Here is a 72,089-nt window from a genome sequence, read left to right on the forward strand (position 1 = left end):
ATCAGATAAATTATTATCAACAAAGTAGAGATAGATCTTACTCCACAACTGAAAAAAGTAATAAAGAGACCTATCATAAAAATGGATATCAGGATCACCATAAAAATAGGCATCAGGAACGTAGAAGGGAAACAACGCCCCCTAGACTGGACTCTGACCGCCAAACACCAGAACGTTCCCTTTTTCTAGAGGCACTAAAAAACAGGTATTTGGGGCCAAAAGAGAACGGGGAGAGGGGGAAAGAAAAACGAACTTTAGAGTCACCCAGGAACTTGAAAAGACATCGCTCACCCGAAGAGGGACGAGTGGGGGGGGGGGGAGAGGGTGGAGATCCCAAGCTATCAAAAAGAAGAGAACAGGAGAGGGTATAATAACAGAATCTACTGGAGGGATTTTTAATTTGTCTTCAGTTATCCTGACCAAAGATCAGGAACAAGTTCTAAATAAGGGTCTTTCATTTTCAAAAACATGTGGTCCTAATGGGTTTCAGTTGTTTACTGACCTACACAAGTTCACACGAAATTTAACACTCAAAAGACACTTTTTAAAAAAGGAGATGGGACTAGATCCCCTGTGTGATGAACAAAATGCAGATTCACCCACTGAAGAGGAAGATCAGATGACATGTCAACATACGAGTTTTAAACCACCCTCTAGATTCTACCCTGCACAAAGTAAAGGGAGTTTTATTGACTCATTCTTCAACGTGGTAAATAATGAATTTTCATCATTAGTTAAGAACTATAAAAAAACTGATGTGAAACACAATTTGAAACATGAGGAGTATTTAGCTTTAAAGAAATTTCTGGATAACAAGGAATTGATTATACGCCAAGCAGACAAGGGAGGAGGAATTGTCCTCCAAGACAGAAAAGATTATGAGTATGAAGCAATACGTATATTAAGTGACTCTTTATCATCTGGCAAATTGGGTCAAGATCCCACAAGTCAGTTCTTAAGAGAACTTAAAATATTGCTTGATGATGCTATGGTGTCGACAGTCTTGAATAAATTGGAATTCCAATTTCTATATATGGAATGTCCTCATATACCTATATATTATCACCCCCCAAAAATCCACAAAAGTCTAGAAAACCCGCCGGAAAGACCCATAATTTCTGGCATCGGTTCACTAACATCAAACCTATCCCAATATGTAGACTTTGTTCTACAGAGATATGTCCAAAAATTGCCTTCTTATATAAAGGACACTACTATGGTTTTGAACTTACTAAAGACTGTTAAATGGCAAGAAAATTATATATTGGCTACATTTGATGTACAATCACTCTATACATGTATTCCCCATAAAAATGGCATAGAGGCGGTGTTTAATACATTGAAAGGAGAAACAGAGCTACATCCATCCAATGGCTTATTCATTGTTAATGCAATAGAATTTATATTATCACATAATTATTTTTTATTCATGGACCAGTTTTTTATCCAGTTATGCGGCACAGCTATGGGTACACGCTTTGCCCCCAGTTATGCCAACATATACATGGGGGTATGGGAACATCAATATATCTGGAATAATAATCCTTTCGCCAGTCAAGTTATCATTTGGCGCAGATATATCGATGATGTGCTTTGCATCTGGGATGGTGACGAGGACACTTTGAAGCAATTTGAGTTATATCTGAACCAAAATAGTTTCAATCTCAAATTCACCTCAAATCATAATAGTAATAAAATAGACTTTTTAGGTTTGAGTTTGGAAGCAAGAGTTGACCTTCCAATAATTACCAAAACTTTTTTCAAAAAAGTAGACACCAATAGCTTACTTTTATCGTCAAGCAATCATAAAAAATCTTGGATCAATAACATACCTACAGGTCAATTTATGCGACTAAAACGTAACTGTAGTTTCCAAGAAGACTTTAATACTCAGTCAAAAAGCATGTTTGAAAAATGTATTAAACGTGGGTATGATAGATCCTTGTTGGTTGAATCTTTGAATAGGGTTGATGGTATGGAAAGGGACTCCTTATTGATACAATCTAAGAAGGAAAAATTCATTGATGTTAATAATGACAACAAAATTAAGGTTCCTTTTATTACGGAGTTCAATTCGGCCACCAGCAGTATTCAAAAAGTCATCAAGAAAAATTGGAACATTCTTTGTAATGATCCCATTCTGGTCCTTCCTTACAGCCACAACCAAGTTTTATATATCGTAAGGCCAAAAATTTAAAACACTTTCTGGCTCCCAGTGATATTGGATTACCGGTACCTAAGACAACTGAGATATCATGGTTACCATCGAAAAAACCATCTGGGAATTTCTGCTGTGGGAAGTGTAAGGCGTGCAGCATGCTTAACCCAGAACGTAAGACTTTTATCTCCTTTACTACAAAAGAGAAATTTGTGGTGAAGGACTGTATATCCTGCAAAACCACTCATGTGATCTATCTCCTCCAATGTCCCTGTGGATACCAGTACATTGGACGTACAAAAAGATATCTTAAAACCAGAATTCTGGAACACGCTAGGAATATTAGACATGGGTTAGACAAACATAGCAGGGACTCCTTCCTTAATGTTACTTTTACAGTATGTCTGAAGCACTTATCCCATGATCTGTTATTTATATTATTTGTTATTTATATGATATGTATTACTACTGTGAAGCGCTATGTACATTTATGGCGCTATATAAATAAAGACATACAATACAATACAATACAATAGTGTACCCAGACATTTTAAGAGGAGACACAATTGTGACTCTACATTGCTCCAATATATTGGTATCCGAACTATACCGGTTGGAAGACAAGGAGGGGATAGGGAAAAAACATTATCTAAACAAGAGAGCCTATGGATCTATAAAATGCAAACCATGGCACCTCTGGGATTAAATGAGGAGATAGATATTTGGTCTCTATAATATAATCCCCAATATGTTTCATCAATATACACGTTGAAATGAGCTTAATGCCACTTTAAAGCTTTTATTTTATCTCCAGTTCTTCTTAATTCCTATTTAATTTTAATCTTTAATTTTTAATACACAACTAAACCATATACTTAATATAGTATTGGTACTATCTACACAGTTGGATAATTTTCGTTCCACACAATATTATTGGTACATATGTATCCTATATGTCTGCCATCTCTATATTTATACCATTTATGTTTATTTTATTTTTATCAATATTTTTAATGTTATTAACACATGTTTTCTTCTATTTTATAGATATGTTTTATTTTCTCACTTTTTAATTATGTGTATAAAATTGTTATGCTTAGTTAATTAAAATTATTGTATTTTAACCTCCCTATTCATAGAATACCCTTCCCCCTTTTTTTCTGTAGGCAGAGTTGAGGTATATCCTTAATGAATTAAAAGTATGGGCTGTCTCTAAATTTCCAACGGCCAATCAGGAGAGGTTTTTAGCTAAAAGTAACCACCAATGATAGCCTCAGATATTATCCCTGACGAAGTCACTCTATGACGAAACGCATTGGAAGGCGCGTTCCAGTGTTACTTTGATTGTAAACTATATGGACATTGAAGTCTATGCGAGAGGCTAGATTCCTCACGGACTTTTTCTATCCAGTCCCTCCCGGTTATACATGCGACGGAACTCTGGTGACGTCATCAGTAGTCTGCTGCATACCAGATACATACATCCAACGAGGAAGAGAACGCTTCGTGATTGAAGCCAACACCTTACCTGCAACCCGCGACCTACACACTGGCTGAGACGATATCGTGTGTGAGAGAAGGATCCACTCCCTCGATCGATCGGATTGTTGTGTGCTGTTGCGGTAGCAGACTGGTAACATGTCCATAACATGCCATGGTTTCTAAAATCTGAATTGATGTACGTGAGATATTCACCTGCTGTCAAACACTATATATAATATTTTTATACTACACTATGAGGTCTTGCGCTGTTTTTTCTTTTGTTTCTATCTAGCACGTGTGGTTTATGGAGCCAGTCCACGGATTACAGCAGCATACCTCCATCCTATACCTAGTAACAGGTTTTAAATATTTTTGGTTAAACACAGCACTTTAATTTATTGTTTTGATTTATATCACAGTATGGTATTCACCTTAGCGTTATATGTATAACCTATCACTTTGTCACGGTCCTGAGCACACTCCTTTTTTTGTCTTTATTCTCACCTCTAAGGGGCTGAACTTCAAACTATAATTTAGGCACTTCCTTCCTGCGGCTCAAAGATGGAGGGCCCAGTATATGCACCATCACTCAGGAAGTCAGCATGAGGAGGGGAAAACCCAATTAGACAGCCTGTCACTGTCGGTGTCTTACCAGAACCTACATGACAGTGTAGGCAGAGAGCTAGCTGGACCAGCCACCGCTATATAAATATATAAAATCTAAAGCTATCCAGCAAAGCTATCCAGCAATTAAGATGTTAATTAAAAGCAATAAATCTTTTTGTTTACAAAAAGGCATAATGCACTGGATTTAGTGGGTGCTCTCTTTAATAGAGTGATCTGGATCTTTAAAATATAGTGGCTGGTGATTATAATAATCTGCAGCAATTATATGTATTGCAAATAATATTAGGTCCTGCTGTTATATTCTTGTGAGTTTGGGCAATAATTTGCAAATTACTGTCATTTTTCTCTTGGATTGATTAATTACTTAAAAAGTATTGTTTCTTCTATAAACACGTGCTTTTTTTTTAAGAAGCAGCACTGATTTTGTGACTGTTACACTTGTAGTCTGTCCAGATTTTGTTTTGCTAACATACAGAAAGGTTATTAATGAGTTGAGAATGCAGACAAAAACATAATTATCTTTTATTTTTTGTTGCATTAATTATTCTCTTGGTTTCTGCAATGGGGCACGTAAGCAAAGATGAAGATAGCAAAAATGTATGCAGCCATGTATTACAGTAGATATTGTATAGTGATTCCCATGTAAATTGACCACAGTATATTGTATAGTTGGTCTGAATGTAAACATTTAGATATACTTTTTTAAATGAAACTACAATAGTGGGGATTGAGGCATTATTGCACAGAAGTGTTTATATCTCTGGCGCCAAGACATATAAATATATGCAAAAGTAGTCACCACCTGCGCATGCCCAGGACTGTAATCAGGTGCACTGCATCTTTTAATTCATGTAGTATATATATGGACACACCGAGACATTATCCTTATACCCCTGAGGAAGAAAGCTGCGTCTTTCTAAACGCGTTGGGTGGTCCCGCTGACTCCACTGCTGACCTAATACCTCATCCCTTCTACTGGCTGTTGCGTAGCGAATCTGCTGTAACCATCTGCAAGCTCCATTTGGCTGTTTCACGGCGAATCTACCACTGCCATCTATTACGCCCAAGCTGATCTCGCACTTGCCGTCTGGCCTCACGAGAAGAGGGGGCGCTCTGCCCGAAAGCATCTGCTGGGGATCAGGACACCACCTGTGCCGAGGAGAGAGAGCCTGGAGCTGTTATGCCACAGATGAGAGGGGATACTCTCTAATATATCCACTGCCTGCTACCACTTTCCATTTGGTAAGTGGGCTTTTCAGCCTCAGCAGAGTTGTTAGTGGGACTTGTCTTATAGGATATATTTTGTCCTAATAGTGTTACTCATTTTTGTGTTGTTTTGTTAAATGTTTATTTTATCAGTTCACCTGTTGTTCACCACAGCATCATTACTCAATTGAGTTTTGTCTATCATCATGTCCATGTTTGTTTTGTTTTGTTTTAACCCCACAGTATTACGCTATGTATTCTGTTTGTTTTTATTTCATGTAACGATTTCCTCACCGATTGGAGCACATCTTTGGATTCGTACTACCTGCCAGTCCTGGTTGTATATATCCTTTATTTTTGCATACAGTATATTTATATGTGTTGGGCGCCAGAGATATAAACACTTCCTTCACACACTTGTAACTCTGACCTGGGTGTCAGAGTTATATCACAGGCAGCCGCCTATATTATTGTATACCAAAGAATATTAGGCTATTTACACATCACTCACTTTAGTGATTAGCACTCATATAATTGTTTAGATCTAGTGCTACCTTACTTCGTTTTATTATTGCACAGAAACTTCAATTGAAGTCACTGTGGCAGTTTAATGTGTCAGAAATGTTTTAGGAAGCACAGAGTAGTAAATCATCGTTCATATTTATTATCCTCTAAAGTTATCTTGATCATCCTATGTGGGTTAGAATTAGGACAATGTACTGTATGTACTGATATTAATTCTATGTATTTATTGTACTATGTATGCATGTATATAATTACATATTATAGGCTAAATCGGTGGTAATCCCTCAGATGAAAGCTGATTGACTGATTTCTAGCCAATACTCCATTATTATAGGCTAGAGTTGCTAACATACAGAAAGGTTATTAATGAGTTGAGAATGCAGACAAAAACATAATTATCTTTTATTTTTTGTTGCATTAATTATTCTCTTGGTTTCTGCAATGGGGCACGTAAGCAAAGATGAAGATAGCAAAAATGTATGCAGCCATGTATTACAGTACACATCACTCACTTTAGTGATTAGCACTCATATAATTGTTTAGATCTAGTGCTACCTTACTTCGTTTTATTATTGCACAGAAACTTCAATTGAAGTCACTGTGGCAGTTTAATGTGTCAGAAATGTTTTAGGAAGCACAGAGTAGTAAATCATCGTTCATATTTATTATCCTCTAAAGTTATCTTGATCATCCTATGTGGGTTAGAATTAGGACAATGTACTGTATGTACTGATATTAATTCTATGTATTTATTGTACTATGTATGCATGTATATAATTACATATTATAGGCTAAATCGGTGGTAATCCCTCAGATGAAAGCTGATTGACTGATTTCTAGCCAATACTCCATTATTATAGGCTAAAGCTGGTAAATTCTGGGCATTATTAATATCCCTGCTCTCTGATTATAGGCTAAAGCTGGTAAATTCTGGGCATTATTGCAATCCTGCTCTCTGATTGGTTAAATTTCCGGGCGTTATCCAATCAGTAATGGCCCGGAATTTTTAGCACCCTGCCAAGTTTTTCAGCCAATCAGCTTTCAGTCTCATTCACAAAGAGTGAGATTAGCTCTTAGGCTGCGTCCCCGCTATCGCTGAGCAGGTGGTGCTTGCGGCGGTTACTTACATATATAGATATATGTAAGTCCCCGCTCACGCTGTACGCGCTGGTGCGTGGGCACACACTCACCTGCGCTCGGCGCTTAGATAAACAAAACAATTATACTTTCCTGCACACTCAACTACCCGCAAAGCCCCCCCCCCCCCCGCGCACGCGCACGTAAATGCAGGACACCCGGCGGTCATGCTTGGAGCGCTCTCCAAGCATGAGCACGCTCAGTGCAAGCGGGGACTCAGCCTTAGACAGGGGAGGTGATTGGACAGGAGGCAGCAGCAAGGCTCTGACTCCTCCCCCACCCTGCCTGCAGAGAGCTAAAAAAGTGTGTCACCAAATTTGGTTAAGAGTCAATTTGATCACCAACGCTCTAGAGGCTTCTTTCCAGAAGTGCTTGGTTGCTTTCCATGTGGAAAATGTAAAGTTTGTAAATACATACAAAAAACTAAAACTTTTTCTTCCAAACAGAACAACCCCAGATTAAACCGTATTTTATCCTTTGTCACATGCCGGACTGACCATGTAATTTATATGGTCACTTGCGGCTGTGATAAGAGGTATATAGGGCTAACTACTCGAGCATTCAAGATTCGGATGCTCGAACATATGAGAAACATTTCTAACATGGATGTCACACATCCAGTTTCTCATCATTTCCAACTCTACCAGAAAGGCAGTTTAAACAATTTCAAATGTATGATCATTGAATATGTTAAACCCCATATTCGGGGAGGCGATAGAGCTAAAACTCTTTACCAACGAGAAGCATATTGGATTTTTGTATTGGATTCTTTGATTCCTAAAGGTCTCAACACAGAATGGGACTTAAATTGTTTTCTATAAAATTTCTTTCTATGAACTTCTTTCTATGAAGGTTTCCTCTATATCGTCTCCTTTTTTTATGTAATGTTTCTTTTACATATGGTTGATACTCTGTGTATCTATATTCTTTCTTTGCAAGATTTTGATCTATACTGACCTCTAGGGGGGTTTATCTCCCCATGATGGGTTAATCTATATGAGCTCTTAAGGCTAATTATAGTGTACCATATTTTGATATGCAGGCTTTAATTAGAGCTCTTTGAGATTAAATATTTATGTAATTATACAACATTTTTTTATATTATCTCTGCTCTAGATATAATGTTTAGTTTCTTTTTCCTGGTTGTATCTTTATTTTTTATATGCTGCATTTCTTAGATTACATCATGCATGTTCATTATCATTCATATATGTCTACAGTATATGGCCATAATTTTGACTATATATATCCATCACATGGTCCTATAGGGATTCTTTATATTCCCCTGGGACGCTCTGTTAGAGCATTTTATTAATAGAGACAATTTATGTCTCATATACCAAGTGCCATACATACAGCAACATTGTTAATATGGGCTGTTTTATTGTGCCATCATTAGTGTTCTGACCAGGTTTCACATTATATGAATGATATTGTTATTTTGTATCTTTTTTCTGCAACTATTTAACATTGTTTGGCAGTAACATTAGTCTTTCCATGTTCCAGTTAATCTGCTTGTTATTATTATTACCTTCAGGTTTTTCACACCGGTTAGACTGTGGGAGGAGAGGTTTAAATAGTAACCCCCCCCCCCCCCTCTCCTCACCATACTCCTTGAGAAAGAACATTAGCTGTTCGATACGCGTGAGAGGAGGTGCGTTTTGTCGGATCCATGGATTGTATCCATTTTATGTAGCCTGAATAAAAGTTTTTTTATCTTTACCCATTGGTGAGTCACTGTACCTTTAAGGAGAGGCAGACTTTCAGATCCTCTACCTTGCTACTGTGACTTCCGGATCAGAGAGACGCCATGGAGGGAGGGTGTCACCAAGCTGGTGTACCTGAAGCCAGGAGGACGCAGGGATTCAGTGCTTATCGTGAGTACATTGTGCTCCACACTGGACATTTGCTAGGTTGTGTAGTTATCGCTTTATATTGTGGACACACTCCTGCTAACCTGTTGTATATCCTCCATTATTGGGCTATGCATTAACTCCACATGCTCTACTTTATTTCCTTCATTATACTGCATTGGTTCTATGTTCAGAGTCCTTCCTGGAGCTACACAGTAGAATTTTCTGTTACTAATGAATGGGAGTTATTTTAAGGTATTATTGAGGGCTTCTAATTTTCACCCTTCCTTTAAACTGGTGTACCAGAGCTTTTATATGTCCAAGCATCTGTATCATTAGTCACAAACAGCACACACTTAACTGGGCTGTATCACTTAATTATCTATTTATGCTCCACTATTGACCTTTGAACATAAGTATATTTAGCAAGTAATGAAGCACAGGACATTTGAGTTGACATTAATGGGTTAAATTCCCATTTAATGTGGGAGTAACTTGTGCATCACCCTATGGCAGACCTGTGTGCTATATAGCACAACACCTGCACTTGTTGTACCTTAGAATAACTCCCATCCATGTTGATACCGTACACTACCGACACACTTTATCACACTGCGGCCAGATCCGCAAGCCGGGAGATTTCCCGGCTTGCTAGTGGCCGCCCCTCGGCGTGCCGCGCGTCATAGACGCGCGGTCACGCGTCTTCAGGAGCGTTCGCCCCCTGCACGCGCGTCCAGGGGCTCCCCGAGGGAGCCCTGGTGTCCCGCGATGTGGGGGACAGCGGCAGGGGGTTCCGGGGGACCCGGCGGACCCGGCAGCGGTAGGGAGAGCGCCCCGATCGGAGGGCGCTCTTCCGCTGCTTCGGCGCGCGCCCGTCACTCTCGGGCGCGCGCCAGGCTACTGCTGCGGCCAAGAACGGGCAAATGCTCGAATAAACTTGGCCGCAGCAGTATCACTCCCCAGCCTCAATACAGTATCATGAGTTAAAATTTGATTCCCATCTCCTCCCTCCACCCCCCCCCCCAATCCTTGGGTATAAAAATGTATCTTTACAGAGGGGTGGTATCTCCCTTGACAAAGTGCCATTAGTCGTACGTCAAGAACGTGGTACGTCTGTGTACGTTCTAACCACTCTGAAGTACTTGCTAGTGGAGCATCAGGTTCAGCCGCCGGCGCTCCTGAGTGCTTCACAAGCACCTTCAGGTGCCGAGTAGTTTCCGGTGATGGCCTTAGCCCCAAGAGAAGCAAAACCGCCCGTTATGAAGGAGGGACACTGACATATATTTTTTCTCCACACCTCAACACTTAGCCTAAGTAAGGTTCCGGCAAAGACTGTCATCTAGGTTAGGGGTTAGTCACCAATTCTCTTGAGTGCTTCACAAAGCACCCTCACGTGTGTCAGGAAGTGTCAGGTGGCTACCCTAATCCCAGGTAAATTTACCATCTGATAATAAGACTGTATACCTATGTTATCTTTGAATTGCTTAATCCCTAACACATTATATACCTGACTAACAAAGTGTCTACTTATTAAGTAAAGCACCCCACATGAGCTGTGTCTAGTAGTAAATGGGTCAGAATTATTTATATACCCTCTTTCTAAGCAGCTTCCAAGTTCACATCCGCTTACAGTACAGGTTTATTTACAGTCGGGCGAGGCATAGACTACCCTTATCCATATTCTATAATCTTATGTGTCCACCCTATGACCTATGTTTGCTCGAATCAGTCCTTTATTCTATGGTGGATCCTATCACTAGTAGTATGGTGAGTTTAACATCGCTCCCATCATTTTAATTTGTTTGTATTATTAAAGTTTAGATTATACCTCAAATGAGATTACTATCAGTTAATCTTTAGGGGATACTTTCAATACCCAAAATCAGTATCACACGTATCGTCATCTCTCATACTAGCCACTGTCAATACCCTTACTATTTGAATAGTTGGCTCACTATCTAGGTTATTCAGAGAGTGGATATTCCTGTATCTATCGTCTATGGAGAGAAGCATTTCTTTCTTCGCTGCTATTAATTAACTTATAACCCTAGTGATTACCACCCTGGTTGAGCGGGTGAAATTTAAATCCCTCTAGATATTTCTATTGTCATGCACAGTGGTCGACAAATCACCCAAAAATCTACTCGTGGAACCACAAAATCTACTCGCCACCTAGCCCTGCCCCTAACCCCGCCCTCAGCCCCGCTTTTAATTTTTTTTTAATAAATTCCTTTTAAGAACTAAGAACAACTTTCGTTTTTGACATAAGTTTATTTATTGTATTACAATGAGTGAGACGGGGTGACAGGGTGAGGGGGACAGTGTGAGAGGGTGGGTGACTACAATATATTTTAAAAAGACATAGAAGAATGGAAGAATTGAAAAAATCTCCCAAAGTAGAGCTCCAGGGAAAATGATACAAGCTGCAATCACTATTAAATCATATGCTTATAAATTCCACGATAATCCATCCAGTGAATGATCCTATGTAAGCTCATATAAGGGTGTAAGCCAAAGATGAATGGGTTAATCAGGGAGGACCATATGATAGACCAACCTAACTCCCAATAAAATGGATAAACAACACCCTAGAGCTGGATCCCATGCAAAATGAAACTTGATTGAAGAAGTCTAGATGGACAGCTCAGTAATCAATGCAGGTAATGAGAGATCCCAGCTGGGGGAAAAAGCACCATGCACTGCTGCCGTGGAATCACCAAAAAAACAAGCTGATGCTGCTGGGTCACTTAAAACTGATTTATTAGTTCTTCAATACATACAAAAATAGGAAAGTTCCTCACGAAGGAACACTCTGACGTGTTTCGTGCCCCCACGGCACTTTGTCAAAGAGTAGTCTCCTCCGTGAAAGTGCCGGCATTTGTAATCGCAGCCGTCTAATGGCCCATCCCCGTGAGTCAGCTGGTTGAAGTCTCACGATACTAGATAGCGAGATACTCCCAGCATGACGACGTGGAGGGTAACCAAGATGACCAGCAGACTCAGAAATGCTGGAACACATGCAATAACAACATTAAAAATGGCACATACAATATAAAGAAAAAACAAAGTGAAAAGCTTAACTCTAAATAACAATACACAACATTTCAACTTAATAAATTACCTAAATAAAGAAATACAATAATAAAATGAAGAAAAAACAAGAAAAAAAGAATAATAAAATAAAATATAAACATGTGTATAGAATTATATAGAGTTAAACTAAACAAAATCTACCATATACAAATAAAGTAATACTGTTAAAAACAAATCTAGAGGTACTTAATTGTCATAAGTTATACTGTAACTCTCAATCCTTATTTGAAAATTATATTAAGTAAATTTATTATATACCAAATTAATACCTAATCCATATATATATATATATATATATATATATATATATATATATATATATATATATATATATGATAGTAAAGCAGAGTTATGGGTTACAATGGCAGTGATCTCATATTGTCTTAATTACAAAAATGAATAGATATATAGGAATCATATAATGTAATTATATACTGTAGTACAATGATTAACCCTAATTCATGCAATTTGAATCAATAGAGTAATAAGACAATGGAATTATAAATTCAAAAATATAAGGGAATATATATTCATATGGGGGGAAGCTGTATTAAGGATGTAATTATCTAGATGCATTCCCAGACACATATAAATTAGGTGGTTCGAAAATATGACTAGACATGATATCTATTGGTAAGATAGTCACATATATGAAAAATGGGCATAGGCATCAATCAAAAAATGTTTTAATTCACACTCCGTATTCATTCCAAATGGGACCAAGGTGTTGAGGGTGAATATCCAGAGCATCTCACGTTTGTTTAAGATGTTATGTCTATTTCCCTTTCTGATAGATGATGGAATGTGTTCTAGACCACTAAACTTAAAGTGGTCAATTTTTCCTTGTGGACAATTGGAAAAGTGTCTTGATACTGTACATGTAAATTTTGATCTCTCTTTTTTATAGCTATAAGATGCTCCATAATTCTTATTTTAAGCGGTCGAATTGTGCGTCCCACATAATTTTTACCACATCCACAATAAAGAATATAAATAACATAATCAGTATTACACGTAATGAATTTGTTAATGGTTAATTTATCCTTGGTCACTCTAGATGAAATGTGTTTGATAGATTTAGTATATTTACAAATACTACAAAAACCACACTTATAAAATCCTTTTGGTGAACAGAAACCTTTAGTTTGTTTCTTTGGAGTTTCATAAATAGGTGGAGAGGGTGTTTGCTCTCCTAAAGTTAAATTTTGGTGGTTTCTTAACAAAAGGTCTAAGGGTTTGATCTAATCCCAAAATATGCCAATGTTTTAGAATTATTGATTTAATATCATTCGAATGGCGACTATATTGGGTAATGAATAATGGAGTATCACTAAATTTGTCCTTTCTTTTGATTCTGTCCCAGGTTTAGTATGAATATTCTTTAATATATCTGATCGTGGTGTAATAAATGCATGATTAAAAGCTTTCTGGATGTCATCACATTTATACCCTCTCTGCTTGAACCTGTGGGACAAATCTCTGGATTGTTCAATAAACATATCATCTGTGGAACAAATCCTCTTAATTCTCAAGAACTGGGCTTTTGTAATATCTTTAATCGTAGAAACTGGATGACTACTTGTGGCCCTTAAAAGAGTGTTTCTTGAATTTGGTTAACGAAAGATGTCGTCAATATATCTTCTATAAAACTTAATATTGTGCCTGTAGGGATTGGTGTCACCGAAAATATGTGTCCGCTCCCAAAAGCCCATAAGGTTTGCGTGGGAGGGAGCGAAAGATATGCCCATTGCGGTGCCTCGTTGTTGTAAGTAATATTGCTTATCAAATAAAAAATAATTTTTAATGTTGTTATTGGTTGTTATCCCACCAATGAGGAGGAGGTTTTTTTTTTTTTTAAGCTTGAGCTGGAGAATTGAAACAGCCCCACGTGTGCTGCTTGGGCCAATCGCCAGTGGGTCACCCCCAGCGACCGGATTTGTCGACCACTGGTCATGCATGTTGTGTATGATACTATCTAAGAAATGTGCCAGTTGTCTCTGTAAATTATGACATATTTATTAAAGTACACTATGTTTTTGTGCTTTACATCAGTGAATATTTTCTAACAATATTTATTACTGTATACAAGTGCATAAATAATAAAGATTTCCCAAAAATTCCAATCTTGCATCAACTTGCCCTTGCTGTGTCTTGTGAAGTTCCACCTGTAAGATAATGAACAAATGAACATATGCGTTACGTAAAGACTGTGTTGTTCTGGAGTTACACGGCTGTTCATGCACGTTCTATGGATGTTCAATGTAACACACATTCGTTCCATTGAATTTTTGCACATGCACACAAGATCTATAATGCAAAGAAATACAGAAAAGGCAGTTGTTACCTTAATGATACAATACCGATGTTCTGTATCACTGGATGTGTTTTCTAGACGGAGAAGGTGTTGAAGTGAAGAACCTGCAAAACAAGCATGAAAACAATGGCACACAACATTGCATGAAACCAACAACATGGACTATTCTAGTTCTGGGACTGAATCTGACTCCTCTGTGCCCACCTACAGGTCTACGAGGAGTACTGTAAAATGGAATCATGACATATAAAACTGTATTTTGTATAATCTGAACAAAAGATTTTTGGGAAAGTCCCTCATGAAGTAGAGGAACTTTATGAAATGCGTTATCAATATACCTACTTTTACACGCCAGGTCCCAGCAACGGTCAGAGGAGATGTCGGTGCCACAACATCAGATGGTCATGATCAAGGCTGTTGGGGATCAAAGACCTTTCCGCTTACCTATTCAAAGGAACAACATCCGTGGCTGTATGCTAATGTAGTAACATGTACACATAACATGACATGCTGTTATAAGATTTTATTGATGTACGTGTGATACTCACCTGCTGTATTCACAATTTAAATTATCATTAGTACTGGTTGTGCGCTGTCTTTTTTTATTTCTTTGAAGTGTTTACGTGCACTGTTGATGAAAAAGTCAACCCGCGCTCATGCTTCCTAAAAAGGATCTTGAAGTAGATCTGCTCTCCCCTCTTGCTGCAGCTGTGGTATGAAGGCACCCCTCCTTCACCGATAACCGCGTGGGAAGACTCCAACGCCGGACAACAATGCAAAAATAAACACAGAAGCGCACCAAGGGTCAAGGTAATGTATTTTACAAATGAAGTAATAACAATAAAAACTTACATATAAAATATAGTAAATCCAGTAGAGGCCAGTACATGGGTTTCCAGTCCAGTTAGATGTTAGGCGCAGGGGATGTGGATGCTGAGGCTCACAAATCAGTCCCGCGCGCTGGGACCTACTGGCTCGGCAAACCACAGATGTCACTTCCGGGTTGCGGCTTCTCGCAGGACCCGTATTCAGTAGTCCACCACAATCGCCTGTACTCTGTATTGTCAGCACACATCTCACTTCGAACGAGCCGGATGGAATTGGCTCAAGTCTCTTTGGGGAGGCTAGCACTATACAGCTGACAGTCTGGATCCCTATGAGTGCACTGAAAGAACTCCGCGACGTGTTTCACACAATGAAGTGCTTCATCAGGCAGCAGTTTAGGACACCTATAGGGGGGCCTTTTATACAGTCACTCCGAATTGACTACAATAATCAAGTGATATGTGTAATAAGCACTGAAGGAGCAATTAACTGTTAAACAGTGAGAGTGCGTAAACACTCATCTGTAAACATATATGTATAATATTAAATACAAATAAATAGAATAACATATAATAAATAATTAATTAATTATAACACTGTTAAAGACCACCTATAAGTGCTATAAACTTTACATAGTCATGTATATTTAATTCACAAGACCACAATCAATCACAATATTAATACATAGAAACAATAAGTTAATATAGAAAATAATAAAAGAGTAGAAAAAATAAAGAAAAAAGAGAGAAAAAGGAATATTATATAAAAGAATAATTACTAAGAAGAAATAGTAAAAAAGAAGAAAAAAGGAAGAAAAATAAGGAGGACATGAAAAAAGAAAAGAGACAGAAAGAAAGAAAAAATTAAGATAATGAAAACAGAATACAGAAAAGAAGAAAGAAAGAAAGAAAGGGGAAGGAAGGGGGGATGATGAAATCACAGTACAGAGCATTGTGTCAAGGGATGGATCATATCAAGCTTTTTGTTTTGCTCAATTCAGTATGTGGATATACAGGCATACCCCGCTTTAACATACGCAATGGGACCGGAGCATGTATGTAAAGTGAAAATGTACTTAAAGTGAAGCACTACCTTTTTTCCACTTTACAATGCATGTACTGTACTGCAAACATCATATATGTGCATAACTGATGTAAATAATGCATTTGTAACCAAAATAAATACAGTAGGCTTTATTCAAATAAAATCTTTAATGTCAGCTGATTTTTCTTATAAGTGCTGACAGATACAACATGGATGAATGGAAAATTATTTTAAAAATATGTAGGAATGATGAAGGACAGGGCATATCTTCTATTGTACAGTATTTTTACTGAAAGGGCATGAAGGTGAGGTGCATTTATTTGACTGACTGATATATTTTTGGGACTTATTTTTTGTGACTTTGGTGAAAACAGTACAGTACAGTACTGTACAGTGTTTTACAATGCTGTGCTTGCTTAGACCGTGCGTATAGTGCCCGCGACCGGCGACATCACCCATCCCCGCTAGCGAAAGTTATATTTCGCTTTGCGGCGGCATCGCAGACTCCCGGACATTTGATTTGTTCAGGGGCTGTCACATGAGGTGTGACAGCCCTTGAAAATCAAATATTCCCGGCTTCCAAAGTCCGCTCCGTCACATTGCCGCTCTCGCGCTTACTATAAGCGCACGCGGCGGCGGCGGCGGCAATGTGTTTGTTTTTGGGCGGCATCGCCGGCACTATACGCACGCCCTTACTCAGGTTCTTGATCAGCTTGGCTTACACGCACGCACTCCCTCAGTCACACAATCTCTCACGCACTCCCTGTCACACAATCTCTCACGCACTCCCTCAGTCACACAATCTCTCACGCACTCCCTCAGTCACACAATCTCTCACGCACTCCCTCAGTCACACAATCTCTCACGCACTCCCTCAGTCACACAATCTCTCACGCACTCCCTGTCACACAATCTCTCACGCACTCCCTGTCACACAATCTCTCACGCACTCCCTGTCACACAATCTCTCACGCACTCCCTCAGTCACACAATCTCTCACGCACTCCCTCAGTCACACAATCTCTCACGCACTCCCTCAGTCACACAATCTCTCACGCACTCCCTCAGTCACACAATCTCTCACGCACTCCCTCAGTCACACAATCACGCACACGCACTTAGTCACGCACACGCACTCAGTCATGCACACGCACTCAGTCACGCACACGCAGACACACGCAGACACACACGCAGACACACACGCAGACACACACTCAGACAGACACACACGCACACACACTCAGACAGACACACTCAGACAAACACACACACACACTCAGACAGACACACACACACACACACTCAGACAGACACACACACACACACTCAGACAGACACACACACTCAGACAGACACACACACTCAGACAGATACACACACTCAGACAGACACACACACACACACACTCAGACACACACACACAAACACACACACACACACACACACACACTCAGACACACACACACACAGACACACACACACTCAGACAGACACACACACACACTCAGACACACACACACACACACACACACACACACACACACACACACACACACACACACACACACACACACACACTCAGATACACACACACACACTCAGACAGACACACACACACACACACACTCAGACACATACACACACACACACACTCAGACACACACACACACACACACACACACACACACACACACACACTCAGACACAAGCACAGAATGCAGTAGAAGAGGACCTCCTCCTCCCCCGTAGCCTGTAACTCACATGCAAAGTTCCGTTCCGTTCAGCAGCAGCAGCAGCAGGTCAGATCGAGCTGGGAGGAGGGAGGAGGGAGGAGGGAGGAGGAGAACGGAGGGAGAAAAGCCAGGAGCTGCAGTGCGGGCGGAATCACTGCTATAGCAGCTGATTGATGGCGCGCCCGATCTCCCCCTTCCCCCTGCCATCCGGCCCCGTTCCCCGTTCCCCTTTACCTGCACTCCCACTCAGTTAGGGACCACAATGAAGGAGGTTGCTGTATTGGAGGTGCGCACGCACGCACGCCGCCCCCTGGTGTCCGTACTCGCGAAGCACGTGTACGTACACAGGGGTATGGTGTAACTAAAAAAAAATGTACGTACTTGCGAGTGTACGTAAAGCGGGTGTATGTAAAACGGGGTATGCCTGTATATAGTACTGTACTTTGTATAATCTGAATAAGAAAATATTGGGACATACTATTGTTTCAAGTGTTTAGTTGCACTGAATTATCATCCTAAAGACAGTCTTAACTTTTCTGTTACATTTGTAAAATCAAGCAGGACATATGGAAAACTAACAATTTTGTAAACATTAACAATATAACAACATTAACAACACAACATAATGTAGAGTAAGAGGAAGGATGTTGATTCTGCTCGGGCCAGCTCTTCTCTCCCTTCTTATAAGAAAAAAAACAGTCAAGTGTAGTAGGGCCAACCCTGACTACTCTTCTACCCAATGGGATGGCAGTAAACACTGGTACGTAGAGGTTGCCAGTAGTTGGTATGGAGTTTTCCCCTTCACCTTTGGTACTGCACTTGAGTGACAGCAGGGGGTGGTGCATCCTGTTGTAGCTAGGATAATGGGGTGCCCACCTACTGGCTGTACTTAAGGACAGGACCGTCCTAAAGTTAGGAGTTGTTCCTTCCCACTTGAGGAAGGAAGGTCACACGACTGGGAGCCTGAGATTGGGGCCTACCCATGTGCTCTTCCCTACAGGGAGGAGTGAGTGTGGACCACTGCCTCTGTTAGGGAGGTGGGGAAGAGCTAGGATGGCTGCGGGTGCCCTTGGCCTGTAGTGGTGGTCCAGGGACCATTTTCAGTGATAGCTGAGCTGACTGACTGTATCCGGCAGAAGACTGCTGAATACCTGTTACTGCAGACCATTGTAATAAACCATTCCTGTTTGCAATATACCTCTGGCTTGGTGTGTGATCTAACTGGCGGGAGAAGAAATCAGTTCTATCTTGGGACATCTTCTCCATTTCCCTGGAGCCTACGGCAGATGGAGGAGCTGCACTGCTAAGTATTATGTGGGGTATGAACCCCAGAAGCCTGTTCTTGTGTCCCCAAGTCATCACGGATGACTCAGCCCTCCTGTTGCCAGTAGGTATATGCACCACACACCCTGTAATGGCCCCTATCTGCGATTGGGTGGGGGAAACACCGTTACACATGCAAACCCCGAGATTTATACATTGTTGCTGAAAGAATGCAAAAATGTTTTCCCTGCAAGCAAACACCTGCGGTTTCTTATCCTGTCTCAAGGGAAGGATCATAGCAACCTTTATATTGCTCACTTCAGTTGTTACTGTGGCTGTGTTTGCACAATTAGAAGTAGACTGCTCCTATTTAAATTGTGGCTGATCTAAATGGCTTGTGTTAAAGGATATAATGTACTTTGTATAATCTGAAGAAAAACCTAATGCAAGGAAAGACATGCGGTTGGGAAGGGCTCAAATCAAAACCTGTGAAAATAAACATTCAAGTAAAAAAATGACATAGTAACACACCATTTGAGGATTGAGCAAACAGAAGACTGACCTGAGTAAGGGCAACACTGCTCCACTCACAGTACCTGAATCCCCCCGCAGATCCCCCAGTCATGGCAACACAATACTGTACCCACATAAAACCTTTTTTTAAATCTTCAATTAATGTAGTGATATTGTCATCATCATTTGTTGATGAAAGTGCTTTTTTTGGTGGCGGTTTTGAGTGCCTGAAAAAAAGGCTTTAGGGATGAGGTAAACCTTGATAAAGTGCTTGCGCACGAAACACGTACTGTAGGTGCGTGTTTTTATCTGTTATCCATTTGAGCTAAATAAATCTTTTTATATGGGAGTTGCCCTTTGATCCTAATTTTTTCTTCAGACTCAGTTGTGCTCTGGCTTTACACATTACTTTTACACACTGCTTCCTCACATTCAGATACAGTTCAAGTACTACAGTTAACATGAGTAACATAATGAAATGAAACCGGAACATGCTTACCTTTAAATATAACTGAGACCTTGTCCAAGTCTAGAGAGTTTCCCCCACACATGAACCTTGATAACTTCAGCTGAGCTTTCAAAGATAAAAAAATTTCCCCCTGAAAGACATAGTGGAAAATCTATCCAGGGAGATTGATGTCTCATAAGAAAATAGAACATCCTCAAACTTTTCTCTACTATCAAGCCATGCATGTCAACTCTTTTAATCTTGTTAGCGTCCCTTATCATTGGATACACTCTGCAATAATAAGAAAAAAATGGATTACGAGTTGAAAATAATATAATGTCCATGCATATCACTGGGCATGTGCATAAACAAAATGTACAATACCGACTTTACTTCACATGTCCAGAGGTCCAGCCCAAATTGCTTCTTATTAGTTTGAGGTTGGAATATCATGCTTCTGCTTCAGATTATCCCAAACTTCTACTGCAGATTGCTCATCATTTTCTATGCTGCTCTTGCCCACTAAAAATATTGCTTCACTGTAAAAGACAAAATTATGAAAATGAAAAAAGAGTACAGATGCATAGATATACAGTACATGCTGTATGAAAAACATTAGAGGACAAAGTGAATACATTGTTCTGATGGGCCATTAGTCTTTCTGCAGAAATGTCACTGAAATGTTGCAGCATGTACAGTAACTCTTGGGTTTTTTGCAATTTCTCTGAGCATTGCACGGTCCGACCTTGGGGTGAATTTGCAGGGACGTCCACTCCTGGGAAGATTGGCAATTGTCTTGAATGTTTTCCACTTTTGAATAATCTTTTTCACTGTAGAATGATGGACTTTATATTGTTTGGAAATGGCTATAACCCTTCCCATATTGATGGGCAGCAACATTTGCTTCTCTAAGATCATTGCTGATGTCTTTCCTTCTTGGCATTGTGTTAACACACACCTGAATGCTCCAGACCAGCAAACTGCTAAAACTTCGGCTTTTATAGAGGTGGTCATACTTGCTGATGATCAATTAATCACGAGCATCTGATTAGCAGCACCTGTCTGCTACTTAGCATCTGTTACGGTTGTGCTCGCCACAAACCGGGACCGGACTGTGGGTCTGAGGTGGGGTTATATAATCACCGACCTTGGGCCTCGGAGCCTTATAAAGTCCAAATTACTTAATTGTTTCATTGATTTTCACCCACATATTGTAGGCCGCACCAACATGACACTAAGTAGATGATGAATGAAGATTGACAATCAATAGATCCCTTAACTTCATAAATAGAATCGTTTGTGGTGTGATTTACAAGAACCAGTGGTGACCAGATGTTTGCAAGTAAGGCATCGCTTTCTCCCACATTTAAAGTTCCCTTTATCAGTGATAATCCTAGATTCCCCATGTTTAAGTATCCTTAACTTACTTGGTGCCAATACATTTTTGATGTTCTTGGCACTTTTTTTTTTTTTAAACTTTTTCCTTTATTGGAGATGTATACAGAGGTTACAAACAGAGGTTACAATCGTTGTGGCACATTTAACATTGAGGTCATCGGTACATGACTGTAAGGTGTATCAGGAGTCTCCATAAGTCATTTTCTTGTTTTTTTAGTACGAAGAGAGGGGGGGACGTAGGGTGGGGCGATAGATGGGAGCGACAGAAGAGGGGGAAGATGGGGAGGAGGGGGGGGGGAGGTAGTAGGATTTCTCTCCGATCCTTTTCGACTCTTCAGTTGGTTAGTTATGCATTAGGACCTAATGGGGGAGTAGAGTTCCTGGGCTAATCCAGGGTTCCCCTGTGTTATAGAATTGGGGCATTTTTTGTTTTAGCATGGCCGTTAGTTTTTCCATAGTCATTACAGTATTTATCCTATTCACTACCGTCCTCCTCGAGGGTGCTTTTAGTTGCTTCCAGGCCGCCGCCACCGAGCATTTCGCCGCTGTGAGGATAGCGGAGGTCAACCTGGCCGCGGGGGCTGGGAGATCCTCTATTGGCTTGCCCAGCACGTATGTCAGGGGGTCCAGGGGAACCTCCAGGCCTAGGGTATCATCCAGGAGTCTTTGGATTCTGGTCCAGAACTTCTGGATCTCAGGACATGTCCACCAAATGTGGGCCATGTCACCCTTTTGTCCACATCCTCTCCAGCACAGGTCAATTGCGCCGGGGAAGTTCTGGCTCAGTCTACTCGGGGTCAGGTACCACTGAAATAATATTTTGTATATGTTTTCTTTTGTGACGGTGCAAATTGATGTTTTGGAGGCTGCTTCCCAAACGTCCTCCCAGTCCTCAAGGTCTAGTGTTATGTTGAGATCTGCACACCATTTTTCCATATATTCATGAGTGGGTGTGGGGAGGGAGTTCTCGATCATTCTGTAGATTCCTGAAATTAGCCCTTTCTGGTACACTCTTACTTGACAGAGGGACTAAAATTTGGTCATTGGGGGGAATTTCGAGGTCGGGGATAGAGCTCTAAGGAAATGCCTTATCTGTAGAAATTTGAATATGGGGAGGTGGGGGGCTGTAAATTTATTTTTGAGCTCCTGGAAGGACAGAGCTTCGTCATTCTCTAACAGATCCGCAACCATGCTAATATCTAGGTCCTGGAATAGACCGAACTGGGCTCGGGAGCACCCAGGAGGGAATTCTGGGTTCCCAAGTATGGGGGTGAGTTGGGAGGGGGATGAAGTTAGGCCATATTTCCCTCTATTTTTGGACCATATAGACCACATGCATCTCATCGCCCCGAGCTCTAGTTTCAGAGGAGATTTTTCCTTGTATTCTGGGGACCATAATAGTACTGGGAGGGGGACGGGGGATGCGTGGCGAGACTCTACTTCCAGCCAGCAGGCCGAACTCGGAGAATTGTTCCAAACCACCGCCTGCCTAAGCTGGGCTGCGTGGTAATATTTGATCACATCAGGCTCCCCCAGTCCACCTCTTGTCTTTGCGGCCAGGAGCACTGACCTCGGGACTCTAGGTTTGCGTTGTTTGCATATGAAACGTAGGATTTGTGATTGTATATTTCATAATTCGACTAGGGGGATTGGGACTGGGAGTGTTTGGAAGTAATACAATAGGCGGGGAAGGATATTCATTTTGGCGGAGACAATTCTGCCAAACCAGGAAATCTGGTATATGTTCCAAGCGTCTAGGTCTCTCGTGATTTGGCTAAATAGAGGGGGGTAGTTAGTTTTGTACAACAAGTTGTACGATCTAGTAATTTTTATCCCGAAGTATTTTATATGGGTGGAGTTCCATTTATATTTGAAGTTTAATTGTAGAAGCTTCCAAATGGAATCAGGGAGGGATATGTTCAGAGCTTCGGATTTGTCCATGTTTATCTTATAGTCTGAGACCTGACTGAATTGGTCTAACAGTTTCTGTAGATTAGGGAGGGAGATGTGTGGGTCAGCTAAGGTCAGAATGACGTCATCCGCAAAAAGGGATATCTTATAGTTTTTATCGGCGATTGTTATACCTTTGATGTTTGGGTCGGCTCTAATTTGGGATGCTAGTGTTTCAATTGAAATTGCGAAAAGCAGAGGGGAGAGGGGGCAACCCTGCCTGGTTCCGTTTCTTATGTGGATAGGGCTGGATTGTCCTCCTGGTAGTTTTAAGTATGCGGTGGGGCTCTGGTATAATGCTCGGACACCCTCGAGGAAAGGGCCTGAGAAGCCGAATTTAATCATTGTTTGGTCAAGGAAGGACCATTTGATCCGATCAAAGGCCTTCTCGGCATCTAGGCTAAGGATCATGGCCTGGAGTTTATTGAGGTGCACGTGGTCGATGATATCAATGATTTTACGGGTGTTGTCAGAGGCCTGTCTTCCTGATACGAAACCCACCTGGTCTATATGAATTAGTCTGGGGAGAATAGGATTTAGCCTGTTTGCGAGGATCTTGCTAAAGAGTTCCAGGTCTGTGTTAAGCAGGGAGATTGGTCTGTAGTTACCCCATTGTAGCGGGTCCCTTCCTTCCTTATGAATAATGGCTAAGTTGGCAGCTGAAATTGTGCCCGGGATCGGTTCTCCTTCTAGGAAGGAGTTGAACATTTCAATTAGGTAGGGGGAGAGGGACGATATGAATTTTTTATAGTAAGCGTTTGAAAAACCGTCAGGGCCAGGAGTTTTGGATATCTTAAGGGTGCTTATGGCTTGCGTCAGTTCCTCCTGTGTGATTTTGCGGTTCAGGGCTGTGAGCTCCTCGTCAGTAAGAGAGGGCAGGTTGCATTGCGCCAGAAATTGCGAGGCAGAGTCTACAGCTTCTGGATCTTGGTTGGGGGGGTGGAGATTATAAAGTTCTGTGTAGTAGTTTGCAAATTCTTGAGCAATTCCTTTTTCCACGTAGGTAGTGTGACCACCTTTGGTGCGGATCCTTGTGATTTAGGCTCTTCCTTTTATACCTCTTAGTTTTGACGCTAGGAGCTTGTCAGCCTTGTTGCCCCTATCGTAAAACCTCTGGTTAATCCATTTAAGCGCTCTCTCTACCTCTTCTAATTGGGAATGTTTTAGCTCAGCTCTTGTTTTGTCAAGCGTTCTGAGTAGCCTTTTGAAGGGGGCCTTTTTGTGTTGTTGTTCAAGGGTTAGTATCTTGTCAGTTAGCGCCTTTTGTGCTTTTAGTTTAGTTTTTTTCTTATAGGATGCTAGGGAGATTAGGTCGCCTCTGATTATTGCTTTGTGGGCTTCCCACAGCATTGATGCTGTAGAGACTGACCCTTTATTTATTTCAAAGAATGAGGCCAGTTTGTGCTGGATTGATTCTACAATTTGTGGGTCATTAAGGAGAGAGTCATAAAGTTTCCAGTTATACGAAAAGTTCTTAACAAAAGGTAGAGAGAGGGTCAAATCGACTGGGGCATGGTCAGACCATGTGATCGGGCCTATGTTGGAGTGGGAGGCCGCCTGGAGAACATTTGTGGAGCCTAGAAAATAGTCGATCCGCGAGTAGGATTGGTGTGGGGCTGAGAAGAACGTGTAGTCTCTCTGGCCTACGTGCTGGGCCCTCCAAATATCTAGAACAGACGACAGAGAAGCCCAATGCTACATCCAACATGACAGAAACACACAGTAAAATACTTATATATTCTCTTGAAATAGGGTCATTTAGTTTAACCCTTTGGCCAAAGCGTTGTAAGCTTGCGAGCCACGTCAAGGCAGACACCTGTTCGCAAGTCATAACACTACCAGATAAAATACTAATATACCTCTATTAGGATTAAAATTCTCATTTACCTCTATTAGGAGGGAGAAAGACCACAGTGGGTCTATATCCAGCAGAATGAGGAACCTGCAAACTAGGGAAGTGGGGAGGGGCGGGCTTAAAACCTGGGAAGGAGGAGCCACTAACCTCCACCAGCTGGAACAGCTGAGAATGGGTTAACAAAACACAGAACCCCAGCAAGCTCTTTTTGGAAACCCCTGAGCCCCCACAAAATATATATATGTATATGTGTCAAAATGGAGTGCTATTGAGCGTGGCATATGTACACTACCAGAGAAAAAAATTATAGTGTTAAAAGGCGCCAGCAGGTAAAGGATATATTCACCAACAGGAAGAAAACCGAAGTGGATTCCAGACGGTAGAGATGTGCTTAAAGAAAATGCAAAAAACACAAAACATAGTGTAATACTGTATGTACAAGAAACAAACAACATATACTATACTAATATTAATTAAAAAATATATATCAGCTGAGATCAAGGGTGGTAAGAATTTTACAACATTTAATAAAATAGTTTAAAAACACTGGACATAAAAAACATAGCAAATAATATAACACATTAATCTAAGACAATATTAAGGACAATTAATATGGGACCCGTGTTCAGCTACACCAGGTGGAGTGCCCACTCACCGGACGCAAATGGTTTGCAAGCGGTGGATATATTGGAGAGTATCCCCTCTCTTTTCAGCTCACGCAGCCACTGCACAGGAATCTGGGCCAAGATGATAGTAGCACACGCCAGACCGCGTGTGTTTCTCCCCTGGCTCTCGTTTCTCGTCGCAGCTGGTGATAGATGAAAACGCAGCAATTGCGTGCTGCTCACTCAGCTGTTGCACCGGGTTCGGGGCCAAGATTTCAGCTGCACACGCTGAACTGCGCGGGCTTACTTCTCCCTGGCACTCCCACCTCCTCGTGGCTGGTGGCAGGTACACCGCAGCAGATTCGCGATAATTCTGAGTACAAGCTGATAAACAGCTGATTCGTCACGGCACGGGAAGCACCTCCAGGCGTAGTGATTTGAGTCCCACAAATTAACCCCATGCGTTTCGAGAGCGAGCTGCTCTCTTCCTGAGGAAGTGCCCACTCACCGGACGCAAATGGTTTGCAAGCGGTGGATATATTGGAGAGTATCCCCTCTCTTTTCAGCTCACACAGCCACTGCACAGGAATCTGGGCCAAGATGATAGTAGCACACGCCAGACCGCGTGTGTTTCTCCCCTGGCTCTCGTTTCTCGTCGCAGCTGGTGATAGATGAAAATGCAGCAATTGCGTGCTGCTCACTCAGCTGTTGCACCGGGTTCGGGGCCAAGATTTCAGCTGCACACGCTGAACTGCGCGGGCTTACTTCTCCCTGGCACTCCCACCCCTCGTGGCTCCCTGGCACTCCCACCCCTCGTCACGGCACGGGAAGCACCTCCAGGCGTAGTGATTTGAGTCCCACAAATTAACCCTACGCGTTTCGAGAGCGAGCTGCTCTCTTCCTGAGGAGTGCCCACTCACCGGACGGATATATTGGAGAGTATCCCCTCTCTTTTCAGCTCACACAGCCACTGCACAGGAATCTGGGCCAAGATGATACTCCCACCCCTCGTGGCTCCCTGGCACTCCCACCCCTCGTCACGGCACGGGAAGCACCTCCAGGCGTAGTGAGGAAGAGAGCAAGCTGAGGAAGAGAGCAGCTCGCTCTCGAAACGCGTAGGGTTAATTTGTGGGACTCAAATCACTACGCCTGGAGGTGCTTCCCGTGCCGTGACGAATCCGCTGTTTATCAGCTTGTACTCAGAATTATCGCGAATCTGCTGCGGTGTACCTGCCACCAGCCACGAGGAGGTGGGAGTGCCAGGGAGAAGTAAGCCCGCGCAGTTCAGCGTGTGCAGCTGAAATCTTGGCCCCGAACCCAGTGCAACAGCTGAGTGAGCAGCACGCAATTGCTGCGTTTTCATCTATCACCAGCTGCGACGAGAAACGAGAGCCATGGGAGAAACACACGCGGTCTGGCGTGTGCTACTATCATCTTGGCCCAGATTCCTGTGCAGTGGCTGTGTGAGCTGAAAAGAGAGGGGATACTCTCCAATATATCCACCGCTTGCAAACCATTTGCGTCCGGTGAGTGGGCACTCCACCTGGTGTAGCTGAACACGGGTCCCATATTAATTGTCCTTAATATTGTCTTAGATTAATGTGTTATATTATTTGCTATGTTTTTTATGTCCAGTGTTTTTAAACTATTTTATTAAATGTTGTAAAATTCTTACCACCCTTGATCTCAGCTGATATATATTTTTAAATTAATATTAGTATAGTATATGTTGTTTGTTTCTTGTACATACAGTATTACACTATGTTTTGTGTTTTTTGCATTTTCTTTAAGCACATCTCTACCGTCTGGAATCCACTTCGGTTTTCTTCCTGTTGGTGAATATATCCTTTACCTGCTGGCGCCTTTTAACACTATAATTTTTTTCTCTTGTTCTGTCACTGACCAGGGGGTCAGTTTTAGTGTTTAGGCAGCACCCCATGCTAGGGTAATACCTGCATTAGGGTTACATCACATATATAGATAGCGCTACCTACTCTGTGTTTGCCTCATATGTACACTACCGACACACTTTATCACACTGCGGCCAGATCCGCAAGCCGGGAGATTTCCCGGCTTGCTAGTGGCCGCCCCTCGGCGTGCCGCGCGTCATAGACGCGCGGTCACGCGTCTTCGGGAGCGTGCGCCCCCTGCACGCGCGTCCAGGGGCTCCCCGAGGGAGCCCTGGTGTCCCGCAATCGCGGGACAGCGGCAGGGGGTTCCGGGGGACCCGGCGGACCCGGCAGCGGTAGGGAGAGCGCCCCGATCGGAGGGCGCTCTTCCGCTGCTTCGGCGCGCGCCCGTCACTCTCGGGCGCGCGCCAGGCTACTGCTGCGGCCAAGAACGGGCAAATGCTCGAATAAACTTGGCCGCAGCAGTATAGAACAGACGACAGAGAAGCCCAATGCTACATCCATTCTCTTAGAATATATAAGTATTTTACTGTGTGTTTCCGTCATGTGTTTCTGTCACCTGCTCTGGTGACAAAACCATATTGAAGTCTCCGACCAATAGTAGTGAGGCGAGTATAGATTGGACCAGGGATTCTAACAGATCTTGTATAAATTGTACCTGATTTTCGTTGGGGACGTAAATATTAATTATGGAAATGGGGTTTCCAGATAGGGGCGGTGGGGGGGAGGGAAGGGGGGTGGGGAGGGGGGGGGGCCGTTCGTGGGCGGGTGGCGTTATTTCTACAACGTCCTAATCGTTCTTATTTCCCATCAATTATTTATACAACATATTGAGCTGTGGTTTTGTACAGGAGTTTGCAACACATAGATCAATAATCATTTTCTACATCTTCATTTCAGCATAGGATCTTTTGACGGTGGATGTGGGGATCGTATGGGGAGGGATGGGGGGGAGGGGTCGCTCAGGGGGGGAGGGGAGGGGGGGAGGGGGGGAGGAGGAGATGGCGTGGGTGGTGGGTGGAGTGGGTGGTGGTATTTCTACCTCCCCTCAAGCGTTCTTATTTTCCACCAATTATGTATACATCAGCTTGGGCTGTGGTTTTGCACAAGAAATTTCAACGCATTGGTCAACATTCATTTTCTACATCTTCAATGCAGCATAGAATCTAATGACGGTGGGCGTGGGGGACAAATGGGGGGATGGATGGGGAGAGGGGGGGTTCTGGGACACTTTGGGGAGGGGAGAGGGGGGAGGAGAGGACAAGGGTGGTGCTTTTCATCACTTTCATAATGGTTCTTGTCTACCACAGGTTATTTGTACCACATATTGGGCTATGCTTAGGCACATGGGGTTTCAGTACAATGAATAACATTCGTTTTCTGTATCTTAAATACACCGTAGGAGGGGGGGGGGGAACCCGTCTTCTACCTTACTGTTCTTATACAACGCAGGTCATTGTGATCACCTGGGGATTCTTAATTAGGTACAAGACACTTCGGCACAGTAGATGGAACTGAACATCATGAAAACACTTATTGTACGGCTCAGGGGGTCGCTTAGGTCGTGTCATCTCACTAAGGTATCGTGAGAGTACCCCTGTAATCATTGTATGGGGGGGAGGAACAAGGGGGGGAGAGAGGGGGGAGAGAGAGGGGGGTGGGAGAGAGGGGGGGGAGAGAGGGGGGGGAGAGAGGGGGGAGCACGATGGGGGCAGGACGTCTGCTGGATCATGACGGGTGCAGATGCGGGGGGGCAGACAGGAGTAAGGTAGGGAGAGGGGGGAGGGGGGGGAGAGGCAAGGATCGGGGGGGAGAGGCAAGGAACGGGGGGAGAGGGGGGGAGGGGGGGCGTAGAGGCAAAGGGGGGGGGGTTGTTCCTTCTTAGGACAACCCTGCGGCTTTGGCCCTTTAAGGCCCCTTCCTCGGCGGGGGAGCGGGACCGTCGGTGGTGGTGACGTAACGGGCAGCGGCCCTCAGCTTATCCTGGGCCGATCCTACAGGTGGAGGGCTCCTAAACACCGTCTCCCATCAGACACCCCCCTGGGGACCGCTGGGCCGCGATGGGGGCAGGACATCAGCTGGATCGTGGCGGGTGCAGATGCGGGGGGGCAGGAAGGAGTAAGGTAAGGAGAGGGGGGGAGGGGGAGGAGGAGAGGCGGGGAGGGAGAGGGGGGGCGTAGAGGCAAGGGGGGGTGATTGCCCCAGGTGGGCCTTCATTAGAGTGGTTCAGGGGATAATGTTAGAGAGAGTTAGCGTGGGTGGGTTGAGTTTCAGGCAAAGGTGGGATTAGGCAGGGACGTGGAGGCAGCAGGGCCGTTCAGGAGCGGCGCTGTAGGATTTGAGGCTCAGTGGGTCTTTTGATTGGCGAGTCTTTCTGAGGCTCTGGGGGTTTCGGCAGGTTCGAGTCGTGCTGCTCGGGGGGGACGTTCTACTCGTTCTTCCCCTCTTGGGGGGTGATGCCGATGACTTTGAGGAAGTCATTGATGTCCTCCGGGTCGGAGATAGTGTAAAACCGACCATTCCTCGGGACAATATGTTTGAAGGGGAATCCCCAGTGGTAGGAGACTCCGCGGTCACGGAGGAGAGCCGTAAGAGGCTTCATCTCCATTCGCTTCAAGACCGTTGACCTGGATAAGTCGCTGAATATCTGGATTGTGTAATCGTCCATTTTAACATCTCCCGCTCTTCTCGCAGCCGCCGAGATCTTTTCCTTTGCTGCGTATACGTGATATTTCACAATCACGTCCCTTGGGCGGTTAGGGTCGGGCGATTTGGGGCCGAGGGCTCTATGTGCCCTGTCCAGCTGAGATCATGATCGGTGAGGTCGGGAACAAGATTCAGAAACAGCTTTTTGAGGTAAGGCTGGGGGGAGTCAGGCGGGATTGATTCAGGGATCCCCCTGAATCGTAGGTTCTGCCTACGGTCCCTGTTCTCGTGGTCTTCTATGGTGTTCTTGAGGGCAGTGATCATGCCCCATCCTGTTCATGTCGTCCTCCATGTTGGAGTGGGTTACCGCGATCGTGGATATTTGCGCTTCCACTGCCTCCGTTCTTGTGGTAAGCATGCTGAGGTCTGATCTGATATCCCGTAGGACCTTTTCGAGGTCCTCCACGAATCCCCTCCTCATCTTGAGGAGAAGGGCCTCAAAAAATTCTGAGTTGAGCTCCTGCTGGGCTGGGGTAGCTTGGGCAAGCATCGCAGCCTCCGCGGCGTGCTCATGCTCCTCAGCGCCATCTTGCGATTCTGAGGCCGGCTCCATCAGGCGCTGAGCTGGTTGGAAAAACTTTGAAACGGGGTTCTGTGTCCTTTTTTGTTGTTTCCCCGTCATGCCTGACGACTTTAGGGAGGGTGCTGGACACTTTTGGGGGGGATTTGCGCCGTCTGGGGTGCTTTTCTAGTTATCTCTGTGGGAAGAGTGCCGGGTGCTCTCTGCCTACCCAGCCATTCACGGTGACGTCACCGGAAGTCTGCTTGCTCCGTTCTTGGCACTTTTGAACATGATGGGGATATGTGTGGGGAGCAGGGAGCCCATTATAGGATCACTTTGAAGGATTTTCCAATGGCGCCTAAGAATCCCTTTGATGGAGGAGGCAGCTGAATTGTATTTGGTAATAAATCGTGGGCAGAAATCTTGACCAGACTTTGGACAATCTTTTTTCGTTTGTCTCGATACATATTTGTCTTTAGATGATCCCAACAATGTAGTCCGATCTGCCTGTTTTAGCCTCATCAAAGGCCTTTAACACTAGAGTTCTGTCATAGCCCTTCTCAAGAAATGTATTAATTAAAAGCTGACCTTGTTGAACAAAGTCCTTTGTAGAGGTACAGTTACGTTTAATTCTAAAAAACTGAATCTTCAGAATATTTTCCAGCCATTTCTGATGATGTCCACTAGAGGCATGAAAAGAACTATTTTCATTCACCCCTTTGAAGTGCGTTCTTGTATTAATACGAGTATCCTCTGGGCAAAAAACAGCTCTAGATCTAAAAAACTAATGTGTGAGGAATCAATCTCAAAAGTAAACTTGAGTCCCATGTCATTGATGTTAAACGACTCAAGGACCGAAGTAAGTTCCACTTTATCCCCATCCCATCAAAATAATATCAATGAAACGGCCAAAGAACACCAGGCCCGCCCCCAGCCTAGACGGTGACTGTGGTGCTGAGGTAGGGAATTGAGTAACGCCAACCCACAGCCAAGCATGCAAGCCAGGTCAGGAGTATAGATGTGAGAGTAGTAGAGGGTACTTGCCAGATCAAGATTGGAGAGTAGCGGATCGTCGGGGTACGTAGCCAAGTTCAGGAATGGAGAGTAGTGGATCTTCGGGGTACGTAGCCAAGTTCAGGATTGGAGAGTATCGGATCATCGGGGTACGTAGCCAGGTTCAGGATTGGAGAGTAGCGGATCGTCAAGGTGCGTAGCCAGGTTCAGAATTGGAGACTGGAGGAAGGTAGCTGGATATCCGAATCAGGAGTAGAGTGGTGCAGAGTCCAAGGTACGTAGCAGGGTCAGGCAGTGGCAGGATCAACAGGCACGGCAAAACAAGGCAATGCAGGAGATACAGGAACTGAATGTAGCAAGGCACAGCATCACACAAGACTATACTCAGCAATGAGTGTCTGGAGCAAGAGGGTATATAAAGCGAGATCCTCCAATGAAGAGTCAGGGTGGAACCAGGAAACCAAATCCTATAGGCTGCTGGTGCACACAGGTATGTCCTATGATGCAGCCTGATCAGGAACGGAGACAGGACTGAGCGCGCACTGACCTGCGGACGTCACTGAGGCCTGGGTGGAGACCGGAGCACAAGTCACTCCCATGCTGGTCCTGTCCGTCACCAGGATGGGGGCAGGGACTGGGGCGTGAGTCAGAGGGGAGGCTGGATGAGCGCACTTGCCGTGCGCTGGAGCAGGGGGTGGAGGTGGAGACCGTGGGTGGGCAAACAAGTCGCGCAAGGTCTGCGCGCGCATAACGGGGCCGTGAGACTGCGCATCCTGGATGTCCATGGTGGCAGGTGTTTTCAGGTGAGGAGACGGTCTTCAGCCAGCAGAATGCCAGATCCTCACAGTCAGCAATGAAATTTGGTGTGATCATAAAATGTGTAAATATAGATTAAAAATACCATATTTCTGTGGATCACACCTTATTGACTTGTTCCTCTTCACTCTTTGGCAACTCTGCCCTGCTCTAGTTCCTCTGAACTTCACTTTCTTCTCCGGGGAATTTCTACTTGTGATCTGTGATATATCGGATGTCCCATAGAGGATATATTTTCTCTTTGTATGAATTTTCGCTCTGGGACTTCACTAAAAAAGAGGAAGAAGAAAACGAAGCAGAGGGTGCAGGTGCAGCGTCCCTTCTTGAACGTAAATTGTGATCATCATAACTACTAACCTTAGGTCTAGTACCATTTCTCAAAGCATTAGACACAAAATTATCATGGTCAATCAGAGTACTATTGTCTGTCTGTAATACAAAGAATCGATTTGCTACAGAGCAAGCATAAACAGATTCATTTGTGCCTTCCTTATTAGAATGTACTTGTGCAATGACCTTAGAACCAACTACACTATCCCTGGGTACACTTGGTTGGGGTCTCCTGGGGGTTTCTTGGGTTTATATTCCCATTTATGGGATGCAGAACGATCTTTGCCACGTCCAGTGGGCCTATAAGTGTTCCTTCTCCAATCCCTAGTTCTACCATTAGCATAATCATCCTCATCTCGTAGAAATTTGTTATTTTTCCTCTCAATTATCTCTTTTTCAAATATCTCTACCCTCTTGTTCACCAAATCATCCAAATGCATGAACTCAGTGGTATCCTCATAAGGCCTCAAGATGTTCTGAACAGCCTCTATTTCTTTCTTCAAACACATGAATTTCTCTTCGCTAAATCTAATATAAAGTTTAAAAAGGAAAATGAACAAGTTTCAAGAGCACAGTTCTATTCAATAGTAAATTCAATATCGGTTTCAAAGGTTGGTTTCTTAAGGATTCTCAAACCCCTTGGGATTTGTTTTTTATCCAAATATTGTTGTAAAGAGATTGAATCCCACCAATGAGTCATTTTTTCCCTGAATAATTTTTCAAGTTTATAGAACTGTGACTTGATATCAATATCAACCCCTAGCTTACTGCCAGCAGTGTTATTTTCAATATGTGCAAATGCATGGCACCTAGCCAGCCTCTCCTCACAGGATTTCATCATTTTAAATGCAATAGAAGATGTTTTCAATACAATAAACAATATTTACAAACCAAAAATACAAATTCACTAAATCAATGTTCAATTAGAGTAGAAATATATATGTAACACATGTATCCCCCACCCAAACACCCCTCCAATCTCATCTAGAGACCTTTGTGGGAGAACTACACATATTAATAGGTGTGGTGCATTACCTGTCAGGTTCCCAGGAGGCCTGAGCCTCGCTGGTGGGAACTTAGGGTGTATCCTGGAACGATCTTCACAATAACAGCGCCTCTACCTATGCAGGATTCTAAGTGTAGAATAACCCCTGACACAGGACCCACATACACAGTAACCACATACACAGTGTATAGGTAAAACAGTTTACTGTATGCAGATAAAGAACATAACAATAATAACATCACCAACACTAATGTCACCCCTGTTATACTAATAGTACAACTGCCCGGTCACCTTACAGGGCCTTTACGCCCCCACACCTTTTTCTCCCCGAACACTGTTTACCCAGAGTCCCCCACCCAAGTGTGGAACAGCGCTGCCCACTAAGATGAGGTGTATAGTTGGTGCACGCGTAGGGATGATGGTACCTGCCGGGTGTGTCCACACTCGGGCGCGCAGATGCTTGGCTTGGAAATTATCCCTTGATCCAGACGGATGATCCTGCGTCGCATCCGCCTCAGCGATGGGTAGCTCCCACCTGGAGTGATCCATTGTTAGAATGTCTCTGCCTCTGATGTTACAGAGACTAATTCACCAACACAGCAGAGGCCAGGAATTCCATGCTTCCTGGTTGTGACCTCACTGAAGCTGGCTTTAAAGGACCCTGTCCCTATCCTAGGGGGCATCCCTGTAGCAGCCACAAGCTGAGGGTGAGTAGGGCCTAGCTGGGTCCTAAGGGGAGACTTCAGGCCTAGTGCAGAGTCTACTTGCCTCCCTCCACATATACACCCTCCCTTCGCTTTGTCCCAGCTCCTACTGACTAGCATGGTCCCTGTCTGGAGTATCTATACAGCAGGGGTCTAGTAACTCTATTGGCTGCTGTGAGTCACCTGTGCTCCAGCCCCTGGGGCTGCTGGGAGTTGTAGTTCCTCATAGCCTTCTTTAGCATTGGGGCCGCGTGCGCGATCTACACTGCGCATGCGCAAACATGTAATGGCCGCCGCTACTCAACTGAGCATGAGCAACTGTGGGCAGTCCCTGTACTATGGAGTGCCTCTTCTGCCAGTTCTCCAACACTGTAATGGCCACCGCAATCGCATCTGCGCATGCGCGAGTACATCCAAGATTGCAGCGCCATGTAGCTCTTGTCACCGCGAGCCCATGCGACGCTCTCGCCCCCACAGCAGCTCCCACCGGAGCAATTGTAAGGGAGGGAGAAAGGGTAAACCGGGGAGCCAGAGGGGTCCTGGCTACATATAATATACAATAGAATAAATTGTACAAGATAATAAATATAACTTAATAAAAGGCAGCTGCCAGGAGCATGGTGTTCTTTGACTGTTTCCTTGATGATATTATTTTGATCTGGGATGGGGATAAAGCGGAACTTACTTCGGTCCTTGAGTCGTTTAACATCAATGACATGGGACTCAAGTTTACTTTTGAGATTGATTCCTCACACATTAGTTTTTTAGATCTAGAGCTGTTTATTTGTCCAGAGGACACACGTATTCATACAAGAACGCACTTCCAAGGAGATGAATAGTTATTTACATGCCTCTAATGGACAGCATAAGAAATGGCTGGAAAATATTATGAAGAGTCCGTTTTATAGAATTAAACTGGCTCCCTGCTCCCCACACATCCCCATCACATTCAAACGTTCCAAGAACATCAAAAATGTATTGGCACCAAGTAAGTTAAGGATACTGTACCTACACATGGGGAATCTAGGATTATCACTGATAAAGGCAACTTTAAATGTGGGAGAAAGCAATGCCTTACATGCAAACATCTGGTCACTACTGGTTCTTTTAGATAACACACAAATGATTCTATTTATGAAGTTAATGGATCTATTGATTGTCTATCTTCATTCGTCATCTACTTAGTGTCATGTTCATGCGGCCTACAATATGTGCTATGAGCACGAGCTTTTTGGAACGTAGACGCAGTATCATCAATGACAATCAGGCACACAGCCTATACAAGCATTTTTGAAATGTGCATTCATAGGATCACTCCTCACTTACCATTACGGGTCTTGAGCACATTCCTCCCTCATTGCTTGGAGGAGATAGGTTCAAGAAGCTCTGTCTTCGGGAGACCTTTGGATCTATATGGTGGAAACTCTGTCTAATGGCGGGTTGAATGAGTGCCTACACACCAGCACCTTGGTTTAGTTCTATGCCCAAATTGTGCCTATCCCACTTGGTTCACTATACACTTTTTAACAAGCTTTTATTAATACCCGTTTTTTATCACAATTGTATGAACGTATACATATTATTGTTCTAGTACAGGTATTCTAAAACTTGCCTTAAACTTGCCTTGGAAAATCTGGGGCTATCACAAACAAGATCCAGGTACATGCTGGGTACACGCTGCAACATTTCAGTGACATTTCTGCAGAGACTAATGGTCATTTGGATTAACACAGCAGGGGTCCCTGGAAGTCACATTCAGTTTGATCGATGTTAATCCGATGGGCCATTAGTCTGTTGCAGAAATGTCACTGGAATGTTGCAGCATGTACCCAGCATGTACCTGTGTCTTGTTGGTGATTGCCCCAGATTTGTTTTAGAATACTCGTCGGCACTACAGTAGGTAAGGGTCCTGCAAGTTTATCTCTGACCTTATCTACATACAGTACATGTGATCTGCGAGTTGTTTATTGAATTGTTCATGATCCACATCTCTCTTGTTTATTCATTATAATACATATTTTTAACAGTTATTTATATTAATTATCAGATTTATTTTTTATCATCCGCAGTATATCTGCCTCCTTGTTCATCTGTCTTCATTATGCAGGTGGTCATTTAATATTATATGCATACACATTTTACATAATCTACAATGATGTTTATTTTCATAGTGTTTAAACACACAATGCTTTTCTAGGCCTTTTCTATATTACATATACAGTATTGTATGTTCACATGCGTGTCTTTAGAGTTTGCGTTGTTCGTCCAACATACAGTATTGTATTCCATAACTACTGTACATGTCATGAGATACATTTCTCCTTTACTGTTGTATGATATTGTTTCTTTTATGGTGATTTTTTCACCGGTAACATTCTTTACTTTGGCTTGGTTATGTTGAATTACACCGACAACTTGTACATCTAAAAAAAAACTTTTGTTCCTTCCTCTAACCAGCTTGTATTTTCTTTGTTTTCAGAAAGCTTGGCACTAACTGTTGTTTCAAGTTCCTTGCCCTCGTAAAGACAATATTTGGTTTGTCTGTCAAGATGGTTTTCAACAGACTGTCTCTCTGCAATATTTGCCAATGTTTCCCCAGAATTTTTTCACTCTGTTTAGACTCACCACAATATTTGGTAATAAATTGTATAAATTAATAATTTTGTTGTTTGTGATTTTTAGATTTATATATCAACATTTCTGACCTCTCTATTGCATTTACTTTTTGGAGTGATTTTTCTACAGTATCTTCTTTGTATTGTCACTCTATAAACTTATGTTTAAGGTACAAAGCTTGTTCACAGAAATCTCCTTTCTTAGAATAGTTTCGCTTTAATCTATGGAACTCTCCAAAAGGGATATTATCGAGCCAATGTTTTTGATGGTTGCTAGTAGCTAACTGAAAATTGTTACAACTCACAGGCTTGAAAAATGTTTTAGTATGAAAGGAACCATCTTCAATCTTGATTTCCAAGTCCAAGAATTCTATTCTCGTCTTACTCTGACTGATTATATGTAAATTTAAAGTTGCACTGGTTATTGTTGATGTACTTGAAAAAGTCTTCCAAAGTGTATTCTGTACCCCTCCACACAATAACCATATCATCAATATAACATCGCCATAGCACCAGGCTCACACTGAAGATGTTATTGGGCCAAATATATTTATCCTCCCACCAACCCATAAATATGTTGGTGTAGCTCGTCGCGAACCTGGTCCCATGCCGTGCCCTAAATTGCAGATAATGATTTCCATCAAACCAACATGTATTATGTTCCAATAGGAACTTAATCCCATTGACAATTAATTTGATTTGTTCTTCTTCGAGATCTACAGTGTTTATCAAATTGTACAATATGATCAATGCATGTTTACAGGGACGCAACGTCACATGTAGCCATGATTAAATTATCCTACCAATCCATATTCTCAAAAATTTGTAGTACTTGTGCAGTATCTTGTAAAAAAGATAAAAGATATGGCTGTAATAGAATGTCAAGGTACTCTAAGAAATTTTGAGTAAGGGACTCGATCCCTGAAATTATCAGTCTACCGGGAGGATTTTTATACAACCTTGTGGATTTTGAGAATGTAATAGAACACTGGGTAATTGGATGAGGTGTTTTTAGATTTAATGTATTCTGCTTCTGTTTCTTTCCTGCTTTTGTTCATGTATGCTAGAATCTTGCCTCATTACTGCTTTTGGTTTCCCACTAAAATTTCCCCTCATTTTGGTGTATACTGTTTGTGTCCTGGAAATAATACCAGCTATTGAGGAGGAAAGCTTTAAACTCCTCATTATTATGAAGATAAGATAGGATTTTCCAGATTCTATTTTTGTGTTCCCCAAGTCCAAAATGTATCTCTAACATACTGGTGCATGGTCTGATAGTGCAGACACCTTGTCCATCATATGGTCGCTTGTTAGAATATAGTCTATTCTTGAGAAGGAGTTATGTGGGAGCGAGAAAAAGGTATATTCTCTCTCAGTGGGGTTAAAGAGCCTGCAGCAGTCTAACAAACCTAATGTATCTTGCAAAATCCCTAAGCTTCTCTGTACAAATCTTAATTTTCTTTTTCTCTAATTAAGATAAGATTTATCTAAAAATTGATCACTTACAGCATTTAAATCACCCCCCCACACACACACACAATTAGGTTACCTCTTCTTTCTTTCAACAATTTATCAGTTACATGCTGGAAAAAAGGTTGTCTCTATTCATTCGGGCCATAAATATTATATATACATATCCATATTGTTGATCTTGATATCATACTGCACCACTCTTAACTCTGTGTCACTCCAAGTTGATATAAGCTCATATGGTAGTGTTTTTCTTATTAGAATCCCTTTCTTTCCCACTGCTGGGGAGAATACACATTCACCTACCCAGTTAGTCTGAAGTTTCTTGCTCTCCTCCCTGTTTAGATGTGTTTCCTGAATAAGGCCTCGGCCAGGCTCCCTGCTCTCTCGCTGAGGCGCGCTGAGGCTCAGGGAAAGCGGGTGCTTTCCCTGGCCTTGCAGTTGCTTACCGCACGCGCTGTCAGGGGGCAGGCCAGGGCGGGCCGGGGGCGGGCACGTCACTGGCCGGGGGTGGGCCAGTGACGTCACGGAGCTGGTTCGCCCTCATTGGGTGAACCGCTCACGTGACCGGCCTGTCGCGCCGGCAAGCGGGGGAATTTTAAATTCCCCTACGACCTACGCTTCCACGCACTTGTGGAAGCATAGGTGAGCCCCTACTAAAGCCGCTCTAATTGCGGCTGTAGGGGCTCAGTGCTGAGCGGGAGCGCGCGTTAGATGCTTTAATATTTTGTTCCTTTTAATTGGGGATTTAATACCCTTAACATTCCATGAAACCAGTCTCGTCATTGGTTAGTTGTTAAACTGATACTGTCTAGCACGCCTTTACATAATGTATAGAACAACTTAAAGAACATTACTTTATTGTGATTGTCTGTTGTTTCCTTTTTCTCTATAACAATATATCTGACCAGTGCAAAACATTTCAAATAATACATACATAACTCAGAGTATAAGAAATAAACCATAAAACACATATAGATTAATGACATTCCTTTATTTCCATAAGTGATATTTTAGCCTCATCCCAGCTCACCGCAGCTTCCTCCTCCTTTTACCCCACCACTCTTAATTATTTTTTTCAAAACAGGTTTTCTTAACTTTTTTTTTTAACATGTAACTGATTAGACAACATTTTTAATTTTTTGATATATTTTTAAAGAATTACTTTATAATGTTCTCCTGGCAATTTAACCCCTCCATTGCTTTTGATCTTTAGCAACTTAATATTATTGTTCTATATAGTTGCTCCTGGAGGACATGTGTCACCTGACACTGAACAAGTGTCTTCACCGGGGTCATGCAGCTCATCGCACCTGGAAGAAGAGTGTATGAGGTGCAGGCCATATAATATGTTCATTTATATATGTTATGTTGTAATGTTAATTAATTGATTTTGACATGTTATTTAAATTGATCACTTAGGGCCTCATGCAGAGAGCAGCGCTAACAGGAAAAGCGGCATTTTTTGGCGAAATCTGCCTTTAGAAAGGCAGGTAATGGCGAGTGTAGAAAAAAGCGCCATTTTTTTAAAATCTCGCCGCGCGGCTGGCGAGAACCTAAATCTCGCCAGTTTTTAAAAGGTCCCTATTCAGAAAGGGACGATCGCCATCTAGCGGCTGTTCGCGCCAAAAACATGGTGCGAAATTCAACAATTAGCTCCGCCAACTAAAGTTGGCAAAAAGCTGGAACTCGGCGGCCATAAGGGAGAAAAAAAAAACCGGCGAATTTTTTCTAAGACATTTTAGCAGCGCGCATCTCTCCATTTTCAACTGGACACACGCATTCATGAAAAAAATAGCAGATTTCTCACCTTCCTGCATATGGAGAAAAAATCTCCCCATTAAAGGTACATTTTATTTCCCTCGCCAATAATTTCCAGCGCTGCTCTCTGCATAGGCCCCTTAGTGTAATTGAAAAGGAAGTTTTTTAAGAGAACATGTATTGTGTTTGTGATGTAAAGTATCATGTAGGAGTTGTGAGGTTTGGCCAACCTTTCATTCATTCTTATTTCACACTGAGCCCAAACATAATTCTTAAGTCAAGGTACATTTTAATGTGACGTCATAAAACTTATGGAAACATGTTAGGTGTTAGTTGTTAGCACAGTGTATAATTACATAGTAAAACAGCAGACATTACCATGCCATTTCATCATGTGTTCATTTATTTTTAGAACATGATGATGCCAAAGACACAGAAATGCAATCAAGTGACCATGAAGAGGTTCCTATTCAAAGAGTAACACAGGCCATTCCTCCAGCAATTAACACATACGCAGCAATAGCAGCTTCTGAGGAAAAAATTGTTGAAGCAGAAAATTGTCGCCATTCAGATCTGATGTCAGTGCACGAAAGGATGATATCACTGCAGGAAGAAACGATATCACAATTGTCACATCTCCACAGAGTCTTCATTGAAGTTCCTAAACAGATACAAAAATTAAACACACCGTTTAGAAGCAGTAGTTGTTCAGCTAACCCAAGCTAATCACTTGAGAATGACTACAGCAGCACATCATTTCAACTTTAACCCATCAGAGGAAGGATCTTTAGATGCTGCTAATTTTTCATCCCATGCATCTGATATTCATTCCCCAGGTCGGGATGTTACCGGTACAATAGCTGAAAGTTCTGTGCATGTTCCTCTCAACATTCAACTGCTGCCATCTGCAGAAAGTCTGGAGCTGACACCTACAAAGGAGGCACCAAAAAGACAAATGCACAAGCAGTTACTACTGACCAGTTTTTGGACACAAACTAAAAAACACAAACATGAAACGGAGCAACCATCAGTTGTGCACTGTGTACCAACTTGTTCACAAGTGTCACAGGCCACAAGCCCTGCCCGTGAAGTGTCACAGGCCACAAGCTCTGCCCGTGAAGTGTCACAGGCCACAAGCCCTGCCCGTGAAGTGTCACAGGCCACAAGCCCTGCCCGTGAAGTGGCACAGGCCACAAGCCCTGCCCGTGAAGTGGCACAGGCCACAAGCCCTGCCCGTGAAGTGGCACAGGCCACAAGCCCTGCCCGTGAAGTGGCACAGGCCACAAGCCCTGCCCGTGAAGTGGCACAGGCAACAAGCCCTGCCCGTGAAGTGTCACAGGCCACAAGCCCTGCCCGTGAAGTGCCACAGGCCACAAGCCCTGCCCGTGAAGTGGCACAGGCCAGTCAAACTGGCTCTGTTTTGCTTAAAGTTGTAGCCAAACGGAAAAGAAAAATCCAAGAGACAACAAGCAGGCCTGTGACTCGGTCTCAAAAGGAAAAAAAAGAATAAATGTTATAATTAAGTGAATCTGTATTTGGCCTTGTTTTGTTGACTTGAGATTATCTAATGAATATTGTATGTATGATGAAGACCTGTTGTTTCCAAACATTCAAGTATGTCCTTATACACATGAAGGTTTGGAAATGTTCACAGTCCGAATGAATGCATAATGTAAATAATATTTATGTATTAATCATCTGTTCAGTAATGGTCCAACATTACACACTTGCAATGTTTTGAGAAGCTGACATTCACTTAGCTGCAAAAGATTGTATTTGGGTGTGTTTGGTAGGTAATTTAGGTAATCATTGCATGTTAATAGTATTCACATGCAAGTTAAAATAAATATATATTTAACTGCTAACATTCTACATTTCAGTTTTGTGCAGGATGAACTGTCAAATATTACTTACTTTCACCTTCCTTGAAGCTTCTTAATGTTGGCCTTTCATCTTGTATGAGTACTGGTTTCAATAACATATCTGTGACTGTGTAGTAATATATATGTAGTATCTATGGATATATGTACACACACAGTGTATAAATAAAATATATATATATATATATATATATATATATATATATATATTAATGTTTTAAACATGTAAATATGTCTAGAGGTTTTGTATCAAAAGATATATATATGATGCTTCCTTGTGAAAACACAATATTGAAATAAAACAGGCCTTATGTTAGTGAAATATACATGATCTGACCCTTTAACAATATGGGCCTAATATTATGAATCACATAATTCACTCACCTTCATCACCATTTTAATAGTTTTCAAACAAGGCCTACTTACTGCCATCAATATGTTCAGTCTAGAACTGGATTAAATAGATATATTATATGTTGTAACACTACCGGCCTTGTAAACTCACAAAAGGCCTTATTTGATGTTAACTCCAAATTGGACACAGCTGACTCTAATAGGCCCTCAAACATACTTACCCTGTAATGTTTAAACCTTTAAATAAGTGTGAGCAATCTAACAATCCCTTTTTACATATAAGGCATTAAATACAGTAACATACACACACACATATATATATATATTTCATTGTTGGTTTTATATATATATATATATATATACATACTGAAATGTGGAACAAAACACAGAGAGAAAAACATTAGCAGGTGTGTTTATATCTCATTATGTCAGTGTAGGCAGAATTTTCCTAATGCCAACACTACATTTTCTCACCCACATTGTTTTTTAATTAAAATCGTACCCTTGTTTTGAGAATGAAGATTACGGGAAAAATAATTACACTTTCACTGTGAAATAGCTATCTTATCCCAAATAATGTGTGCCAATTTTTTCTACACATTCGAATTGGTGTTTGAAAAAAGGAGTGCAACATTGAAATTGTATAGCGACCTTGGCAAAAGCCACAAAAGATAACATTTAAATAATTTCACATTCAGCAGAAGAAAACTTCAACTCCTGATTCACACATTATTTGAGACGCAGCAATGGCAGACCAGACAACTTTGAACACGCATCCGCACAAACCTTTCAAAATTATGATAGCAGAGGCTATCATCTCAACTGCACAACACAAAGCTAACGTTGGGGTAATCTATGACATGATCAGAAGTAAATATCCATATTACCAAGACCCGGGCCGCACAGAAAATTTTAAATCATCTGTACGATTCACTTTAACAACAAATGAGTTATTTGAACATGTCCAAGATAACCTACAGGAAAGGTATGGATTTTGGCAGATTGCACCACAATTTATACTTACCATGGAACATGGCACATATCTTCTGATAAATAGCTTTTTTATTCCTAATACCAATAGCAATGGATCGGCTACTACTGTTCCGTATGAATCGATACCTGCTACAATATCTGCACCCTCCATTCCAGAACCACAGATGCAAGAGGAACATAACTATTATGATGTGTTTCCCAACCTTTTTGGTCAATACCCATTTGAATGGCAAAACCAAGAACTGTACGTACCTCCGGACGTATCGTTTGAAGAAGGCAGTGCTGATTCCTATGAGCGCCTCATGGACACGTGTCTCCTACAGGATTCAACGGTTGCCTCAACCAACGATGAAAATCCACTGTTTTTCTGGAGCGACCAGTTGCAGCCAAACGAAATGTTACTTCTACAAGAATGGTAAATATAATAATCGTTATGCGTTGACTCACTTTTAACTTTTAAATATCCACCATTTCTACGCTAAATGTGTGGATACAGCGTAACATTGCAGACAGCATTACATGTAGCGTTCACAAACACATTGTTTCCTATTACAATATACTACAACCAGATACCTTAGTACACATTGCTAACGGAGAAAATATACCTAGTTTCCTATATCTTAAAACATATCATTGCAACATGTTACCATAACTGTAACACACACCTCTTTGTTTATCATGCAACATCTAAAAAAAAAGAGGGTCGGCCACATATGACGTGGGACCCTTGTCATGTGCCAAGGCGTCCTTAAAAAGGATTACAGATGTAAGCCCCGCCCCCAACCGACGTGCACGCGTCAAAGCCTATTGGCTGTGTCCGTTTGTTATAGTTACGGTCACTGCACTGTGTCATGCGCGCGCGCCTGTGTTTGTGGGCGTTCACAGTGCGGTAGCCCAATGTTAATTCAGTGGAAGGAGTGTTTACGTGCACTTCACGCTGCGTTAACATTACGTCACACGTATTGTATTCGCTCATTGGGTGATCGTCCGTTGTTTCCATCCACACACGTCCGTTTAAAAAGATTATAGAAGTACGTGTTCTGAACTAATTTAGTTTCGCTTTCATTGGATTTCAAATACATATTATATGCTTAATGCTAGTAACAACATGTATTGAACGCACAGCGTACACATTGTTTAGCGCATGCGCTAACACTTAGTCGACCCAATCGGGAAGTGCGTGCGCAAATTAAGATGTGCGCGCACATTATTATGTATACAGGCAACGGAAATATCATATCCATAGTTATGCCTGCAACGCAATTAACAAAAGGATAAATAATGATGTTTACTTGTAACCTTGCACTTCTAACATATAAGTGAATTACGCATGGATATACACAATCATATAGAGATGTGTAACGCGTTGTAATGGCTACACATATATAAAGGTGCCATCTGTGACCATCATGTGTTTGCTGTATTTCAGAGATGTTGGGGAAGAATCAATGGGATCAATGTATGATTTCAGAAGAGTCAAACGTTATATGAGATGATTGTGAGGAGGAGCGACCGACTAATATACTACATATGCAACAATTTTTATAATGCTTGCAGCGCATATTAACAAACAATACAAAATGTGATCCGGTTATGCCTATATTTCATAACCACTTAATTAACATAATGATGTTGCTAAACAGTGCATTTTTTACATTTGATGTGTGTACTTTATTTTTAACTAACATTATATGCCATGCTCTGTTTAATATATAACAACCAATCCCACTCAGCAAACACATTTGTGTAGTACATTGTATAATGGGACGTATGACTGTAAAGGAGACTTAAAACCAAGTAGCCATTTCATGTAAAAGTTCTCATGTTACATGGGGATGTTGTTTTAATAGTTTTGGAGTGTGGAAAAAAAATTTATGTCAACATGTAGTACTCAACTATAATGCATGAATTTATTAAAATTAGGTACTGATATTGTAAACATATAAGTTTCTGTGTATATTTCATTTAGCAAACTAACTATACTTTACTGTGTTTAGTAAACGTTCAACACATACAGAGTAAAGTGAGTATGATGATATAAGCTAACATTATAAACCTGATGTTATCATTTGACGGTGTTATACATGCATCATACACAAATGGATACAGACACAAACAGTGGTCTTGAAATGTGTGCCTATGCAAATGTGAACGTGATTTACGTTCATATGTTGACAATACTTGTAAATGATTTTCATAATAGTGATTAACTGACGTGTATGACATTCCAACTATATTACCAACATTGTCATTGGGTGAAATGAATTATGCAAAATTACTAATAAATTTTATAAATATTTTGGTTTGTGTTAACAGTTTGACACTTGTTACATGTAGGTCACATCAACACACATGTGTGACTTATACATACACATGTGACAATGTCAAAATAATCTTTACAATTCATTGATACCATAACTAATCACATACATTGCAACATACAAGATGTACAAAGCATTGGTGTGATTACAGGCATTCATGTATGGAGTGTTATGATCACTCATGTGCATCCGTGGTTAATCACCTCCTCTAAGCAAAACACTACCAGCATTTATCCCCTTCTCTCCACCCACCCCTATATTAGAATAATGGAATGTTTAAGGGTACATACATTAAATGTGATGTCATGTCACTAATAATTTTCACATACAATGCACATGAAATATCAAGAGTATGTAAACGCATGTACATGATAGAGAAAAGAGATGTATGTAAGATTTCTAGTTGACAACTATGTTGGGTTTATACATCCTATAATTATACGTATATAGAGGTAGGCACATCTTATGAAAGATGTCAGTTCATATACATACCATGATCAGTCATAGATAAGATATACCTATAAAAAAAATAGAACAATACTTAAATTGCAAACATTGACATGACATCTTCATTAACGTAAGCAACACACCAAAGTGTCTATTTGGTGTTACATATGAAACACCATGTATATTTAGTAACATAAAAAATGAAAACCTGCCTGGTGTACACATCATATTGATGCACATGTAACAGTGTAACAATAAGATTGTATGTAACCATACTGCAAGAATGAATGACTATGGCCATACTCTGTGTATTGTGTTTGCATAATCAACAACACAATGTAACGAAATTACTCGTTTGTAACACTTGTTGTATTCACATACACACAACTAGTTTACATTCGAAGAAGGATTATATAACCTGTGCAAGAATAACATACCGGTGCCACATGCCTTTGTCCACACAGCAGAGAAGAGAAAGGTGTGCTACCCATATTCATCTGTGTCCTAACAGGATGGTTATTATAACAAATGTAGTGTTAATATAACATAATGAATATATCAAAGTAGTATTAGGAACATATATGTACACTACCGACACACTTTATTGAAGTGTGGTCGGTACCGCAAGCCGGGAAATCTCCCGGCTTGCTAGTGGCCGCCCCTCGGCGTGCCGCGCGTCATAGACGCGCGGTCACGCGTCATCGGGAGCGTGCGCCCGCTGCACGCGTGTCCAGGGGCTCCCCGAGGGAGCCCTGGTGTCCCGCGATCGCGGGACAGCGGCAGGGGGTTCCGGGGGACCCGGCGGACCCGGCAGCGGTAGGGAGAGCGCCCCGATCGGAGGGCGCTCTTCCGCTGCTTCGGCGTGCGCCCGTCACACTCGGGCGCGCGCCAGGCTACTGCTGCGGCACAGAACGGGCAAATGCTCGAATAAACTGTGCCGCAGCAGTATTTACTTACAAGAAAAAAAAGTATTTATGACATTCTGGCATGTCTGGGCACCACTGGCTGTTTGTTCATTTTCAGCTGGTACATTGGTGGGATGCTCCTCTACCAAAGCCTGACCTATGTCTGTATGTACATTATGTCTGAGTGCCACATTGTGCAAAATGCAACAGGCAATTATAATATCAGTCACTTTTAGTGACTTATATTGAAGAACCCCACCAGTTCTGTCTAGACACCTAAATCTGGTCTTGAGTAGGCCAAATGTCCTCTCTATAACAGATCGCGTAGATATATGGGCAGCATTGTACCTCTCCTCTGCTTCAGTTTGAGGGTTTAGCACCGGAGTCAAGAGCCACGGCCTAATTCCGTATCCTGAGTCACCTATAATCAATGGAGCACACATAAGGTAACATTAGTGATAACATTCTAAAATAAAATCATTCCTAAACAAAAATTAGTTTTGTGTTACAACATCCAAATATGTACTCACCCAGCAGCCAACCATGTCCAAAATGGCCTTCTTCGAAAGCATGGAAGACTGATGAGTTCCTCAGGATAGAGGAATCGTGACTGGAACCAGGGAATTTGGCTACCACATGCATTATCTTCATCGTGGCATCACATACCACCTGTACATTCAGGGAATGGTAGTGCTTACGGTTGCGGTAAGCATGCTCACTCTGACTAGGCGGAATCAAAGCAACATGGGTGCAATCAATTGCACCCAACACACATGGTATCCCGGCTATGGTATAAAAGCCATTCCTGACTTCCTGCCACGCTGTCTGCTCTTTAGGAAAATGAATATAATTCCTAGCGCGTCTATTGAGTGCATAGAGAAACTGGGTAAAGGCCCGCGAGAATGTAGATTGCGAGACCCCGCCCACTATGCCCACAGTTGTCTGGAATGACGCGGAAGCAAGATAATGTAATGAGCACAGCATTTTAACAAGCCCAGGGACTGCACGACCTCTGGCTGTCACAAAATCTAAATCTCCCCTTATCTCTTCATAAAGAGCTAAGATTGCTGCTGAACTCAAACGATAGCGACTTACTATCTCCTCCTCACTCATCCCATCTAACAGGTTCTCTCCCTGTACGCACGCGGACGAGCCACAACTTGTCTCCTCGGTCTTCTCCTCTGATCTCCTATCCCTCTCCCTGTCCCTCTCCCTGTCCCTCTCCCTGCCCCTGTTGTGTCCGCGTGCCTGTCCCTGTCACTGTCCCTGGCTCTGTCCCTCCCTTGCCCTATGTCATTCTCTTCATCAGCCAGCCACTCGTGCAAAAGAATGTTCCTCCATCTCCTAAACAATCGCATCATTTTGAAATCAATAGCTGTGAATGAGCAGGTAATGGGCGTCCTTTAAATAGCTATGTGATGATGTCAGGTGAGTTTGTAAAATGCAACGTCTTACATTAACATATTAAAGTACTTGTCTCCCAAGCTGTATCCATTTGATGTAAAAAGTATTATTTCTGTGTATTCAGCAGGCAATCGTGATATTTGACAATGATGTAAGGTGAAGATTTGTACAAGCATTAATTGTAAATGATTAGTGTAATGTGTAATGCATGTAGCACTTCTGAACGCAACACTCAGTCATGTAAGTATGCTAAAAGCATGAGATTGACGTAGAAACAGTTTGCAGCAACATGTCTAATTTGCCATGTTAGTGTCACATGTTCACAACAATGAATTCTCGTGTGCATATGCATACATTTATGGCATCAGGATAGTTGCTATTGAATCAGTTTGAAAGGTGTAACAATGAGTAACTATTGTAGATGTGTGTATAAGTTAGCATGAATTGCTTGTAATGCAACGTTTACAATGTAAACATGCAATGTGATTGACTGTCCAATAGCGGACGTCATCAAAAAAGGGAGGACCCAAAGTACATGTAAACATGAGAAGAAAGATGTACATGAACGTTTGATGATGCGTTACACATTACAAGCATTGTGTAATGTAAAGCAACATGAATATACGGTTGATGTGTTAGATGTGTGACATGTGTAACATCATATAAACAATTGTCGCTGAGTTCAGTAAAATGTGTCATATGATGTGAGCTTCTCTTTTAAGAGTTGAGTATAGGATTTTCCATTGACACATCGTCACATGATGAGTAATGTGACACGCAAATGATGAAAACATATAAAAATACAATGTTATGCAAATAATACACGTCAGGTGTGACACAATGCAGTGAATGCCCCCCACACTATAATGTTCAACGCATTTGTATTGTGAGCAATCGAACGTAAACAGTACTATAATGTTATACGTCCCCGCTCCATTGACTCCATTGATGTACAGAAGAGTTTTTTTTTCTAAGTGCCGTTCCGGCAGCCTTAGCGATCGTTCTCCCCTCCAACTTGCCAACTTTAGTTGGCGGGAGAAATTGGCTATGAAGTCTCAATTTCTTAGTGCCGATCAGCCCCGATAAGCTGATTTTGCTACTTGAATACAGCCGAATTAAAAAAGTGTCGAAAAGTGCCGAAAACTGGCTTATCGGCAGGCGACTGGCCATAACAAATTTATCGGAAACGAAAACTGGCGAAATCAAGCAATTATCAGCGTTTACTGAATCTCAAACCCAATTTTGGCAGTAAAATGGCGAAAAAAACCTTATCAACGCTTACTGCATAGAGCCCCAAGTCTGTTGTTTAGAAAATGTAGTCTACATATGTTTTTTTTAGTAGGATGTGTTGTTACTTTTATTGGCTTTTCTCCATGGACAGAAATATAAATATATATATTTTTTTATATGTTCTCAAGGTTCCAAGTGAAAATATTCCTGACATGAAAATTGCAGGCATAATAATAATAAACACAATAACAGGCAAACATGTGAAAAAGTGATTAGTTATTAAGGAGCAAATGAAGCTGAACAAATAAGATGACAAATGGACCCTGCTGCAGAAAATTGTTTTTCAGATTGAATCTTTAAAAATGAATACAATTTTTGAGAAATAATTGCCAAAGAATATCAATTATTCACCCTCCACATGCACAAATATAATTTTCAGTTTATAGGGTTGGTCACGTCTAAGCCCCCCATATGTTCAGCAGGGATTTTTCCTTAAGGATGTGTCTATTCACTTGAGTTTAAATAAAGAAAATTAGAAATAAAACATTATGGCAGAAAAGATTGATTGAAAAAACGCATCCCCATAAAAATTAATAAATGGTCACTGTCAGTTACAATGTACACATGAGGGGATCTATTTACTAAAACCTCTCAGCTGAAAAACTGGGGAAACCCAGTGCAGAAAAAAGCGCATTATTTAACAAAGAAAAGGAATCCCATTGATCTTAATTGGAGCTTTTCCTTTAATAAATTGGATGCAAATACTTTGCACTGTTTTTTCACCAGTTTTGTAGCTACTTTACTAAATAACATTCAAAGACTTTGCAAGCATTCTCTGTTTCTTGTTCTGACTACTTTGTGAGACATTGATCCTTCCCATTCAGGTTCTCAGTATTAGTGACTTTTAGATGCAGTTTTATTGATAGTAGTCACTTTAAGGAGAAGTTCAAAGTGGATTTTTTAAATGAAACGTATCTATCAGCAAATGTGTCCTCTTTTTTGGAGTTGCCATAAACAGGCCTCAATAATATATGTCCTTTAAAAAACAATACATTACAAAAATGACATAACTTGAAGGCGATGCATGTATTTATCGTGTCTGGCAATAGTTACTCAAGTTCTGACTTTCAGTCTGCCTCACTGCAGCAAGCTTATTAACAAATCTCAGCTGAGCATTTAAATATCAGATACCCGTCTCATTTCCTTACTGCAAAATCTGATGGCTAGTCTGCACTTTAAAACACATTCAGCTAAGCTCTGGATAATGTATGCTTTCTCTCCCCAAGCCTGACCGAACTGTGTTGCTGTGACAGTGAGGGGGTAACCAGGCTCAATAATAAAGGTTATTAGCCCAGTTGGCTACCTCTGATCTTTGTATTGGTGTTCGGGAGTGTCAGCTCTTGAGCCCAGTGACTGTCTATGCATTGTAAATAATTATGCGCCAATAAAGAATTTTCTGTGTTTTTACCTTTCCAGGAGCGCCAGCAAGCAGAGATTGCTAGGCTAGGAGTTTCATGGGGGGTTTACAGAGAAAGTGTTGAGAGAATGTGCCTAGCTAGTTGGGTCCAGAGTTGCTGGATACCCCAAAAATATACCCGGGAATCAGGTTGGAATCCCGGATACATATAGGCACATTGCTATGGCAAAATCTCCCCCTGAAAATGCTTGCACGACTCACCGCTAGGATTTCCTGCTTCAGCACAGACCAGAAATGTAAATGGTGCATAGGGATGTGAGATGTCCTTAGAACGGTAAAGGGGTCCGTAGGTTAAGGGGGGGTGCACAGTTAATACCCAGGTCACCCAGGACCCGGTATAGGGGTTCTGTGGATGCTCCAACCATAGATAAGGTTGTGAGGATTTTTAAAGTCTAAGTCTAGTATAGTGTGAGGGGAATATGGCTAGTAGGAATAAAGTGTGACTTCTTATTCTATTCCCCATAACCATAAGACTTAGGAAAGTATAAATATATGATTTTATTAATCAGTGTGTTTAAAGTACATATATGCTTGTGCACGGTATTATGAGCTGGGTCTTTCCGGACTGATATTCAGGGTGAGTCACTGGGCTACCAGCTTGGTGCCACTGTGTCTACCCAGACATCGGACATGAAAGCCACAGAGGATGCCACAGTTGAGAAGAGCATTTGGTCAGGTAGTTTAAGCTTGAGCACTCATGTACAGGGATGAATTGAAGTCCTCGGACTACCATTTGCTTTCCCAGACTGTGAGGAGCCTAAACCAGCTGGTGGCTTCTGCATATCAAGTGACTAAGGTGGCAAGCTTGCGCATGCCCATAGCTGATGCAGAAGATCCGCTTGCCTGGCTTCAGAAGACTGTCATCGCTCTGATTGGCTGGTAAGACATTTCCCAGGCTCGGATTGGCTGTAGTATTTCATGAATGAACTTTGAAATACTATAAGAAATCCTCAGCCAATCCTGAGAGCAGATTCTAAGCACCAGAACAGCAGTGGAAAATTTGAAAAAAATGTCTTGTCCCTCTCTCTTTTTTCTCCTATGTTCCCCCTTCCCCCTTTCTCTTCACTGGACTGCCTATGTTTATTTGTTCGCCAATCTTTTAGTGGTTGTAGTATGTGGTTTTGATTTCTGGTTCATTTGTGTTTATATTAAATTATACGTTTTTTGGTATCATTCCATCTTTGACCCATTATACAATGTCTACGAGTTGTTATGTAGTATTTACATTCTTTGACAAGTCACACGTGAGTTTATAATATATAGTAGATTAATGTGTTTGCTGAGTGATAATGTTGGTTGCATATATCACATGGCAATACATATAATGTTAGTAGAAAAGAACAAAATATCAATATAAGTTCTAACTTCAGTGCTTAGCAACATCATTATGATAATTAAGTGCATAGTAAATATTTGCATAATAGGATAACATTATGTAGTGATTGTTAATCTGCGCACCAATCATTGAAAGCATTGTTACATATTTATTATTATAGTTGTTCGCTAGTCGTCACAATCATCTAATTTACCGATTGGCCCATCTGAAATCATACATTGGTCCCATGTATTCATCCTCGACATCTGTGAAATACAGCAAACACATGATGTTCAAAGATAGCACATTTATCTATGTCTCAGCATGACAACGCTTAACATATCTCTATATGATTGTGGATATTCACGCATAAGTTACGTATATGTTTAAACTGCAAGGATAAAACTACAGATACAGAACTGTATCATTTTTCAAATCGCGTTGCTGGCATTACTACTGATATGTTTGTTCCGGTGCCTGTATACATAATAATGTGCGCGCACAACGTCTGTTGCGCGCGCACGTCACGAATGTGTGGACTAAGTCTTAGCGCATGCGCAAAACGATGTGTACGCTGTGCGTTCAATACATGTCCCTCCATGGTGCTGCTAGCATTATGCATATCATGGCTGAAAGTAATGATATGGAAGCGAAACAAATTCACTTCAACACATGTACATATCTAAACTTTGTAAACGGACGTGTGCCCACGGCAAAAACGGACGATCAGCCAATGAGCGAACAAAATACGTGTGACGTTATGTTAAGGCACCGTGAAATGCACGCAAACACCCCTCCCACTGAATGAACATTGGCCTCCAGCGCTGTGCAAGCACCGCCCCACCGACGCTCGCGCATGACACACTGCACTGACCGTAACAATAAGGTACGGGCACAGCTAATACTGTTTCACGCGCGCACGTAGGTTGGGGGTGGGGCTTGCATCGGTAACCTTTTTAAGGACGCCTTGGGACATGATCAGGTTCCCACGTCATACGTGGGCGACACTTTGTTTTTATATGTTGAATGCTAAACAATGAAGTGTGTGTGTGTTACAGTTAGTGTAACATGTTGAAATGATACTTTAAAAGCGATAATCATCTATGATTTAGGACTCCGTCACCAATGTGTACTAATGGTTCATCATGTAGTATATTGTTATAGGAAATAATGTCTTTGTGCACGCTACATGTAAGGCTGTCTGCAATGTTAAGCTGTATACACTCATTTGGCTAACACATGGTGTATATTATTAATGTACACATATATAATTTGAGTAAAGGCATAACGAAATTTGTATTTACCATTCTTGTAGAAGTCAAAACTGATTTGGCTGCACCAATTCGCACCAGGAAGGCACAACAGTATCATCCATGGTTGAGGCAACCGTTGAATCCTGAATCACACACATCTCCATGAGGGCGTCATATGGATCTGCAGTGGCTTCTTCAAACAAGACGTCCGGAGGTGCGTACATATGTTGGTTGTTTTCACATCCACATTGGTATTGCCCATATAAGTTTGGATACATATCATAGTAGTTATGTCCATCTTGCATCTGGTCTTGATGAATGGAGGGTGCAGGTATATCAGCAGATGCGACAGTCGGTGCGGCTTCAGTGTAACTGGTATTAGGCAAAAATATGCTATTTAACAGAAGATATGTTCCATGGTAAGTTTAAATGATGGCGCAACATGCCAGTATCCATATCATTGATCTAGCTGATCATGGACACGCTCAAAACATTCATTTGCGGATAAAGTGAATCGTACAGAAGTTTTAAAATTTCGTTGTTTGTCAGGTTCTTGGTAGTATGGATATTTCTTTTGGATCAAGTCATAGATTTGGCCCACGGTTGCCCTTTTCTCTGGCATTGATTCGATTGCTTCATAAATCATAAATTTGAATGATTTACATGGATGGCTGTGCAATGTGGAAGCTTCTGCCATTTTTCTCTCTTCAAGTGTACAGTGTTTAAATTGAACGCATATGGATGTCTGCTGAATATGTGAATAGTTACATGTTATCTTCGCGGTTTGTTTCAAGGTTATAATACAACCTAGCAGTTATATGCCTAGGTTTTCTCCCACAAGAAATTTGTTACAATAATTGGCTGAAATTCTTTGTGTAAGATACTCTTTTCACAGGAATCGAAACTTTACTTTCGGCTTAGGCAATCAACATGTGCAAAACAACTTGACTTTTAATTAGAATAACAATGTGTGTGAAATCATCTACAGTGCTATGATGAACAGATTTCTGCTTACACTTAGCTAGATTTAATCATACACACACATCTCTCTCTTTGTCTCTTTTTCTGTTTTTCTCTCTCTCTGTTTCTCTCTCTTTCTCTCTCTGTTTCTCTCTCTCTTTGACTGTCTCTGTTTGTCTCTCTTGATATATACATAAATATAGATATCTATATAAAGTCTGATCTCAAGGCTTTAAACCGCTGGTCTCTGTCTGCTGTGTTGGAGCATATCCGGTTGTATCGTATGTCACCGACCTGCTAAACAAACTGAATGCAATTGGCCCCCTCCCAACAGGAACACTACTAGCAACCATGGATGTAGAGTCACTTTATACCAACATCCCCCACGAGGATGGGATTTCAGCCTGCAGATACTTTCTGGGACCGCAGGAGCCACTCACAGAGACAGTGACTAAATGCATCGAATTTATTCTGACCCATAACTACTTCACATTTGGAAATGACACATACCTTCAGACAACCGGGACCGCAATGGGTACTCGGATGGCGCCACAGTATGCCAATCTGTTCTGCGCAAAACTTGAAAGTGACTTTCTGTCCACCTGTCACTTGAAACCCCTTACATACCTTCGCTACATCGATGACATCCTCCTGATTTGGACCTCTGGCGAACAGGACCTCCTACAGTTCTATGACAACTTCAATACTTTCCACCCGACCATCAACCTCAAACTCACCCATTCCCCGGATGAAGTACATTTCCTAGACACCACCATTACTATAAAGAACAACCAACTACAGACCTCTGTATACTGCAAACCTACAGACAGAGCCAGCTATTTGAGGGAAAACAGCTTCCACCGACACACACCAAACATGCAACCATCTACAGTCAAGCCATACGATACAACCGGATATGCTCTGACACAGCCAGACAGAGACCAGCGGATTAAAGCCTTGAGATCAGACTTTATAAACCGTGGATATAACCACATAATTGTAGACCAGCAAATTCACAAAGCCACCAGAATACCAAGAAGTGATCTCCTTGAATACAAACAGAAGGAGACAAGCGACAGGGTACCTTTGGTGGTCACATATAACCCACACCTAGGAGCCCTACGCAAGATCGCCAGGAAACTACAACCCATCCTCCAGGAAGATACAAGACTGCAACAGGTCTTCCCTGAAGCACCCTTATTATCATACAGACAACCCCATAATCTCAAGAATATTATGGTGAGGAGTAAAGTATTCAGCAGTACAACTGAATGCGGGACAAAACCATGCCAGGACCCAAGATGCAAAACCTGCGCAATGCTCTACACAGCGGACACAATACAAATACCACACAGGAATCGGGAATACAAAATCAGAGGAAGGTTCACCTGTTCTTCCAGCAATGTTGTGTACCTCATCATGCGCTTGAAATGCCCAGGGGGCTGCTACTACATAGGTGAGACAGGGCAGGGGCTAAACAAGAGAATGAACCTGCATCGCCACAGCATCACACGCGGTACAAGAGACAGTCCTGTTAGCGAACATTTCTCTGACTCTGGTCATAAGATGAACGATCTGAGGGTTGCCATACTCAAAGGTAATCTTAAAACCCCGAAAGAGAGACGGTTGCATGAATACAAATTTATGCAACTGTTCGGGACACTTAGCAGTGGCCTAAACAGAGATCGAAATTTTATGAGTCATTACTGACACTAGTGAACTCTCATCCCATGAGCGCTATAGGCCATGTCTGTACATACTGTGCTATATGTATGCACACACAGCTGTCTCGCACACATACTAATACTCCTTGTTTTTCCATCCCTATACACCAATAGGGACCACTAAGTATCCACACACACTTTTAGTTGTGCTACAAACTCTCACATTTCCACACCCACCCACACCATTTATATCCACTCCCACTCCACACACACCTTGTGTAAAGCACTGTATATACCGTGGGCTCTCCATTCATTTTTATTCACACTGATACACATACACACTCTTTCTTCACTTGCTTTCAGTAACCTTTTGACACGTCTAGCCGGGGGAAGGAACAGCACAGATAACATTCCAAGAGACACTGTTTTTAAGTATACCTTTTGCTTCATTCATTGTAACATCGCCGGAAGAAGAGATCAGTGTATCTCAAAAGCTCGCACAAATAAAAGCATTATTATATTATATATATATATATTATATATGGAGTGCTAAACTAAAGGCATTGATGTGTAAGTAGGCCTTGTTGTAATCATATTCAAAGTTAAATACAGATGAGTGAATTAGGGGCTCAATCATACTGATACCATAATTTTAGCAAGTGGCCTAACATTTAGATCTCATTAACACAAGCCCTGTTTGCTGACAACAGTGGCAGATATATATATATATATATATATATATATATATATATATATATATATATATATATATATTCATATATATATATATATATATATATATATATATATATATATTTATCTGTAGTTAATATATATAAATATACACACAGTGTGTGTGTGTGTGTGTGTGTGTGTGTGTGTGTGTGTGTGTGAGTGTGTGTGTGTGTGTGTGTGTGTGTGTATACATATATAGATAGAAATACAGAGAGACTACAGATATATTCATACACACTGACAGATATGTTATTGTAACCAAAAATCATACATGATCACATGCCAACATTATGAACTATGAAAGAAGATTAAGGTAAGTAATGTCTTACAGAGTTAAGACACCAGAAAACATAACATAAAAATGTATGCTGTTCTGTGGGTACTTACTTAAAGTTATATGACACTAATATTAGGATGCAATGACTATCTACATTACCAAAATAACCCACATACATCTCATATTGAACAAGAGCTAAGTGAATGTCATCTTCCATTAACATGCCAAGTGTGTAATAATGTTCTACCATTAATCAACTGATGATTAATACATACTCATATGTTATCAAATGTGCCTTCATTCAGTCAGTGAGCATTTCTAAACATTCGTGTGTACTAGGACATACTTGAATGTTATCAAGCATCTGTACATGATCATACATATACTATGCATGAAATAGTCTGCATTAAACAACACCAGGACACCAACAAATTTAGTGAATGTGATTATTTATTTTAGTTTATCCTTTTGAGAGCGTGTCACAGGCCTGCTTGTTGGCTGTTGTGTTTGCCTTTTCCCTCTGCCAAGTACTCTGGCCTTAACTGTACGACTTGAACTGGCCAGTGGCAGTTCTGTGGCACTGGGTGTGGGCTGTTGCACTTCAGGGGCACTGGGTGTGGGCTGTGGCACTTCAATGGCACTAAGTGTGGGCTGTGCCACTTCAGGGGCACTAAGTGTGGGCTGTGGCACTTCAGGGGCACTAAGTGTGGGCTGTTGCACTTCAGGGGCACTGGGTGTGGGTTGTGGCAGTTGTGAAACAGCTGATAAACATTGCAAGACTGTCAGGGTCTCCTAGGCCTCCTGCTTAGCCATAGTTCTTCTTTGTCCACTGGGTGTGCTGCTGTCTTCTGTTTCCTCTGGGTTCCTCTGTCTGCCTGTCTGTCTTCTTGTTGCTCCTGTCTCTGTCCTTTATAGCTCTGCTTCCTGTCTGTTGCTTTTGCCTTTGCTTCTAGTCAGACTCCTATGCACATGCCTGTCTTTGATTCCTGATCTGTTCCTGTACCTGTACCTGTATTTGTAGTCTGTTCACAGTAAAGGCCCTTGCTAGTAATCTGGCTTGTCCCTGTTTGTTCCTTGCTGCCCGGTCTCAGTCCCTGCTCCCCGTTCTCAGTCCCTGCTCCCGGACCTGTCCTGCCCCGCCTGTCCTGTTCCAGTCTCCTCGTTGCCAACCTCTGCTTGTTACCTGACTTCGCTACCTGCCGCCTGACTCGGACCCCTGCTTGTTACCTGACTTCGCTACCTGCCGCCTGCCTCGGACCCCTGCTTGTGACCCCTACTACGCTCGTGCTGTTCCAGCCACCGAGATCCTACCCACAACAGGAGTCTCCCGTGACAGAAAGCAAAGGCCACTTCTGGATCTCGCTGGAACAGATTTTTCTTCTGCCTGCACCCTTTCCTGCCTGCTGCAGCAGACCACATCTGCATGGTTGAAGATAAGTACTTTCGTTTCTTTTTTGTAAAATCCCAGTTGGGAAGGTTTTTTTTTTGCTGCTAAGGGTTCTGCAAGAATTATTGCGTTCATAACGAAAAAACATTTTTGCTGAGACTAGAACTGTTGCTGCAGAGACTATTGCAGCTTTCTTTGAGATTTTTTCTTTTTGTGCAGTGCCTGGGTTAACCCTTGCAGTACCTGTTGCCACCTTTTTAGACTCTGACTTTTCATTTTCTGGACAAGACTTGTCTCTGCATCCCTGATTTGAACACTGTTGTTCACAGGGTTCCCATTTCAAAAGACAAGAGTGCTTCCATTATTTTGTTACTGCATGCAGGAAAAATCACAGCAATCTGTAATTCTTCCTATGATTGCTTCTAAGGTTTCAGGTTTACCTGCAAGTTCCCCTAAAGTTTATTTCTCTGTAACTTGTGATATCCCTATGCCTGATATCAAGGGTTTCAGATTTAACTGCAAGGTTCTCTGTCTGATATTCCTATGGCTGATGTCAAAAGTTTCAGATCTAACTGCAAGTTTTCTCTGTATTAGTTTCCTGCTGTCTATGATATTTCTATGCCTGATACCTAAAGTTTCAGATTTAACTGCATGTTTCTCTGTATGATATCCCTACGCCTGATATCTAAAGTTTCAGATTTAGCTGCAAGGTTCTGTCTGATATTCCTATGTCCGATGTCAAAAGTTCAGATCTATCTGCAAGTTCTCTATATTAGTTTCCTTCTGTTTATGATATTTTTATGCCTGATATCTAAAGTTTCAGATTTAAACTGCAGGTTCTCTCTGTCTGTATGATATCCCTACGCCTGATTTCTAAAGTTTCAGATATAACTACAGGTTTCTCTGTCTATGTTTTTTCCTTGCATTTATAAATCTCTGTGACTGATGCTAAAGTCTCAAAAGGTCAGCTCTCCTATCTTGTGTCTCTCTGTGTCTAATATTCCTGTTGTTCATTCTAATGCTTCTGTTTTAAAAACACATTTCCTCTTTACTGGTTTCTTGGGAAGTGTGGTTTCCCCATGTCTGAAATTATGGCTCCCACTCAAACAGTCTTGAGCAGTAAATGTGAACACAGTACCACTGATTCTTCAGAATTTCTCAAAGCAAGGAAGAAGAAGAAAAAGAAGGGAGGCATTACTGTGGAAGTTGGAGAAGGAATTAAGAATGAAAATGTAACCTCAGAGTCTGCATTTGATGAAAGAGATATGCTGCAGCTTAAGGCAACTCACAGACGTATCCCAAGAATAGTGGAAGAAAAGAAAGATGCCCCTACTCAGACGCTTCAAGCTGCACAGAAAGCGATTGATTGTCTTTATGGACGTTTAGATAAGGAGCAAGAAGCCAATTCTGCACTACAAAGCTGTCTCTCCTCAGCAATTGCTAAGTGTGTTCCCCAGGAGAAAGAAAAAGAGCAGTTGGAGAGTGACCTGGATGTCATGTCAGGTGAGCTGGAAAAGGCATATACTGATGCTGCTGAGAATGGGCGCCTCGCTTCTAAAAGTAACGAATTCCTGGAAATCTCTATGAAGGAAATTGACAGGCTTAATAAAGAGCTTAAAGTCTCCCAGGAGGAGATTTGCTACTTCAAAAAAGAGATGGAAGTCGTTCGGGAGGAGAGATGCTACTTAAAAACAGAGATACGTTCTATGAGAGACGCCTCCGAAGAGTTAGATAGTAGGTTTGAAACTATAAACCAAATGAGTAAGAACTTCTCTGTCCAAGCCAGTGAAGGAGATAAAAGACTCCATGAATCAGAAGAGGAGAAGAGACTATTGATAGAAGAAAAGTCAGGGATGCAATTAGCACTGGAAAAAGCAGAGGGTGACTGGGAAAAAGAAAAATATCAGTTGGAGAATGACAGGTTGATCTTGTCAAGTAAGCTGGAGAAGGCCTATGCTGATTCTGCGCAGTACCAGACTTTCATGGCTCAAGTTGACGCAGCACTGGAAGCATCTCATAAAGAGGTTCACAGGCTTACTACAGAGCTGGAAGCCTCTAAGGAGAAGAGTTGCCACTTCAACACAGAACTATATTCATTGAGAGAAATCTTCGAAGGGTTAAATATCAGGTTTGAAACTGTAACCCAAGAGTGCAAGAATCTCTATGTCCAAGTCAGTGAAGGAGATAAGAAACTCCATGAATTAGGAGAGGAGAAGAAACATTTGGCCCAGGAAAAGTTAGACGTGCAGACAGCACTGCAGGATGCAGAGAGAGTGCTGCAAGAAGAACGTGTCTCCCTGGAGCGGCGCACACAAGCAGAAAATATGCTGCAGAGTCAGCTGCGAGAACTGCGTACACATCTGCAGGACAACAAGGAGAAATGGGTGAATGCTGAAGAAAAGCAGCGAGTTCTGCAGGAAGAAAGTTTCCAGACTGCCTACAAAATAAAGATGCTGCAAGATTATTTGAGTACCCAGTGTGTCCCCAAAGAACAGCATGAGGAGCTGAAGGCCACACTGAGCATAACCAGAGCCTCGCTGGAGGAAGAGCTAAAGCAAGCAGCTGAACACACATCTCAGCAGCTCACAGCGCTGCAGGCGCAGAACGCTGAGCTCAAGACACAGCTTGCCAAAAAGGAGGAGAGAGAGAAGGTGTCCGTCTGTCAAGTGCCTGGCCTGACACAGCGCTATGAGGTCAAAATGGGCGATGCCTGCAAATTCTTGGACCACACTGCCCGTGATAAGGTCCGGCTGCAGCTGGAGCTGGACAATGCCCAGGAGGAGTACCGGCAGCTGCAGATCAGAAATGAAGAAGATGAAACATATTTAAGCTTTACTCTGAGTCAGCTGGGAGATATGGAGTCGCGACTCAACTCCAAAGAAGCCGAACTGACAACTGCATTGAGTGGGAAAAGAAGTGCAGAAGGACAGCTTCAAGAGCTGAAAAATCAAATAGCTGGTCTTAATGAGAATTTAGGTGATACCACGAAACGGCAGTCACAAGAGGAGACCATGGAGCGTGAATTCTATGTTCCCACTTACCCATGTGAAAAGTCTGCACCTGTCCTTGATGCCCACATTCCTGATGTCCATGCCTCTGCAATGGAGTTGAACGTATCCATTGGGAAGTTCCATATTCCAAAACTAAAAGAGATATATTGGTCACAAAAAGAGACCACGGAAAGTGAATATGTCCCCTCTGCTGCATGTGAAGAGCCTGATGTATCTGTTCCCGATGCCCCTGCTATGACGTTAGACGGATCCCGGGTGAAGTTCCTTGCTATGCCTAATGTTCTTGATGCTGATGCCAACGCTCTTGTGATGAGGATAAATGCACCTCTCACAGATTTCCCATCAGCACTTGATGTACACATTAAGTTGGCCTTCCATCAAGGTTTCCCTGGAGAGCCTGGAGGATCGTCCGGAGAACGCTCTTAAGAGGGGGGAGTAATGTCAGGGTCTCCTAGACCTCCTGCCTAGCCATAGTTCTTCTTTGTCCACTGGGTGTGCTGCTGTCTTCTGTTTCCTCTGGGTTCCTCTGTCTGCCTGTCTGTCTTCTTGTTGGTCCTGTCTCTGTCCTTTATAGCTCTGCTTCCTGTCTGTTGCTTTTGCCTTTGCTTCTAGTCAGACTCCTATGCACATGCCTGTCTTTGATTCCTGATCTATTCCTGTACCTGTACCTGTATTTGTAGTCTGTTCACAGTAAAGGCCCTTGCTAGTAATCTGGCTTGTCCCTGTTTGTTCCTTGCTCCCCGGTCTCAGTCCCTGCTTCCCGGTCTCAGTGCCTGCTCCCCGTTCTCAGTCCTTGCTCCCGGACCTGTCCTGCCCCGCCTGTCCTGTTCCAGTCTCCTCGTTGCCAACCTCTGCTTGTTACCTGACTTCGCTACCTGCCGCCTGACTCGGACCCCTGCTTGTTACCTGACTTCGCTACCTGCTGCCTGCCTCGGACCCCTGCTTGTGACCCCTACTACGCTCGTGCTGTTCCGGCCACCGAGATCCTACCCGCCACAGGAGTCTCCCGTGAAAAAGACTGATGTTAGAGCACTTTCTTGTTTTGGTGTTTTAATCTTTTTCCATAAGCTGGTTATTAGTAATTTTTGCCCTAACTTTCTTTTGCGTGTCTCATTTGTAGGTCTCGGTTCCATATTTTGACCAGATGTAAGCGGTTGGATGTTGACAGGGACCTGCACAGAACTTGCACCTACTGTACCGGTATCATCCAGAACTGGGGAATGAAGAACTGATCTCAGGAGAAAAAGTAGCAGCATGTAAAGATCCATCCTCTGATGGGGTAAAGTGGAATAGTTGTTCTCTTGCTGTACTCCGCAACTGATTTGATTGGCTTACATTGAGAACTAGTGCTTGTAATGTCCTGTTTACATTTTGGATTTCTTTAGGAACTTGGATAATGACTTTTTGAATTTGTGACAGTTCTGATATTGACCTTTCATGCATCCTTTCATGCAGTGACAGCATCCTTTCAAGCACTGACATCATTTCTGAATGGCGACGATTTTCTTCACCCAAGATTCGTTCTTCAGAAGCTGCAATAGCTGAGTAGGTGTCACGAGCAGGAGGACTTGAATGCTGGGTTAATCCAGGAGTGTCAACATCTTCATGGTCACTTGAGTGAATTTGTCCTTGAGCGGCAACATCTGGTTCTACAAATAAAGAAAGACATTATGAACTGCCATGGAACTTTCACTTTGTTTTCACTATAATGATAGTTGTTCTCATAGTGTAACACATAACATGATTCCATAATTTATAATTTGTGTCCAATTAAAAGATGATGCTTGAAGTAACAATGATGTTTCGACTCAGTGTGAAAGAATGAATTAAAGGTTGTTGTAACCTTACAACTCCTAGCTGATAGTTTAAAACACACACAATACATGTTGTCTGGAAACACTACATCTTCTGTGACAATAACTGATGTGACGTTCATTACATGTGAAAGGCATTTTTTTTCCATGGCAAATGAAATTCTTCAAATGTACACATTATATGTGCTGCACCTCATACACTCCCCTTCCATTCTTGATGATGACCTTGATGATCCAGGTGATGAGACATGTTCAGTGTCAGGTGACCCAGGAGCTGCAGGAGCAACTATATAGAAGAATAACATCAGAATTTAATTGTCATGTGTACATAATTAACATGAAGTATCTGTAGTGGGAGTAGTTATGGCTAAATATCAGCATCACATAACGAAATGACAATGATATGGTTCGGCCAATCTGAATATTATCCATCTTAACAAATGTTCATGTGAACCTAATCGGCACATTTATTTTAAACACCATACAACATACAATGTTCATGCATGAATGCGTTGTAAAATTAAGTGTTCTGTTGTACATACACTGCATATGTTGTGTAGTAATCTAACAATAATAATGTACATCACTACCATGACAGCAAAGTTGACTCTGCTTATAATTCAGTACCTAATTGTGGAAATGTGAATGAATGTTTTTAGTGATCTGCCTGAACATTTAAGAGAAGCAGGTGTAGCGCTCAATGTGGCTGACACTCATCAACACATGCAGTGTGTCGCTCACAGATGGTACTGGTGTGATAAGTTGGCATATCTATAAGGTAAAAATAAGTTATGACTGAACGAATGACTAACGTACGTTTTCATATACTGTATAGTGGCCTGGTGGGTGAAATTATTCAGATAATTACCATTTCAAATGAATGTGATGAACTTCTGTTCACCTTGTCAGCTTGTAACAACTGTAGTCCCTCCCCCAAGATGTGGCACCACCCTGACCTTTTATTTGGTTCTACCACTTGGAAGCCGTCCCACAAGACTTGACCCTACCATGACCCTGTGATCTGGCTCTGTGCCCGACTCAACCCCCTCTGTTCACCTCTATGCTGTGATTACATATGAATTGCAGCTGGTTTCACACATCGGTACATGAGCGAAATAAAAATATGAAGTGAGTTACATATGAACACAACTAAATACCATATGGTACATGTTCCTATTTATGCTCACATTATACTAAATGAAGCGAAAAAAGAGCTTTAATCAAACATAACGAAATGTGTTTGTGCAAATTATTTATGTTCGCCTTTGAATGCACAATATTCCATGCAAGACTTGATTAGGCAGTAAAGGCCTGTTTATAGGTGTAACATAGATTATCACTAATATATATATATATATATATATATATATATATATATATATGAAATATGTATATATGTTGTGGCAGGACGGCCTCGCGGCGGGGTCAGTAAGACACTGGACACGTTGAGAAACGTTAAACAATAGTGGTTTATTAGCCACAGCAAAATAAGTACGGGTGCACTGTCCCTTTAAGAAACTACTTTCTTGAAAATTAAAGCCTAGTCCCGTTAGGGACACTAACTCACTTCTTGAGCCCTTACTAACAGGACAGCCAGAAAATCTGGTCATGCCCAAAACATGCTACACAAAGGATAACCGATACGTATAAGAATAAAGTCTTATCTGTTTTGCCGCTCCAGTAGCAAACAGGAACACGGTTCCGGGGAGCAGGCTGTGTCCAGCCTCGCAGCGATCTTGATCTTTAACCTGGGTTGGGGTCCCAGCTGGTCCCAGCAGCCGAGCTCTTCGCAGGACTGGGGGACCAGAGCAACAGCAACGGCTTCCCAGCCGGGAGAGTTCTCTCCACCTTCCTGTGGAAAAACAAGCTCTCCTTGTGTGTGTGTCACTTCCTGCTTTTAAACCTGCAGTCTCTCAGGCCTCCTGCTTAATTAGGCTGCAGGTGTGCTTCTTTCTGTCTGAGGAGATTAACACTCTGTGAACTGGCTGCAGCATCTCTCCATTCACTGTCACAGCCTACTGAGTCAGTGACTCTGTCACATATCCCTCTCCCCAGCGAAACATTGTCCTGTGGAGCGGCCCATGCACCATTCCCGTGCACCAGCATCTTTGTCAAAAATGTCCGACGTCGGCTCTTCCCTCCCCCCCTTCTTTTTTTTCTTGCCTTCCAATTTAGGCATTTTCTTTTTGGGGTAATTACCAGGCCATCTGGGCCTGAGGACTGGTACCTCACTATCTTCTTGTGTTCAGAGACTCCTTCACCCTGTAGAAGAGCCTTGACCTCGGTCAGCTCATTGCATACTCTTGCCAGTGACTGTTTGGCCTTTTTCTGTGAAGACAGCAACTCCGCTTTAGCGGTGATGGGTTTTGGACCTTTTTCCATCAGCATACCTTCAGTGTTGGGTTTCACATCATTTATCTTTAGTCCTTCAACTTGGTCAGGATTCTTATTAACCTGAAGTGCACCCCATGGCACCTCTCTTTTACAGTCGGCAGACTCGAAGGCTTGGGCCTGTCTTTCTTGTCCCCTTAACTTACTCCGTTGGGAGTGTTGCTGAACAAACTGTGAGGTCTTTCTCATCTTACAAACATGGACACTCTTTAGTACCATTCTCGACTGTCTCTTCACAGCGGCTGTCTTCTTTGCAAGGAAACCACTATGGGTCCCATAGTACAACTGGCTTCTTACTGTGCTACTACATAACACCTTGGTCTTCCCATCCCGTGCCTTGTGAAAAGTAGACTGTAACACTGCAACGGTATTGCAGTCACGCTTCCTGGTGCGCCTCACTTGCTTTTCCTGGATCAATTGCTTCTCCACTTTTCCTGCTTGGTGGAGCTTCTTATCACCTTTACTGATTTGATCAGTCAAGTCTGAATTTTTCTGTGTCAGACTTACATTCTCCTTCTTTACAGTCTCTAAATCCCTCAGGGCATTCTCATGGGTTTCCTTCAACATACACAGCTCTGTAGTTAGACAGTGGCCCTCCTGGCGTGAGAGCTCCAGCTCTGTTTTGAGCGTGCTAGCTTCTTGGTGAGAAACTTCTAAGTCTTTGATGAAGTTTTGCACATCTCTCTGGGAGATCTGATAGCATAGTCTCCAGTCAGGACTTGTTCTCTCTGATTCCCTGTTAGCAATTGCGGTGTTGGCCTTATCCAAACTTGTCTTCAGCTCCTTATTCAATTGTTCCTGCAAGACATCATAATCACGGTGGGCAGTTTGTAGTGCAGAAATTAAGGCCTCTTTTACCTGGATCCAGGATTCAGCTTCCCTTTGCTCCTCCTTTTCCTTTGCCACCATTCCTGTGACAATTCTGCCCATCACTCCGGTCTGCAGCACATCTCGGTGGCTTGCTGATGCCTGTTGTCCTGATACCGCAGGCTCAAGTGGTTCGTTCACTTCCTCTGTGACTTGAAAAATATTTTTCTTCTTTCTCTTTGTTTTATTAGTTCCAGAGACATCAGTGGTACTGGGCATCCACACACTGGTCACTTTTGCAGCTTTCATCTGCGGGTATGTCCATCTTCTCGGGGCCACATATGACTCATCATCATAATCATCATATGGCCTGAAGGGACACTGTTTTGTATGGTTATGTACATTGAAAAATTGACACTTGACGGTGGCCATTTTAAAACCCCGTTTTTTTTTTGTTTTTTTTCCCCCACCCGACGGGGCAGACTTTGCACAACACACGTAAGCTGTAGGTGCTTTACAATCTATGAACCTTCTGGGTTTTTCTTAGGGCAAAAATCCATTTTATCTTTCTTTTTTACCAGACAGGGCAAACTTTACTCACAGCACTTGCTAGCTGTAAATTCACTCACTTCAGCAAAAGGCAAAAGGCATTAGCTTTACACAGCAATCCTTTCATAACCGATGGGGCAAAATTTACACTCAGCGCTTGCTAGCTGTAACTTCCATGCTTCAGCAAAAATCATTTTTTTTCCGCTTGAGTTCAGTGTCTCAACACCCCCAGAGGTGTAGCATCCCACTTCCCAGCATCCCACTTCTGACACCACCTGTGGCAGGACGGCCTCGCGGCGGGGTCAGTAAGACACTAGACACGTTCAGAAACGTTAAACTATAGTGGTTTATTAGCCACAGCAAAATAAGTACGGGTGCACTGTCCCTTTAAGAAACTACTTTCTTGAAAATTAAAGCCTAGTCCCGTTAGGGACACTAACTCACTTCTTGAGCCCTTACTAACAGGACAGCCAGAAAATCTGGTCATGCCCAAAACATGCTACACAAAGGATAACCGATACGTATAAGAATAAAGTCTTATCTGTTTTGCCGCTCCAGTAGCAAACAGGAACACGGTTCCGGGGAGCAGGCTGTTTCCAGCCTCGCAGCGATCTTGATCTTTATCCTGGGTTGGGGTCCCAGCTGGTCCCAGCAACCGAGCTCCTCACAGGACTGGGGGACCAGAGCAACAGCAACGGCTTCCCAGCCGGGAGAGTTCTCTCCACCTTCCTGTGGAAAAACAAGCTCTCCTTGTGTGTGTGTCACTTCCTGCTTTTAAACCTGCAGTCTCTCAGGCCTCCTGCTTAATTAGGCTGCAGGTGTGCTTCTTTCTGTCTGAGGAGATTAACACTCTGTGAACTGGCTGCAGCATCAATCCATTCACTGTCACAGCCTACTGAGTCAGTGACTCTGTCACAATGTATATATGTATCGACACATACACGAAAAATTGAATTATGCATTTGTGTGCACAGACACAGTATAACGAAGTTATACATTACTGTGACAAAGAATGAGTGCGGGTGTGCTTTGTGGCTATGCATGTTAACCCATTGTTTGTACAAAGATTCACACATACATTCAGCTTTGAACTATAGGGCAAAGATGTTGAATGCTTTGTAAGGTAGAAGGTTGCAGTGTGTGTTATTTGGAATATCATTACACATAATCCCTTCATGCAGGTCAAGTTGTGTATGTTTACTCATAATGATGTCATCCACGATAGCTGAGCCAATACATGTTTCCAAACACACACACACACACACACACACACACACACACACACGCACGCACGCACACACACACACACACACACACATAATTATTTTTGGTTATTGTAGGACAACTATATATAAATAAATATATAGAGATAGATAGATAGATAGATAGATAGATAGATAGATAGATAGATAGATAGATAGATTAGATAGATGGATAGATATATATATATATAGAGAGAGAGAGAGAGAGAGAGACATATATACAGATATATATGTAGGTATGCTTATATTGTGAAAAACTATAAGTTTCTGCGGAAATATAGATAAGAACTGTAACATACGACACGCGTAATACAGTAACATTTGTCACCTGCTGGAAATTGAGCCGAATAAATTCCGATATCTCTGTCCCCTTCCAAACCCTCCACGACGACAGGAAGAATTTTTTCCCGCATCTGCTCCTCCAATGGAGTTAAGATTAGAGCTTGTGCTGGCGGCCCACCTCCAGTGGTAGAAGCATGCATCCGTTGTGCCTGTATTTTTTTCTTTAAGTTTGCCCTGATATCATCGAATCTCTTCCGACAATTCGCCCGGTCCCTGACATGATTCCCACACGCAGACACAGCCAATGTTATTTGCTCCCACATTTCTTTTTTAGATGCTGAACTTGTCCGCCCTTGAAATACATACAAAATATATGACGTTAATTATTATTAGAAAAACGAGCAGTTTTCTAAACTGCTACCTTTCCAAGAGATACCAAACATGCTGGTTTAGGTTGAATATGTGTAGCACATGAGCATTTACGTGTAAACATACAAATCTAAGGAAGCTTGCATGAATATTGTATGAACTTTGGCAAACCTTTTAGACTGATTGTTATGGTTGTTATAAAGCATGAAGGAATATGTGTGTAACAATTAACTTTAATTGATAGATATTAGAGAATAATAGTTTGATATTAAGACATCTCAAATGACCTAGGATAACATGTCTTTGAACAATCAATGCAAAGATAGACTTACCTACTAAATGCCCATACAGAGGGTCATAGTGCTCCACAATCCCTGTGACAAGAACTCTGTTTTCCTCTTCATTGAAACGAGGATTACGTGGCCGCTTCAGACGTTTCCTCCGAACACGTGCAGCCCCAGAGCTTGGCTGCTGCTGACTGGACTCTCCTTCTTCCAATGGAAGAGACTCCAAAAGCGGGCCACCACCAACCACCCCACCACCAGACACACCAGCAGCACCAGAAGCAGACACCCCTCCAGCACCAGCAACAGACACCCCATCAGCACCAGCAACAGACACCACAGCAGCACCAGCAACAGAGCCACCAGCAGCACTCGCACTCCCAGCAACACCAGTCACACTCGCAGCAACAGCACTCCCCTGAATCCTACGTTCACTCAGACGCATACTCACATGATTACCAGTACCACTCACACCAGCATCACTCTTCCCACGCCTTTCGGACATACCTATAGCACTCACAAAGAACAGAAAAGAAATTTAAAGACAATCGCACTGAACACTTACAAAGTGAAAACAAGACAAAGATGTTAACAAAACAACACAGAACAAACCTCTCACAATACACAACTACTCTCTCAGTCAATATGAAATATGTAAATCGGCCAGCTCTGTGTGTGTCTCTCTCTCTCTCTCTCTCCCAACAACACAGAGAATGAATAAAAACACACGCTGCCTTTAAATGGGCCGCTCAATCAAAAACATGCTTGCTTCGGCAGATTCAGCAAGAAGTTTCATTGGCGAACCTAACACCACCCCGCCATGCACGCCGATACACCTGTGTGTGATTGGCAAATCATCGGCAGAGTGGGACCAAATGTTTTCAGCTTGATTCGGAAGGGATTCGGCACTTATTGCATACGGCGAGGGAAAATCGGCAGAATCATGCCGATAAGGAACACTTGGCGAGAGGACTTTTTCGGCGCTTACTGCATAGAGCCCTTAGTTCCAACCCCAGAGTAAACATTACTCCTGCCACCAGCCTCACTGCCTTCTCCAGCATGCCCTGCTAAAATCACCATATCATTCTCAATGTCAAACAAGTGAACTCCATCCTCCCTAAACAGGCCTTTTAGCCTTCCTTCAAGGTCCACATGCCTTATCGCATTCCCCTTAAATCAAGCACAAATGCCACTATCACCTTATTAACTTTCTTCCTTGATCTCTCTACCGCAGTGTCATTCCTGGCCCCACGTCAATGCAATCTAGGTGACATGGTTTAGTTCAATGCTAGACTTAATGGCAGTGTTGTGTGTTCTAATCCTCTTGGGTCTGACACTGGTACTCCTATCGTCACAAGGGTAGTTAAACTGATTTTTAGTATATATTTTAAGTAGTTTGACTCATTTAAATATACTTTGCATAGAGATTAGCATATCTCCAATAGTAACTCAGGTACAGTATGTTCATTTTCAGCACAGGCATCTCTCCCTAATTATTTGGAGGGAAGTTTGAGGGGACGGGACATATATACGTCTGGGAAAATACACTATTATGTAAGGAAGTTGTCGTCTTGGGAGCACATGTGAAGAGCTCCCAAACAATTATTAAAAAAAAAAAAACTTTGTTATTGTGTTCTAATTTAATTTGATTTATTTTGGTACGGTAATAGTAAAGGGAAATTGTGTGTGTTTTGTAGGGAGTTTGAAGTTTATTTTGCTACTTTAAAACCATTTTTAGTATCCCCCCAGAGCCTGCAGAGATTCGACCCTACGCTCGCTGGGCTAGTAACTGCAGCTTCAATCCCCTATCCCCTTCCCCACCACTTATTGTGTGATTTTTGTTTTAACTCCCCTT

General features: G+C 42.2%; 1 protein-coding gene and 1 long non-coding RNA gene across 2 annotated transcripts; both read left to right on the plus strand.

The window, feature by feature from the left end:
- The first annotated feature begins 8,935 nt into the window (after positions 1 to 8,935).
- On the plus strand, positions 8,936 to 42,373 carry LOC142496726 (uncharacterized). Its single transcript, XM_075603627.1, has 3 exons — positions 8,936 to 9,012; positions 37,497 to 37,653; positions 41,276 to 42,373. The coding sequence occupies exon 3, from the start codon at positions 41,600 to 41,602 to the stop codon at positions 42,371 to 42,373; it is 774 nt and encodes a 257-aa protein (XP_075459742.1). The 5' UTR covers positions 8,936 to 9,012; positions 37,497 to 37,653; positions 41,276 to 41,599.
- Positions 42,374 to 63,708: 21,335 nt separating this feature from the next.
- Positions 63,709 to 64,155, plus strand: LOC142470757 (uncharacterized). The gene is made up of 2 exons (XR_012789325.1): positions 63,709 to 63,755; positions 63,932 to 64,155. It is a non-coding gene; the product is annotated as an uncharacterized LOC142470757 (long non-coding RNA).
- The last annotated feature ends 7,934 nt before the right edge of the window (positions 64,156 to 72,089 follow it).

Source organism: Ascaphus truei, chromosome 1, assembly GCF_040206685.1.
Source record: "Ascaphus truei isolate aAscTru1 chromosome 1, aAscTru1.hap1, whole genome shotgun sequence".
In the NCBI taxonomy this organism is placed as follows: domain Eukaryota; kingdom Metazoa; phylum Chordata; class Amphibia; order Anura; family Ascaphidae; genus Ascaphus; species Ascaphus truei.

What these genes read in the sequence shown, in the direction of transcription:
- LOC142496726 (XM_075603627.1), top strand. Translation starts at nt 41,600, where the DNA reads ATGACTACAGCAGCACATCATTTCAACTTTAACCCATCAGAGGAAGGA.